Source organism: Trichomycterus rosablanca, chromosome 4 (genome assembly GCF_030014385.1).
Source record: "Trichomycterus rosablanca isolate fTriRos1 chromosome 4, fTriRos1.hap1, whole genome shotgun sequence".
NCBI classification, from domain to species: Eukaryota; Metazoa; Chordata; class Actinopteri; order Siluriformes; family Trichomycteridae; genus Trichomycterus; species Trichomycterus rosablanca.
The window spans coordinates 13,704,990-13,777,078 of NC_085991.1; the positions used below are offsets into that span (position 1 = coordinate 13,704,990).

Sequence of the window (72,089 nt, forward strand, 5' to 3'; positions counted from 1 at the left end):
ACATAAGTATTTAGGAAGCCACACACAGGAAGTGCAGAAGCTTCAGCACAACTACACACATCAGTATCAGTTGTTCACTAAGTATAAGTATATTAAAACACTTGGTTTATGTTTGGATTTAGTTTGATAGCAATTACCTCTGACATTTTCAACATTAAGAAGTTTTACTGAGACCCCTATGAGCGAACACACACACCTACATACACACAAAATAAATAAATAAACCATAAAAATTTTAACATGTAGCCCTGATGGAATAAAAGTAGACATAAGTATACTGAGCTTTAAGTACACTATAGTGTACTTACTGTCACACTAATGATCAAGAGTGCTAAAATGGAACAACTATTTTTGTACTTATTATACTTTAATTATACAAAAATAATACAAACGCTTGTCTTTAATTGTGTTAAGTGTACTAAACTGTACTTCAATAGGACTATTTTAAGTACATTTCTTTAATTTTTATGTGTACTACAGCATGTGTATATACCTCCCAGTTTCACATACACTTAAAGTGAAATGAAAACACATTTAATCACTGTTCATGTGTATTATTATTATTCACTGAGTACATTAGAAATGGCTTAGACATCAAATATATTAATTTGAAATAACACTGTCAGAAAAACTTCTTTCTAGTCCCTATTATTTGTAGTGCATAGCAATGTGTTTATGAATCACGCACTGATCTCCATTTTTTGTTGTCTGCATGGAGGCACCATCGAGGTCAAAATTACTTCAGTTATGGTAATCCGTGATGCCATCTGAGAACCGCAAGCACACATTTATTAATTCCAACTAAAGTTTATACCAGCTTGTTGTTAAAGTGAATGTTTTTACATGTTATTAAAATTAGTAAGTCAAATTGATCTGTAATACTGATGATATGATACATAAACTGTTTGGTCACTTGAAAATACACTTGAAATGTATATTTTAACTCGTTCATTCATCAGCTTCTTATCATAATTAGGGTCATGGTGGTGCTAGAGTTTAACCCAGAGCTCATTAGGTAAAATGCAGGGATACGCCTAATAAGTAGTATTTTTAAAAGCACTTATCTAGTGCAGTTCACACAGGTTACAATATATAGTCCTTCAGAGAACATGATAAATATTTATGTAGTAAATTATTTGCAAGCATAATTACAGCATCATGTGAAATGCAAGGAGACATCTAATACATTGTATTTTTAAAAGCATTTATTTAATGCAGTTTATACAGGTTACTATTTGTACTCTGTAAGTACACTGAATGAATATTTATGTAGTGAATTCTTTACAAGCATAATTACAGCATCATGTCAAATCCATTAATTCCATGTGAAGTAAAAATACATAACATAGTAAAAAATTAAATATATTTAAAATTATTATATTTTAAAATATAATATATATAAAAATAAGTCACTTAAAAATACACTTTAGTAAAACCCTTGTATACCTTGTTAATATACATTGCAAAAAATTATCAATCATCTATTTGAAAACAAATATTTGTGAAGTATATTAAATTAAATGAAAGTATTTGTTGAAAGTATACTTTGTTTTTTGAAAAGTATGATAAAAGTGTACTTGCTATAATTTGATCAGTATGACATTAATATATTTTTAATGTTTAAAAATAAGTACAGACATTTGCTAGTTTATTAACACTATACCTAAACAAATCTCAGTGTATTTTAAATACAAGTGCATTTTTTTTTACTAGGGTGGTGTATCTGTGTGGTGCTGCTACTAGTATAACATAGTTGTGTGTGTGTGTGGTGTTAGTATTAGTGTATTATGGTAGAGTTTGTGTTGTACTGGTACAGATGTTGCATGTGCAATTAATAAAAGCATTTCAAATTTTGGTTTCTTTTTCCAGTTTGTTACATTTCACTCCCCCATGGTAAAGTATGAAAATGAGAGAGAGGAAAATAGAGGAAAACCAGTTTAGCTGGAATAACATAACTGTGTTAAAGTTTTTGTACAGTGCAGCTGTGTTTCCTGTCACTGTGGGCGTCAGTGCACAGTAATATATTGCAGAGTCTGATACTGCAGCAGAGGAGATGTTCAGATCCACTTGTTTAATGTCTTTATGAACATCAGCAGATAAACCGGGTGGAATGCTTTCACTCAGAGATCCATCTGGATAGATGTAAAGAAGGAACTCTGGTTTAGATTTTGGATATTGCCGGTACCAGTGCAAGTTCCCTACATTCTGAGTGAAGTCTTTGTAGCTGCAGGACAGAGTAACAGTTTCAACTTCAGTTACACTTTTATCTGCAAAAAGTGGCTTTACTGGATCTGCCATAGAGTCACCTGTCATAGAGAACAGAGCAAAATCACATTCTGATTACAGGCTTCTGTTTCTTAATTTAATAATTCTAACAATAGAATAATAATAATAATGAAAATAATATAAAATTGTATTAGTGCTATTAATCTTTAAGATAACTATGGGTACTCACCTAGTGAAATCCACATACACATGAATATAAAGGTGAACATGATGGGTGTGTATCAGTATGAGAATATTTCTGTAAATGCTTCTCTACAGTGGTGGTAGCATCATACATTATAATGAAGCTCCACCTCATGGCATCACATGGCAGTGACAACACCATCTTATTTGCTCCATATTCAGAGCTGCATGTGGAATCTTGAGTCATGAGTACATTGTAAGCAAACACAAGCCACATGGGATCAACTTTGTTATAGAAATGTGGTATATATAGTAGGTGTTCACTTTTGCAACATGCTTCATCTGTTATTGTATTTTACCATAAAATAATCTTGGAACTCTTATCTATGTGAACTCTTGGAATTTGCTCGATTTACAAATAATTAAATTCTTGGCTGAACTTATTGGCTAACGATCTAAAAGCAAATATACATCATATAACACATGAGGGACAGAGTATTTTGACTTATAGAGGTATACTTGAGTCAGTGGTGTAGTAAAAATCCAGGATAATAACAATAATAATAATTTGTAAATAAAACAATGATTTCACTTTGTAATTATTTCTAATATCTAATGCAGTGTCTCTGCTGAATGAGCTCGGCAGTCAACTGCACTGGCGTCTCGTCTTTCTGCGTCGCCTCTTTTGGCTGGCAGAGAGGGCATGGAGGTGCAGATGAATAATGTGTAGGTTCCTTTAAATGTCAACCATCTATATCAGATTTTTTTTCTTTCACAGATTTGTGCACATTTCTAAAAGAACAGTTACAATTGTTCTAATATATTGCAAATAATTTTAAAGGTTTAAATTGTAAATAAATGTCATTGTGTGTGTGTGTGTGTGTGTGTGTGAAATTGTTATGCAAAAATATGGCTTCACATGATTAATTTGTGCATAAATATAAATAGATTTTAGCTTCTGTATATGTATATATATATATATATATATATATATATTCTGTATAACTACCTGTGTGTCTATGTTTTATGAATAGGGCCCTATTAAATTCATGGGAATATTTAGTCATTAAATTACACTCATAAACTGCATGACAGAATCAATGGAAGCTACAATATACAGCACAACCTACCTTAATAGTTGAAAGATGAAAATTCTCATCCGTGTTTTCACAAGCCCCCCTCTGCGTCCACATAATCGGTTGGGAATTTTTTTGGAATTGGTTTGGTAGTGTTTTTAGCTGCTTTACACCTTAACAACTTGGACATTTGTTGTACCCAAAGTTGTCTTGGTCACTCTAAAGCTGTCCCAAAAAAAATTTAAAATTATTTTAAAATGCTTGTCTAGTGTCAAATGTGTACTTTTCAGTTTAATAGGGTTTAAAAATATCACACACTGTGCTAAGCTGTGATCTGAGAAATAAAACACTTCCTAAAATGTTGAGCTTTTAAAAGTGGAGATTTGCTCCCAATCAAGATCTTTTTTCACTGGGGAAACTGTTTTTCTGTATCAGGATAAAACTCCAATCAGCTGTTCGTCTTTAATGAACGGCGGTACGTTTGATATGGTGATTCTTTTTGCCGGCCTAAGAAGGGGAAGAAGACTGACGTGTGAACCGCTTATAACTACACCGTTCTCCTCTAGTTTGTTAGCTATTTCTTTTGTACTTAGGAAAACAACAATCGCGCTGTTCATTCTAGACCCAGATATAACACAGTCATGTCCAACAACTTCTGACGCCACCTTAACTGTGTGACACCACGTGAAGAAACTAAAATCACTTGCACCTGCTGCCATTGCTCCCAGTATGCACTCTGACAGAGAGAGAGAGAAACAATAAAAATCTTGTCTGTATGCATGTGGTTTTCATGTGAGTGAATGCTGTTAACTGATAACAAGGTGTAAGAATAAATAACTTTGATCTTCTGAGCTTTGAGGAACTTCAGTGTGTGAGTTTTTGTACAGCATCTCAATAGCTTTGTATCACTGGGCTTCTTCAGTAAAAGCACAGTGATAGAGAGCAGAATCTGTCAGCTTTAGATTGTTGATGATCAGTACAGTGGAGTCCCCGGTTGTTTCTGTTTTTAAGCGAGGGTCATCAGGAGTGCTCTGATATGTAGCACTTCTTGCACCTTTATACAGTAAAAACTGTGGTGCACTGTTAGGATTTTGTTTGTACCAGTAAAGATAAATGTAGCTGCTGCTTGACTCATATGAACATTTTAGAGTAACAGTTTCTGTTTCCTTTGCAACAATGTTAGAATCTTTGTCTGTTGGACTAATTTTAGCTGCAAAACCACCTGTTATAAAGACAAAAAAAAAGTTAAAAATACTTAAAACACTGTAAGGAAACTAAAGTAAGATCTTAACTTTAATAAGAAACATGGGCATTAATTAAAATGGTAATGAATTACCTGATGCTACAGTAAGAATCAGTGCTGTGTATCTCCAAATGTGCAGTAAGTTACATAGTGGAGCCATTTCTGTACACAGCTTTGTGAGGACTCTGTATAATAGTGCTGAACTCATCACATGAGGAATAAAGTTTCTAGGAAGCCACACACAGGAAGTGCAGGTGTTGCTGCAACTTCATAACTTTAGTCATTTTAAAGTATTTATTCTTTACCAAAACACTGGTGGAGAATTTTATGTATGAAGTTTATGTGCCCTGTTATTAGTCAGTATTTAAATATTAGTGTATATTAAACTCTCTCTTTATGTTTAGGTTATAAATCTGTTGCACTGCAATATATAATACCGTTGATATTAGTTTTATTTGTGTAAGACTTTTAACAATAGACATTGTGAAATATCTTTATTGAGATTGGTGTCACGATCCTAACTGCACAAACTTGAAATCGTGATAGTAACCAAGCTCATAAGAGGAACCCAAACCTCCTCTGAGACTGACACTGGACTGTGAGATTCAGAAATCTTAGTATAACAATAATAACAGTAAAGTTACCAGTACTGTAAAGAAATGTTAGAGATTCAAGCAGTAGTTTATGAATGAGAGGCTGAAAGACCATGTTAAACATGGACTTATCAGTAATTCTTTTTCTTTCTCTGTTTCATCATTGGTCTAACAGTAGCATAGTTATACCGGTACCCTGCAGTTCAACAGTACAAGTAGCCATCATTTAACAGGGGCCTCGACCGAGTCGGTATGTAAATCTGATTCTGATCTGCATATTTAATGTGGCATGAGTTTTTAAACTAAATGCCCTTCCTGACTCAGTCATCTATCTATCTATCTATCTATCTATCTATCTATCTATCTATCTATCTATCTATCTATCTATCTATCTATCTATCTATCTATCTATCTATCCATCCATCCATCCATCCATCCATCCATCCATCCATCCATCCATCCATCCATCCATCCATCCATCTATGAACTTTTTTGCACCTGGTAACAGCTGTATTTCTAACTGTAATTTAGACAGACAATGGCTTTCCTTGTCATTTCCAAAATAAGATACTAATATACACTTTAGTTTGTTAATTTGGGACACAGCCCCTTTTCTTGTGTCACATCACAACATCCTGCCAGCATCAGTTTAATATCTCATCCAGTGTAAACAAAGCACCTATGCATGGCTTCTGCAGGAACACCATACATGGTAGCACCCATGCAAGCAGCCGCACCCATGAATCAAGTATAGTTCTTTAAAGTGCATGATCTACTGAATTTCTACTAAGATCTGATTTGCTTTCAGGGGCATAGAAATAAAGATGTTATTAGCAAATACTGTATTTTGTCTAAAGGGCTGACGCAAGCTAGCAGAAATCCAAGACTGGACTTAACATGCTGACTATTCACTCCATTGTGCTACACATCAAATTTACACAGTATACCTAGAATGCCATTTGTTTCCTATTTTTAATCCTCAGGGATTCCCACACAGTTAAAGGTTCCTTTGAGAGCAGGCTTCTAGGCATCGATTAGATCAAAAGACGCGTTGAGCAAAGCTTTGTGTTTAATGTTAATGCTACAGTAGAAACTGAAAAGGGCATTTGATCTTGCAGCTATTAAATAACTTAAGCATAAGCTATTAAAGGGCCCATAGCATGCTGTTTAAATGGGTTATGGAGTGAGATTGAGCAAAAGGAGCCAGTTACCACAGTCCTCTGTCTCCTTGGAAAGAGCTCACTTTGTTTAAGTGAAGAAGAATGGTCTGTCATTAGTCTCTCCATCGATGCACTGAGACCATTTGAGGAAGCAACCAGGGAGATATCAACTGAAAAGCATGTTTCAATTTCAATGGTGACTCCACTGGTGTCACTTCTTCTCAGAACCATTAAAACGTCTCAGCGCCAAGGTAGCAAGCTAGCTGCTGAGCTGTCAGTGTAATGTCACCGTCGTTTTGGGACTATTGAAACGTTTTATGGTTTTGCTGTCAGCACCTACCTGGACATTAGATTAATAAACCTGGGATTCTGTGACTCTGCAAATGTTGAGCCTGTAAAAGCTCAACTTGTCACTGAAATGCAGTCAATAAGTCAGACTTCAGCATCTTCATCATCTGCATTAAGCTCAAACACTTTGCTGCATCCCCACCTGGTGGGATATGGACAGAATTTGACTCTCAAGTCCTTGCATCTCAGCAGCATTGGATAACTGGCACTGATGCCCTAATTGAAATGTGCAGGTACTCAGAAGAAAGGCCAATTCCTCTGGAACAGGATCCACTACTTTGGTGGAAAAACAATGCACCTCAAAAACATTCCCCTCTCTGAGCAAACTTGCCAAGAAACATCTGGGAGCAGTTGCAACATCAGTGCCAGCTGAGAGGATTCTTTCAAAGGCAGGACAGTTACTAAGTCACAGGCGATGTGCAATAAAAGCAAAAAATGTAAACATGATACTGTTCCTGAACCAAAACCTCTAACCAAAACCTTTGTTCTGCACAGGGGGACAGCGCCCACAGGAGGACTTCTGGGAATATTTCTTTGAACTCAAGCCTTTGGGGGTTGTTTAGTTATTTATACTTTATTTAATTTTTGTACCTGAAATAAAGAATGTATTTTAATTTGTTCACGAGTGATACTTTTGTGCACTTTATTTATTTAAGAAAAAATCCAGACATGACAATGTATGAGAAAGAAATGGTTTTGTTACTGTTCTATTGTTTCTGGACAAAAACTTTTATTATAATAATAAAGTATTTTCAATTTACCTATAAACTTTACCTAAATTCTGTCCTGGATTTAAACTAATTAATAAAGTATCTGCAATAATGGCCCTGTATTTACTTGGTATCAAATCGATAGTGCACACCACTACTGTGTAAATGTTTTACACTGATCAGTCATAACATTAAAACCACCTCCTTGTTTCTACACTCACTGTCCATTTTATCAGCTCCACTTAAATACTTTGTTAGCCCCCTTTCACTCTGTTCTTAAATGGTCAGGACCACCACAGGACCACTACAGAGAAGGTATTATTTGGGTGGTTGATCATTCTCGGTACTGCAGTGACACTGACATGGTGGTGGTGTGTTAGTGTGTGTTGTGCTGGTATGAGTGAATAAGAAACAGCAATGCTGATGGAGTTTTTATACACCTCACTGTCACTGCTGGACTGAGAATAGTCCACCAACCAAAAATATCCAGCCAACAGCGCCCCGTGGGCAGCGTCCTCTGACCACTGATGAAGGTCTAGAAGATGACCAACTCAAACAGCAGCAGTAGATGAGCGATCGTCTCTGACTTTACATCTGCAAGGTGAAACAACTAGGTAGGAGTGTCTAATAGAGTGGGCAGTGAGTGGACACAGCATTTAAAAACTCCATCAGCATTGCTGTGTCTGATCCACTCATACCAGCACAACACACACTAACACACCACCACCATGTCATTGTCACTGCAGTGCTGATAATACACCACCTAAATAATACCTACTCTGTGGTGGTCCTGACCATTGAAGAACAGCATGAAAGGGGGATAACAAAGCATGAAAAGAAACGGATGGACTACAGTCAGCAATTGTAGAACTATAAAGTGCTTCTATATGGTACGTGGAGCTCATAAAATGGACAGAGAGAGAGAGAGTCAGAGAGTCAAAGAGGTTTTATTGTCATTTCAGCTACATACAAGTACATATTGAAACGAAACAGCGTTCCTCTAGGATCACGGTGTAACACGGTACAAAAAGTGCAAGACAATACAAAACAGTGCAAATACAACAATAATACAAAAAATCCTATAATAAATAACTACAAAAGATATTCCTTATTATCCCTAATCTAAACAAGTAATTAGAACACAGGACTAAAGACAAGTGTTAGTACATGATGGTGAATAGATGGTACAATGGTTCATGAGGTAGTGACATGTTGTACATTAGCAGCGTAAAATTGGCAATGCAGATAAGGTGCCTAAAAAGTAAATATGGTGCAAAATACAAGTAAGGTGCAGAAATTATTGTGCATTTCCAGGAGGTGTGCAAAAATGCAAGTAACAGTCAAAAATGCAAGTAACAGTCAATACAGATCAGTGTGTGGCAGCAGAAAATTTCCTGAGGAAATTGTTACAGTACTGAGTTTAGTAGTCTGATTGCTTGAGGGATAAAACTGTTACACAGTCTGGTTGTGTTAGTCCGGATGCTGCGGTATCGTCTCCCAGACGGGAGCAGAGTAAAAAGTCCATGTGATGGATGGGTTGGATCGTCCACAATGCTGAGAGCTTTGCGGATGCAGCGGGTGTTAAAAATGTCCGTGAGAGATGGAAGAGCGACCCCGATGATCTTTTCAGCTGTCCTCACTACTCGCTGGAGTGTCTTGCGGTCCGACGCAGTACAATTTCCGAACCAGACAGTGATGCAGCCGCTCAGGATGCTCTCGATTGTTCCTCTGTAGAACGTGGTGAGAATGGGGGGTGGCAGATGAGCTTTCCTCAGTCTTCTCAAAAAGTAGAGACGCTGCTGGGCTTTCTTGGTGATGGAACTGGTGTTAAGGGTCCAGGTGAGATTCTCCTCCAGATGAAGTGTTTAGTGTCCTGCAACTTTTTAATGTTTAATTTAATTCCTGCAATGTATTTATGAAGTGTAACTACTTAAAGTCTACTGTAAGTGCAAATAAGTTGGGGCAACATTCAGTAAAGTTACCTTCAAGAGACCAAAAACAACAAGCAAACTAATGTTGGATTTTTTACACAGTAGAGTTATGTGGAATCTGACCAAGTTCTTCTTCAACCTTAGCAGCTTTACATTTAAGAACTTAAAATGAAAGACTTCATTACAGTGTACTAAAACTGTAAATTTACTATAGTTCTAATTTGACTAAACACTGGCAGTTATTGCTCAATGGGCATGATCTTCTGTGATGTCACAATGGAGACTTTAACAATGGCTAACAATGGTACTAAAACTGTAAATTTACTATAGTTCTAATTTGACTAAACACTGGCAGGTATTACACTATGGGCTGTTACTGTTAATCACCTGTCTTTCATATGGCACTTTTGAAAATGATCAGTTCTATTGTGACAAAGAAATTTGATGTGGGCGGAGCTGTGAATTATCCCAATCAATGATCACAGTCTGAACAGTTATAAGAAGAACACCTAATTTATGTTCCTCAGAATGAAGGACTGTAGGACTGAGCAAGATGTTTTGAGCTGAGTCAGGTATGTCATTATTACATTTCCATTTGTTCTATTCAAGCTGAACTCAAGAACATGATCTTCTGTGATGTCACAATTGAGACCCTAACAATGGCTCTGACATGTCTTACTGTTATTTTTGCTATTTGTTGGGGTACTTTTAAGTGACTCAAGCAACTGAAGACATTCAAGAGTTCTATCTTTTTCTAATTTAAGAGAGTAAAACAGACTGGGATTACTTTAAACAAGAGCACTATTTTGTATTCTTAATAAGTGCTCTTGTTTGGGGCAGTCTCATCTGTGCAGATCTAGTTTAGTGTCCTGCAACTTTTTAATGTTTAATTTAATTCCTGCAATGTATTTCTGAACATTACCCTAACTGAAGTGTACCTACTTAAAGTCTACTGTAAGTGCAAATAAGTTGGGGCAACATTCAGTAAAGTTACCTTCAAGAGACCAAAAACAACAAGCAAACTGATGTTGGATTTTTTATACAGTAGAGTTATGTGGAATCTGACCAAGTTCTTCTTCAACCTTAGCAGCTTTACATTTAAGAACTTAAAATGAAAGACTTTATTACAGTGTACTAAAACTGTAAATTTGCTATAGTTCTAATTTGACTAAACACTGGCAGGTATTACACTATGGGCTGTTACTGTTAATCACCTGTCTTTCATATGGTACTTTTGAAAATGATCAGTTCTATTGTGACAGAGGAATTTGATGTGGGCGGAGCTGTGAATTATCCCAATCAATGATCACAGTCTAAACAGTTATAAGAAGAACACCTAATTTATGTTCCTCAGAATGAAGGACTGTAGGACTGAGCAAGATGTTTTGAGCTGAGTCAGGTATGTCATTATTAAATTTCCATTTGTTCTATTCAAGCTGAACTCAAGAACATGATCTTCTGTGATGTCACAATTGAGACCCTAACAATGGCTCTGACATGTCTTCCTGTTATTTTTGTAAGTGCTATTTGTTGGGGTAGTTTTAAGTGAATCAAGCAACTGAAGACATTCAAGTGTTCTATCTTTTTCTAATTTAAGAGAGTAAAACAGACTGGGATTACTTTAAACAAGAGCACTATTTTGTATTCTTAATAAGTGCTGTTGTTTGGGGCAGTCTCATCTGTGCAGATCCAGTTCAGTGTCCTGCAACTTTTTAATGTTTAATTTAATTCCTGCAATGTATTTCTGAACATTACCCTAACTGAAGTGTACCTACTTAAAGTCTACTGTAAGTGCAAATAAGTTGGGGCAACATTCAGTAAAGTTACCTTCAAGAGACCAAAAACAACAAGCAAACTGATGTTGGATTTTTTACACAGTAGAGTTATGTGGAATCTGACCAAGTTCTTCTTCAACATTAGCAGCTTTACATTTAAGAACTTAAAATGAATAACTTTATTACAGTGTACTAAAACTGTAAATTTACTATAGTTCTAATTTGGCTAAACACTGGCAGGTATTGCACAATGGGCATGATCTTCTGTGATGTCACAATTGAGACCCTAAGAATGGCTAACACTGGTACTAAAATTCTAAATTTACTATAGTTCTAATTTGACTAAACACTGGCAGGTATTACACTATGGGCTGTTACTGTTAATCACCTGTCTTTCATATTGTACTTTTGAAAATGATCAGTTCTACTTTGACAATGGAATTTGATGTGGGCGGAGCTGTGAATTATCCCAGTCTATGTACTGATACTGGAGGTTTTGATAGTTTTGTAATGCAAGCACTTACCACACTTACCAGCTCAACCAGACAACATAGTTTTGAAGGTCAGTCACACAGATCAAAGTAACACAAAGACTCTTGTTCCCGCCGGCTGGTTGGTCTAGGGGTATGATTCTCCCTTCGGGTGCGAGAGTTCCAGGGTTCAAATCCCGGACGAGCCCTTGCTTAAGCCAAAAAACTTATCAAGTGTCCCGTTACAATCTAATGATTAAACAAAAATGACACATGCTGATACACTGGTAGAAGTTGGTGAGTTTATGTGGATGTAAATACCTTTCATAACAATTCTTCCTGTCAGCTTTAATTTTAGTTTTTCTTCTACCGATTTTAGAATCTTTGGGCAAATTCGAAGCATTAAAAATGTTACGAAATCCAAACAGCAAGAAGCATGAAGTCAACACGACAAGATAAAATATCATGGTAATGTAAATGTTGTAAAATCTCTTGTATAAGTAACCGATTAAAGACAGCGTCACAACGTTTGTATCGTACAGTTTGGGTGGATAAACATGATACATAACGTAAACAGTGTGAAGTATAAAGTCAGTGGGACTGCACACAGCTCCTGTCAAATGCTTCCAAGTCTTTTTATTTGACAAAGCGAGTCTTTAATGACACCTCATGCTTAAACTGTTAGAAATGCTTTAATGAAGCTCTGCACTGAATTTTCTTTTGTCATGAATACACTTCCCAGTGCAACCAGTCAACATGGTTTTGACGCTAAGCCACGGAGGTCAAAGAAATGCCCTAGAATCTGTCCAGGGTGGCTCGTTGGTTTAGGGGTATGATTCTCGCTTAGGGTGCGAGAGGTCCCGGGTTCAAATCTCGGATGAGCCCTTGTTAACCCACGTTTAATTTATCAACTGCCTCTTCAGGTTCTAATCCCAGTGTGCAAATGGAAATGAATTGGGGATTAAATGGCGAAACTGAACAGCTTTCTATGTGGATGCCAGACCACGTTATTAAAATTCTAACCTTTAGCTTAAACTTTGTCCTCATACAATTAAAACAAACAAAACAAAAAACCTTTATAAAATCATGCTGCCAGAGTTCTTCTAAAAGCCATCGAGAGGTTTTGTGAATCCATGTTTAAATGTAAAGCACTGTCATTGTGAAGGAAAGTCAAACAGTGCAGAGGATGAAGTCAACACGACAAGGAAAATCTCATGTCAACGTACATTTCTTTCAATCTTTAGTATTAATAACCGATAACACAAAACATCATAACGTTTGTTTTATGTAGAAAAAGAAATAAATATTACTAACTTTATTATTAAAATATTAAATGCTGATTTTTTTTGTTGCCACTGAACTAAATTGTTAGACAAGATCTGTTTTATTTTTTTTATTTGTATAGTTGTGTTCAAAATTATTTAACCCCCACTGCAGTAAAGTGTTTTAGCAAGTTTTACATTTATTTTTTATCTTGTTCACAATCAGATCAAATAAGGACTTGTATAATAGACAAATGCAACTGAAATTACAACAATATTTTTTCTAATATACCAACAAATGTCCTTTTTGTGATTTCCTCATTGACAAAATTATTAGTCACATACATCATTAGTACTCCCTTTGGCAGTAATAATGTCCTTCAGACGTGAAACATAGCTTGACACAAGTTACTTGCAGCGATCTACAGGTATCTTAGCCCATTTCTCATGGGCAAAGGCCTCCAGTTCATTGACATTCTTGGGCTTGCTTGCTGCAACTGCCTTCTTCAAGTCCCACCAGAGATTTTCTATGAGATTTAAGTCGGGCGACTGTGATGGCCACTCCAGAATCTTCCAGCCCTTCTTCTGCAACCAAGCCATGGTAGAATTGGAGGTATGCTTGAGATTGTTGTCCTGTTGGAAGGTCCAACGTCTCCCAAGCTTCAGCTTTGTCACTGACTTCATGATATTTCCACCCAAGATCTCCTGGTAGTTAACTGAATTCATGGTACCTTGCACACGGTGGATATTCCCTGTACCTGAAGAAGCAAAACAGCCCCAGAGCATGACTGACCCACTGCCATGCTTCACAGTAGGCAAGTTGTTATTTTCTGTATATATGGTTCTTCCTCCTCCAGACATATTGTTGAGCCATAGACCCAAAGAGTTCCAATTTTGTCTCGTCGCTCCAGAGAACAGTATCCCAAAACCTTTGTGGTTTGTCCACATGGTTTTTGCCATACTGTAGTCGACTCTTCTTGTGCTTTGAAGTCAGCAGGGGGTTGCGCCTGGGAGTTCTGGCAGGAAGGCCTTCATCTCGCAGTGTTTGCCTTATTGTCTGGGCCGAAAACTGATTACCTTCCTCTGACAAGTCCTGTCACAGTTCCTCAGCTGTCAGCCGGGGATTTTTCTCCACCTTTCGTTTCAGTTAACGGACAGCAGTCACCGACAGCATCCTCTTTCTGCCATGCCCAGGTAGCGTTTCCACTGTGCCTTTAGCTTTAAACTTGCAAATTATGCTTCCATAATCCAATTCCATATCTTTTTATGTCCATATCCTTGCTTTTTGAAGAGAAATTACCTCCTCTCTTGACTTCTTTGACCATTCCCTGGACTTCACCATGTTGCAGAGACACCATTAAAACCCCATGTTAGTCCGGCCTATTTTTGTGCATTTTTCGCCTGAAAGACATACCTAGTTTCTAAGGCTTCTCATTCAGAAAGTTTATAAGATAACACAAAAATTATACTTCAGTGTTATAGAAAACCCTTTAAAGTATCAGAAAAACACAGCCAAATGCCATAATTATATTTTACCATGCTCAAATGATAATAAAATAACCCAAAAATGTGGGCGCTTTTTACTTTTTTTTTGAAAATCCAAAGTTTCAGTGAGTATAAGTAGGACTGCAGGTCTGTATATCTCCTAAACAACACCATATAGTTGTGCTCAAGGGTGTTTTCTAACATTAAATTAAATTTTAGGCCTCTAACCCATTCTGATCTGGAGTTATTGAAGTTGGAACAATGTGAGACCCCGCTGCTCTCCAAATCTATCCAAAGCTTTCCAACTCAATATAAACAGATTATACTGCAGATTAAATGTGTAAAAAGCATTATTTATACTTTATAAAGTGCTTATTTATAACATATGTATGTGTTTTGGGCTGTAAAAAGTTCTCACGGTCTGTCCCTGCAGCTATAATGCACCCCTCCCCCTCTCCCTTCTCTCCTGCCTGAAAGCGATACATTGGGTGTGTTCGAAAAGCTAGTGTGCTGTCTACATAGACAGCATTTTACGTCATCCTGTGCGTGCTCCCGAGAAGGAGGCTGTTCGAAATCCTAGATGCCTTAAAATCCTCACTACTGAGGTATCTTCATATTTCAATGTTATTTTGGCTCAAGAACGAGTGAGCATCCGACGCTGTCTTATTGATCAAGGCATTCACAGCATTCATTGCAGGTCGGATGCGCTTCTCACAGAAAAATAAACATGGCTGATGGGGCGGAGAAACGAATGGAGTTATTATCAAACGTAAATAAAATATTATTAATTTTTAACTTGTATAAACTTGTACCGAGTGTTTTTATTTGCAAGTTCGGGCTTGTCAGGAAATGTAACCGTTATCGGTAAATGTTATATTGACGTTAGCGTGCTGTGCTACCTCAGTTCATTGGTTTTAACGACAAGATGCTAAACGCGAAATGCGAAACCCGATGGAAGCGCTGTCTAGTGCGTTCGAATAACCTGCCTTATAAGTAACTGAGTTATTAGAATCCTCTCTACTAAGGCAGCTGCCTATGTAGACAGTAAGACAGCAAGGCAGCTCCCTAGGTTTTCGAACACACCCATTGTATCACAAGCTGCACGGTGTCAGAAAGAGTCGTTTCAAACCAAAGATTCGTTTCAATCGAATCAGAGGGCTTTCACAAGCATTTCTGCTAAAGAATCACTCACTGATTTGACTCAGTGATGAGAAATGTGTTTGCGTAAACACAAGCGCGAGTGTTTCCATGGGTGACAGTGGCTGTTTTGACCAATCCGAAAGGCTAAATTTAAAATGAAGGGCGGGATATTACCTGGTCCTCCAATCACAAGCAAAATATGCTAATATTTTTGCATTTCTCCAATGAAAATCATTTATTTCATAGTTCTATGAATAACTGTCTCAGCATTGGCTGTATAGACAGAAGGTGACACTAACCGTAACCAATGAGCAGAATCAGTAGGAGGGACGTTTTCTGAACGTATTAAGCGCTGTTTTGAATAGTTAGGCTCATAAACGCGCTTTTTAATGACTATTTAAAATTAATTTAATTTTGCCCAAAAACAAAATGGCGGCGAAAGTATGTAAACATTTACAAAAAAGTGGATTTTATCTGAATAAAACGACTAATGGATATAAATGTGGTCTCAGAGTGCAGATTACAGCACCAGGTATGCGCTCATTTAGCTCCTGTGCTATTGCTGGCTATAACTTTGTCACAGTTTTGTTGTTTACCGAGTGCTTTGATTTATGCATGATGACATGATGATGAGATGCTTTATCAGATATGAAACTTTTCCGTGATATTTTTGATGCTGATTTATTTGAAGTAAAACAGACAGCAGAAATGTGATTGTGAAGTTGCCCTGGTTTGTTTGGTATAAAAGTTGTCGGTATTCATGTAAGTTCCGCCTTATATAATAATACAAAATATAAACGCTGTACTTCTGGCAGAATTTATCAGACCTACAATTCTTTTGTGTTTTTAAAAGAACTTATAAACAAAATAAGCTCAATGTTTACGTTGCTAAAAACTAGAGATTTTAAGCTATCAGAAGGTAGCTTGTTTACCAGCAATTATATTTTGACGGTGTAGCAGTATACAGAGAAACACAATAATAAAAATTCCTAGCCCATCGACGGGCTAAGGACCAACATGGGGTTGGGAGCTGAGTATCTCAGTCCTTTTAAATCTGCTTAATTGCTGCTCGTTTTGGTTATGTTCACATCTACAGGTGCTTTCGACGCCTGATTGAAAACACCTGATTGAAACATTTGTTCTTGAGAGTGGTAATCTTTAAGGGGTTGAATATTTTTGTCAATGAGGAAATCACATTTGTTGGTATGTAAGAAAAAATATTGTTGTAATTTCAGTTGCATTTGTCTATTATAAGATAAGATAAGATGAGATAAGATAATCCTTTATTAGTCCCACAGTGGGGAAATTCACATTGTTGCAGCAGCGAAGGGACAGTACAGCACAAAAATAGACAATAAAAAGTACAATGTTAGGGCTGGACGATATGGCTAAAATTTATATCACGATATAACTCCTAATTTCGTTCGATACGATATAATTCCGATATCGATATGAATAATACAAATGTCAGAAAAACTGCCACCAAAATTGGATGGCTGTACCTGCAAACCTCTTTTCTGGTTTCTGGCAAGAAATACAAGCTGAATACACCACTGATATTCCTTTGCAATACTTGATCATTTGACTGCAAACTTGTGTGTACTGATGAGACTCATTTGAACCCCAGAACATGCTAGCGTGAATGCATGGAAAACAAATTGTAATTTTCTTTCAACAATATAATACAGACTGACCAACACTTTTAAGCCAAATCAGCATTGAAAATTGACTTTACTTTTAACAGCCTTCCACAATGCTGGAGCTTCCTAAAACTGAATATTTTCTTTTAAATGGAAGTGTTATTTAACTGCTATTAATTTTTTATTTATTTATTTATCTTTATTATTTTTTTAAACGCCCAATTTAGAGGAAAACCGCCCAATCTGGCAACACTCAGGGCTCTAGACTAACTTTTTGCACTGGTTGCACTGGTGTGCCTAACTTTTTTTCTTAGGTGCACCAGCACAAAAGTTAGGTGCACCCAAATTTTCTCGCATTTAACACCTGTTTTACAGGTTCACTTTTTTTAAATACTGATTGATATTGATTAACTAACAATCTGGTCAACATAAAGTTCTTTATTTGAAGCACAATTCTACAAGAAAGGTAACTTACTGAAAAAGTGTTGGTGTTTAAAGAGCTGCACTGAGCTGAAATTTAAACTCAAGATAAATGAAATAAGAAGAAAATCTAATTTAAAAGTGCAAGTGTTTTAAGGGCTTCAAACTGCACATCTCATTTAATGATAAGAATATTACATATGGTTAATGCAGTAACGAGACGCATATTATTGACACAGGCTACATCACATGACATTATTACATTTTGAGTCAGTTTGCTGCTGATATTTTTAAAGTGCCTTAAAAAAAAGATGAACTGTGTGATATGACGTGGTAAAAGTAACCCGGACAGAACGAACAACGTTTAACGTGAAATATAAACACCACACGTGAAGTAAATCCAGCTAAACACAGATACATGTGGAGCTGTTAGACTGGATTTGATGGTTATTTCACACAGATGGATGTTTGTATTATGGAACTTTAATGATGTTTTATCTCTCGAGTCGAGCGCTGAGCAAATCGGTTATTTACGTCGAGAGTCGCGGTGAAAGCGGAGCGCAAAACTCTTCTCACGTCAATAAACTAAAGAAAACAACAACCGAGACAAACACGTCACGTCTTCTTATCATCGATATTTGATTGATGTTTTTACATTAAAACGAACATCTATAACAGCAGCACAGATGCTCACACATATCCTACACACTCCACCATGATATTTTGCTGTGTAACGCCTGCCGTTGATGACGCTGGTCCCGCCCTTCACTATCTCTGATTGGTTTAGACATATAGATATGATTAGATATGGGCTTAATGTGTGTGTGTTGGTGCACCGGAGACTTTCAGAGTCACAGGGGGTGTTCGAAAACCTAGGGAGCTGCCTTGCTGTCTTACTGTCTACATAGGCAGCTGCCTCAGTAGAGAGGATTCTAGTAAGTCAATGACTTATAAGTCAGGTTATTCGAACGCACTACTTAGATAGCGCTTCCATCGCGTTTCGCGTTTAGCATCTTGCCATTAAAAACAATGAACTGAGGTAGCACAGCGCTAACGCTAACGTCAATATAACATTTCCCTTCATGTACCGATAACGGTTACATTTCCTGACAAGCTCGAACTTGCAAATAAAAACACTCGGCACAAGTTTATACAAGTTAAAAATCAGTAATATTTTATTTACATTTAAAAATAACTCCATTCGTTTCTCCGACCCGTCAGCAATGTTTACTTTTCTGTGAGAGCGGGTCGCAATGAACGCTGTTGCCTTGATCACTAAGGACGCTTCCGATGCTCACTCGTTCTTGAGCCAAAATAACATTGAAATATGAAGATACCTCAGAGGTGAGGATATTAAGTCATCTAGGATTTCGAACAGCCTCCTTCTCGGGAGCGTGCACAGGATGACGTCAAATGCTGCCTATGTAGACAGCTCCCTAGCTTTTCGAACACACCCACAGAGACTTTTTTTCCCCTCGAACGGCTGGTCGCAGATTGACTGTGGATGCTCGTTCACTCACAGCTGTTGAACTAATTTTGCCGCTAATATCCACCGTGTTGTAGGTAGCGTGGTGTAGGTGGTGTAATCAGAGCGGTAACTCTGGCTTCGTGCCTGTGGCATGCACTTACGTAAGCATATCGATCGAATTTGTTTAAAAATCATATCACCGTTATTGAAACATTTTCTATCACGATATAAATCGATATCGAATTATTGTCCAGCACTATACAATGTATAACAATAATAATAAAAAGTCAGAAAAAACTCTGAAAAATATTTACAAATAATTGCACAAGTGAAAAATATTGCACATTATAATAATTACACATGGGGAAAAAAAGTCGCACATTGTTAGGAATAATGAATAATTTAAAGTGTGTGTGTGATCTGTCTGGAACAGTGCTGATTGTACAGCAGCAGGAAGGAAGGACCTGCGATACCGCGCTTTCCCACATTTGGGGTGAAGCAGCCTGTCACTGAATTAGCTGTCCAGTGCTGCCAGAGTCTCATGCATGGGGTGGGAGTCATTCTCCAGCATGGATGCCAACTTGGCTAACATCCTTCTGTCTCCCACCACCTGCACTGGGTCTAAGGGGCTCCCCAGGACAGAGCCGGCCCTCTTAATAAGTTTGTTCAGTCTCTTCCTGTCCGCTGTAGAGATGCTGCTGCCCCAGCATACCACTCCATAAAAGATGGCTGATGCCACCACTGTATCAAAGAAAGTCCTTATTTGATCTGATTGTGAACAAGATAAAAAATAAATGTCAAACTTGCTAAAACACTTTACTTTACCTGCTCTGTGGGGGTCCTGACCATTGAAGAACAGGGTGAAAGCAGGCTAAAAACGTTTGCAGAGAAACAGACGGACTACAGTCAGTAATTGTAGAACTACAAAGTGCTTCTATATGGTAAGTGGAGCTGATAAAATGGACAGTAAGTGTAGAAACAAGGAGGTGGTTTTAATGTTATGGCTGATCGGTGTATATAAAAGTAACAGATAGGAAACTGACATTTAATTTCTGAAATGTACATATTTTATCTAAAGGAACTAAAATATGTAACTTAGTGTTTTGTTTTTGTACAGTATAGAATGAGTTTCTGTCACTGTGGGCTGCAGAGCACAGTAGTAGAGAGCATAATCTGATACTGCAGCAGAGGAGATGTTCAGATCCACTCGATTTTTATCTTCATTTATCTTTACAGAAAACCCAGAAACTGCATCTTCTTTCTTATATTCATTAACCAGAATAATGAACTCTGGTCTGTATGTGGAGAACTGACGATACCACAGCAGGTCCTTACTTGTACCAGATCCTTTGTAATTGCAGGATAAAGTAATAGAGTCTCTCTCCAAGACAGTTTTATTGGTTGAAACTGAATTAATTTCCTGTGCATCATTATAACCTGTGGACAGAGAAAGAACAATGTTTATTTATTGAAAGATATAAGTGTAAGAAAAAAAAAAAACTGAGAAGAATCTAGCAGCAGATACATTGTAACTTCTATTTAAGGTTTGGATAAAGGTTCTCATGTGTTATGTGATGTTATTTCTCACCTAAAACAATGGAAAGAAGACACAGAAATCCAAACAATGCCATGACTGATCTGCAGAATAATGTAGCTCAACACCTGCTATCATATCTTATACATAATTAAACCATTTCCTCTCTTTAACTTCCTTTTCCAGCAGTACAGCCCTGTTACAGAGTTTAGTAACATGTAGATGGAGCCTGCCATCATGTGCACACTTACACTCACTACATCTGTGTGGAACAAAACCTACCATCTATTTGTACTGTATAACTGATTATTTATGCAAATATTATATGTAATATGTTTATTCTTACAGAACAGCTGTCTTTTTATATTTGATGTAAACATTAACTTAAACTCTTGATTTATGTATTATTATGTATTTATTGTATTGCACTACTGACACACAACTGTTTGAACATTTTTTAATAATAAGTGAAGTATTTATCATGGTAAGCAATAAGCCAAAGACACTCGCAAAAAGTGCACTGAAAGACACGTCAAAAATCTGCACACAAGCATTTAGAAGGAAAAAAAAGTCTTACCATATAATCACAAGAGCACTGTACCTACTGTAAAATATGTACAGGGTAAGTCAAAAGTCTCGGGACACTGTTTTATTTCAGAAACCAAGGGAAAATGACATATCTGAATACCCCAACAAGTAATGGGTGAGGGGGCCTATGTCCGGAACATGGTCGCCATCTTGAAAGCCGCCATACTGGATCAAGGGCAAGTTTTTCCAATGGGAAGGTGGACATGTAGCATATCAAAGAAGACCAGAATTTTCTCAGAAATCGATTGCAGCAAGATATCTCTTGTGTTTGTTTCTCGGTACCTCAGATCCAACAATGCAGGTCTTGTCAAAGTGGAAAGAAGTGACTGATGCTGGTGTCCCATATGGTCTAGCGGTCAGGATTCCTGGTTTTCGCCCGGGTTCGACTCCCGGTATGGGAATTTGTCTTTATTATAGGACTCAAGCAAAACTTTGCCTATAAGTTCCTCTTCACCATGTTGCTGTAGCTCAAGAAACTTGTTCTGTTGGAACTATGACTGCAGTCTATCAGGGAGCAGTGGACGTGAGCTGGGCATGGCTGATAGTTGGAATGCTGTGATCGTATAGTGGTTAGTGCTCTGCGTTGTGGCCGCAGTGACCCCGGTTTGAATCCGGGTCACGGCAGGGTGTTTTTGTATGCTGTGCTTCAAAGTTTTCCATTCTCTCATTGGTCAAAAGACAGAAATGAGGCCGGAGCTTCAGGAAAGTCACAAGCGCAGTCCTACAGGGGCCAGTAGTGCAATATATAACGTGCCTGACTACGGATCAGAAGAATCTAGGTTTGACTCCTGGCTTCTAACTCCTTGTGTATGGTTCTCGGTACCTCAGATCCTACTATACAAGTCTTGTCAAAGTGAACAGAAGTGACTGATGCTGGCATCAGTGTTGTACCCATGGAAAGGGTAGAAAATAGATGAGGAGACTCAAATGTGATGTTTTCTCACTGCTGTATTGAGAGTTGTGTTAACATATAAAATAGGCAAATAAAAGAATTTCAGAACATTACAGCTTCACCAAACAGTAATTATCACACAGTATAGGTCACTACTTTAACCAAATCTATTGCACATCAAAAAAATTGATGTGCAAAAATTATTCTCATAAGAAATCACTTTTTTAACCATAAAGAAGGGATATTAATTGATTACTTTTCCCATAAAAAGGTAATGGTGAGGTGATGATTGTGATTGTGCTCTGCATGCGTAGGTTTGAGTCCCATTCTCGTCGAACACAACACCTTTTAAACTCTTAATGCATGCTCAATAATCCATCTCCAAAAATCCACAAAGTGGAGACCTTTAAACAATGTGTGGTTACTAATCTGTATGTCATTAACATTATGTATATTAAAAGAACGGCTGTATAAAAGAACATAACTGTTTCTATTTGGTGTTATAGTTGCCTTTTTTTGTGAGCAGCGCCAATATTTTGCACAGAGCTGAAAGCAAGAGTTTCAGGGGTATCGTTCAATGTTTAAAAGGTTTTCGACGAGGATGGGATTCGAACCCACGCGTGCAGAGCACAATGGATTAGCAGTCCATCACCTTAACCACTCGGCCACCTCGTCTTGCTTTACCTGTATGTTTCTGGTCCGATTGGTCTGATTGATCAATGTAGCTTCTGTAGATTTGTAAAAGAGTGAAGAGCAGAAAGCTCATTTTATTTTAGTTCTCTTTAAAACTGACTGTTAACAAATAATGCACTAATGTGTGCGAGCACATTCTGGTAAACACTTATATTTCTTAAAAAGGCAATGTAGCTGTTCAAGCCGTCTAGGTTGATCAATCAGACCAATCGGCCAAGAAACACATTTTCCTAGGCAGGTTGAGATGAGGTGGCTGAGCGGTTAAGGCGTTGGACTGCTAATCCATTGTCTTCTGAATGTGTGCTTTTTGGAAACCAGACCTTTAAACATTTATCAAAACCCCTGAAATTCTTGCTTTCAGCTCTGATAATTAAGCTCCGCCTTCACAACATATTGGTACTACTCACATAAAATACAACTGTAACACCAGAGAGAAACAGAGAAACATCTTATACAGGCATTTTTTTTTAATGCAGTTGTGTTTTTGGCTTACTTCATGAAGGTAGAGCATGTTCTGACGTGGTGGTTAAGGCGATGGACTCTCTAATCCATTGTGCTCTGCACGTATGGGTTCGAATCCCATCCTCATTGAAAACCAAGCCTTTAAACATTGAACAATACCCCTGAAACTCTTGCTTTCAGCTCTGTGCAAAATATTGGCACTACTCACAAAAAATCACAACTGTAACACCAAACAGAAACTGTTCATCTTATACAGCTGTTCTTTTAATACAATGTTAATGACATACAGATTAGTAACCACACATTGTTTAACGGTCTCCACTTTGTGGATTTGTGGAGCTGGATTATTGAGCTCGCATTAAGAGTTTAAAAGGTATTGTTTTCGACAAGGACAGGATTCGAACCCACGCGTGCAGAGTACAATGAATTAGCAGTCCATCGCCTTAACCACTCGGCCACCTCGTCTAGACAACTACTGATCAGAAGATTCTAGGTTCGACTCCTGGCTGGCTCGGTTACCTTGTGCCTCTTTTGTCTTTCTAACTCCTTGTGTATGGTTCTTGGTACCTCGGATCCAACAATGCAGCTCTTGTCAAAGTGAAAATAAGTGACTGATGCTGGTGTCATCCGATAGCAAGCTCTTCAGTTTCCTATATGATCTAGCGGTCAGGATTCCTGGTTTTCACCCAGGTGGCCCGGGTTCGACTCCTGGTATGGGAATTTGCCTTTATGATAGGACTCGAGCAAAAGTTCTACTGCCACACAATGACGCTCATATAGCGATTTCGTCCATGGTGATATCTCTGTCTTACATAGACAGGCGTCCCAGGCATCTTTGCTGTTTATCCCTAAACTACGGGTCAGGTGGAACACACAGCGTCACCTTTTCTAGTACTATGGGCCAGACGGTATCACACAGCCTCGTCTGATTCCCACCGGGGTGGAACACACAGCATCACCTAGTACTGATACAACACAGGTACTATGGGCCAGACGGTATCACACAGGTGATAGGTTCGACTCCTGGCTGGTTAAGTTACCTTGTGCCTTTTTTGTCTTTCTAACTTCTTGTGTATGGTTCTCAGTACCTCAGATCCAACAATGCAGGTCTTGTCAAAGTGGAAAGAAGTGACTGATGCTGGTGTCAGCCGACGGTAAGCCCCAGTTTTCCATATGGCCTAGGGGTCAGGATTCCTGGTTTTCACCCAGGCGGCCCAGGTTCGACTACCAGTATAGGAATTCGTCTTTATCCTATATGTGCAGTAAGTTACATAGTAGAGCCATTTCTGATCACAGCTTTGTGAGGACTCTGTATAATAGTGCTGAACTCATCACATGAGAAAACAAGTCTCTAGAAAGCCACACACAGGAAGTGAAGGTGCTGCAGCAACTTTATACACATCATTATTGTAAAGTATCTGTTCTTTATCAAAACACTGTTGAGACCTTTAATGTTGTTATTGTGCTGTTATTAGTCATGATTTAAATAATTGTACATGACAAAATATTTCTTTGGGTCATTCAGTAGATAACTAATAAACAACACAGTGAATATTGGTTTTATGTTGATCAAGCAACACCAGTATGAAATTAAAGAGGTTTTGGAATTGCAGGAATGCCTATATTTTTGGCCATGACTTCTGAAGATCAATTACCTGTCTTTTGTGATTAATTACCACCCTTATAGTGTTCACATCACTGTGGAAGAATTGTGGTGCACTTGTTTTAAGGTCTTACCACAACATCTTAATGAAGTCAAATCAGTACTTAAAAAACCCTAATTTTGTTTATTTTAATACACTCAGGTCTACATACAGACATGATTGGGTATGTCTGGGGGTTAGGACAAGGCCCTGTGTTTGATTGTCACATTTTAAGTTTAAGTATTAGCAATTTTACTGTAAAGACTGTTTCAGAATTAACACAGTCATTAACTGTTACTTTAGGTGAATAATAAAAACTCGTACCGAACGTCATCAAAAATATGTGTTAGGTGAACAAAAGCAAGATGTTATTATATCAAGTTTTATTGAGAATATTGTACATGTAATGTAGGTGTTTGGTTTTTGTGCAGTATCATTGGATTTCCTGTCACTGTGGGCCGCAGAGCACAGTAGTAGAGAGCAGAATCTGTTACTGCAGCAGAGAAGATGTTCAAATCCACTCGATTTTTAGCTTTATTTATCTTTGCAGAAAACTTAGAACCTGGTGTCACGTGGGAGAAGGAGGACTCAAATGCAGATTATAAAGAAAATAATAATTTTATTTTTTAATGCAAATCAAAGAACAAATAGAAAAAACAAGAAACAAAAAACCCAATCGGAAACTCCGATGGAAGCCACTGGCGCTGCAGGCAACGAAAACTGAAAATGAAACTAAACAATAGTGAGGGACGCAAACCCTGGTCGCCGAGGCGCGCACCGGGTGCGTTAACACCGCGCTATCAGAGCGCGGGTGAAAAAAGAGAGGGGAAGCGCTATTAAGTGCTACAGCAAACTGCTGCGAGAGCAGGAGAACGGCTCACTGAAACCAGCCCCAGCAATTCGGTTGGCCTGGGCGGAACGCGATCGGCAGCCACTTTGCTGGGGTTTACAGCCGGGGAAGCGCGCCGATCTGAAAAAGACAATTAGACAAGTCAATGAAGTGGATTCGAACCAGGGACATTGGCATGTCAGCCGAACGTTTTACGGTGTCGCCACCCAGCAGTTACGGCAATAATAGCTATAAGCACTATGAAGAGGCTCGCCACAAGCTAACACGCTGAAAACAAAAGCAGCTCGAGGGCTGCGCGGCGTCGCACCACACTGTCCCTAACGGAGATAAAGCAAAAGCTATTTACCTCGGCCTTTCAGCCTACACGCCCGACTGACCTAACGCCACCCGGGGTAACCTTCTGGCCCTAACAAAAGGAGTGAGGACGAGCTGCCACTTTAGAGCAAGAGAACAAAAGGTGCGACGCCCGCTGCTGCGCAGAGCTGGCTTAAATAAGCCAGCTCACAGCTGCGGGCGATCAGCCCTAATTGGAAGGCCTACTATTAGAAGCCTTCGTTTGCTAAGCTCTGTAATGCCTACTTCGCCGGGAACCCGGGGTAAATTCACCAGCTACCACAGGCATCCTAATACCTGGAGCTTCTTTTTGATAGTCAGCAACCAGAATAATGAACTCTGGTCTGAATGTGGAGTACTGACGATACCACAGCAGCTCATCACCTCCAGATCCACTGTAATTACAGGATAAAGTAACAGAGTTGCCCTCCAAGACATTTTCAGTGGTAGAAACTGAAGTAATAGTCTGTGCAGAGGTATAAACTTAAAAAAAGGAAAAGAAAAGTTAATTTAATTAAAAACAAATAAAAAACATTAGATTATTAAAAATACATTACATATAATATTATTTCTCACCTAAAATGACTGAAAGAAGGCAAACAAACCCAAGCAATGCCATGACTGAACCGCAAACTAGTGCAGTTAAAAGTCTGTTATCATTCTTATACATGTTTGAATCACTTCCTTTCTTCAGCTTCTCTTTCCAACAGTGCAGCTCTGTTACAGTGTTTAGTAAAATGTAGATGGAGTCTACCATCATGTGTTTACTTTCCCTCCTACATCTGTGTGCAGAAAAAAAACAATTTCCGATCCCTTCTTTAATCCCCTGCTCTTTCACTAAAGAATGTTGACTTATCAAAATGTCTCTTCAAAATGTATCACAGTGTGCAATTAGAAATCAAAGGTGGCATTAAATTGGTAAACATGTAAATTCTGTCTAATTACATGCGGTTACAAAGGTACTTTATGAAAACAGCACAAAGCTTTCAAATGCTTCCTAGTCCTGACAGTTGACTAATTAAAAGAAGTTTTTACTATTTGGAGCCTTTAAATATTTTTCATGTTTTAACTCTTTAAAAAGAGGTTATAACCAGTCTATGTACTGATACTGGGGGTTTTGATAGTTTTGTAAGGGTGGCTAAGTGGGTAGCACTGTCGCCTCACAGCAAGAAGGTCCTGGGTTCAATCCCCAGGTGGGGCGGTCCGGGTCCTTTCTGTGTGGAGTTTGCATGTTCTCCCCATGTCTGCGTGGGTTTCCTCCGGGTGCTCCGGTTTCCTCCCACAGTCCAAAAACATGCAAGTGAGGTGGATTGGAGACACTAAATTGTCCAGGACTGTGTTCGATATAACCTTGTGGACTGATGAGTCTTGTGTAATGAGTAACTACCATTTCCTGTCATGAATGTAAGTGTAAAACATGACGTTAAAAATCCCAATAAAACAAACAAAAAAAAAGTTTTGTCATGCAAGCACCGACCACACTTACCAGCTCAACCAGACAACAGAGTTTTGAAGGTCAGTCACACAGATCAAAGTAACACAAAGACTCTTGTTCTCGCTGGCTCGTTGGTCTAGGGGTATGATTCTTGCTTCGGGTGCGAGAAGTCCCGGGTTCAAATCCCGGACGAGCCCTTGTTTAGTCGAATGCTTCATTGAACTATACAAAAAACTTATCAAGTGTCCTGTTAAAATCTAATGATCAAACAAAAATGACACATGCTGATACACTGGTAGAAGTTGGTGAGCTTATGTGGATGTAAATACCTTTCATAATTTTTCCAGTCAGCTTCAAGTTTTTATTTCTTCTACAGATTTTAGAATCTTTGGGCAAATTCAAAGCATCGAAATCCAAACAGCAAGAAGCATGAAGTCAACACGACAAGATAAAATATCATGGTAATGTAAATGTTACAAAATCTCTTGTATAAGTAACCGATTAAAGACAGCATCACAACGTTTGTATTGAACAGTTTGGGTGGATAAACATGATACATAACGTAAACAGTGTGAAGCATAAAGTCAGTGGGACTGCACACAGCTCCTGTCAAATACCTCCAAGTCTTTTAATTTGACAAAGTGAGTCTTTAATGACACCTCATGCTTACACTGTTAGAAATGCTTTAATGAAGCTCTGCATTGAATTTTGTTTTGTCATGAATACACTTCCCAGTGCAACCAGTCAACATGGTTTTAATGCTAAACCACAGAGGTCAAAGAAATGGCCTGGCATCGTTGGTCCAGGGGTATGATTCTCACTTAGGGTGCGAGAAGACCTGGGTTCAAATCCAGGACGAGCCCTTGTTTACCCATGTTTAATTCATCAACTGCCTCTTCAGGTTCCCATGCAGGCCACTTCAGGTCAGTCATGCAGATCAAAGTAACACAAAGATTCTTGTTCTCGTTGGTCTAGGGGTGTGATTCTCGCTTCGGGTGCGAGAGGTCCCGGGTTCAAATCCCAGACGAGATATGACGAAAATATAGCTAATTATGTTTGAAAAAAGACGGGTTGCCATATGATCTCAAAAACATCATTTTGTAACAGGACGGGTTGTGCCTCACCACTAAGGTGCCAAGTGTAGACCTGCACCTGCAAGAACTAAAAATGGGCCCAATTTGCAGGATGATTTATCCAGGGTAGAGCAATAATGTGGCTAAAATGTCTAAAACAAACAGGGAACAGGATAAATAAAAGTTGTGGCTAAAATAATAGAAACAAAATAACAAATGAAAGACACAATCATATTGTAATGAATAAGCAGCACTCCACCCCACCAACTGGTGCAACCCACACTCAGCACTGCAGATCCCATCCAAACATAGGACCTGCTCCAGAAAGAACCATGATGCCTCTGGGGCAGCTCGCTTGTCCAGAGAGGTTATATTGTGTCGGGTAAAAAGTGCCAAGTCAAGCACAAGACAAGTCTGCATCTGTGCAGGTGAAAACCTGAACCAGATCAAGCCTGGCATCACTGGTACAGGAGAAAGTATGACACTAACAGAGGAGCCAGCAACTCTGTGAGAAAGAGAACATGCTAAGTAGAAACACTTCTATTGTAGTTCCTGCCTGTAGTTTTGACCTGTACTCAGTAGAGAATGTGTGTTTTTAATGTTGTGAGAAGGAATGGCAACATTACAAAGTGGTAAATGCTTTACTTGCCCAACTTGTTTGGAATGTGTTGCAGGCTTGAAAAGCAAGAATGAATGTGCACTAATTACTTAATACTCAGTGTCCCATCATTTTCTGATTTGGGGTTGTAGCTAATGCTCTGAGCCAGGTCTGATTATTTATGCTGTAGGGCAGAGGTGCGCAGTATGTTGATCGTACAGTGCATGCTGGTAGATCGCGACTCATTTAAACAGGTCAACTTGATTGACATAAAATGTGACCACTGTTTCTTTAATTTGGGGTTTGTTACCATAGCTACGCCTCAGCCCACCTAAAGCACTGCGAATCGAGAAAGTTTTCATTCATCAGTAGCCAGTCTGTGCCATTTTTGCATTTTTCCTTTTGTAACCTACACTGTTTGTGAAGGTGAGTGCACAACCAAGCACAACGATTTTGATTATTATTATTACTAGATTAAAGCAAATATCTCTTCTTTGTGCTGTTCTCATTTAAATACAGTATAAAAGGAAATTCTAAATCATTACAGTTTGTTTTTCAGCACATGTCTAAATGAAATAAAGAAATACAACTGATTATAATGAGTGATTCAACAAGAATGTGTATGTGAGAGAAAGAGAGAAACAACTAAATCTTTTCTGTGTGTGTGTGTGTGTGTGTGTGTGTGTGTGGTTGTGGTTAACTGATAAGGTTAAAAAAAAGAAATAAACTTTAATCTTCTGAGCTTTGAGGAACTTCACATATGTGAGTTTTTGTACAGCATCTCAATAGCTTTGTATCACTGGGTGTCTCTAAGAGCACAGTGATAGAGAGCAGAATCTGTCAGCTTTAGATTGCTGATGGTGAGTTCAGTAGATGTACTGGTTGTTTCAGACATGAATCGAGGATTATCAGGAGTGCTCTGATCTGTTTGGCTTTTTGCACCTTTATACAGTAAAAATTGTGGTGCACTGTTAGGATTTTGTTTGTACCAGTAAAGATAAATGTAGCTGCTGCTGGACTGATATGAACATTTTAGAGTAACAGTCTCTGTTTCTTTCCTGATAATGTTGGTGTCTGTTGGCCCAATTTCATCTGCAAAACCACCTGTTGTAAAGAAAAAAGAAAATAATGTGTCATTTATTAGAAAAAAATGTCAACACAATAAACGTCTTAACTCCTAATAATATGAGCATAAATTAACATAATTTTTTCTACCAAACATAAATAAATATTGTATTATTACCTGACGTTACAGTGAGAATCAGTGTTATGTATCTCCCGATATGGAGTAAGTTGCATAGTTGAGCCATTTCTGAACACAGTCTACTGAGGACTGTATAATAGTTCAGTATGAAAGTCATGACGTCTCTAAGAAACCACATACAGGATGTGCAGATGTTACAACATCACTACACACATCAATTTACAGTAATAAAAAATGTCTCTATTGTGCTGTATGAACTGGAGCATGATACAGCAAGTTTGGGGAAATTTTACCTAAATGTTTGGCAGGTGGCACCAGCAGTAGAGTAAGAGGGGGGTACAGACTTAAGTTCCTGCTGAGACATTAGTAACAAATGTGAGTGATGGTGTGCGAGTGGCCAAATGAGTGGGAGTGGGTCCAATTTACCTTAAAACAATGGGCACAAGGTGAGAGTACACCCCTGACAGGTGCCAAGCCATCACCGGGCTTCGGCCACTCCCTCAGACATGGCCAATCATGTTTGTGTATATATCCGACCGGCTGATTGCAATGCTGATAATTAAACCCTGGATCTCAGTGGTAGTGGGATAATGCATTTTATCACTGCACCACCTGAGTGCATCACTGCTAAACATCAAAAATCTTACTGTTCTGATTGTGAGGGAACTTATCAGCAGTGAGGTATTTAGAACAATCTGAACACACAGTGTGTGTTTAACAAGTTTGTGGCTACTGATTTTAAAAGAAAGGCCTGAATTAAGGGGTTTCAATAAACATTCTTATTTATCCCATCATTGTTCAATATCATTGACTTTAGGGCTCAGCTGCAATCTCCAGCTGAACAAACGCCCCACAGAGGACATTCTGATAAACTGTAGGTAATACAGTACTCTGGTTTGCATAGTTCAAATCCCTAGCAACAGTAAATGCTGTTTGAAGTTTGCACAAGGCAGCACAGAGTTCTTTTATGGCTTGTTTAGTGTAAGTGTCCAGAGATACATAACCAGCAGCAGTGATAATGCACATTATATCTCGAGGCTGATAGAACGATCTGCAGGTCAGATCTAAAGTTGTTGCGGCGTGCTTGGTCAGTCATGGTGTTTGGAATGTACTCTGTAAGCCATGTCTCAGTTAGGATAATAACTTTGCAATCCCTGAGTGATTTCTGAGTGATCCAGAGCCAATTTTTTAATCTTTAATCAATAAATTGTACTTTAAATATACTGAGATTTGTCTAAGTAAACTATAGATCAGGATTCACCAACCTTTTCGAAACAGAGCTACTTTAAGGGTACTGAGTAAGCCGAAGGGCTACTTGTAGGATAAAAACTTCCTAAATACCATAAAGTTGCATGGTTCACCTTTAATGATAATATTATGATTAATAATAATAATAATAATATATTCATATATGTGACGAGACTATCTGATCACATGTTAATCATTCCTCACAATAATTAATAACAATGATTTACCATGGTAGGAAACACACATATATTTAAACATGTAACATAATTTATTTCTGTTCATCTCAATCAGTTTTAATATTTGAAATGACTATTTGAGTCATGACATCTCTGATATTTTTGTAAATATTGTTCCTGACAGTTTTGTATGAATGAGCACATTTGTAGCATGTTGATTAAAATCACACCATTTTTATTTTTTACAAATCATCACTTCTGTACCATTTTTTTAGGAAATCATTAACAGTCACATCTTCAAATCATGTCCCGTTTGTACTTATCACTTCCTTTGTAACGTTTTAAAACAAATCATGAACTCTGTCCCATGTTACATGTTCAAATGATCAGTTAAGTAATTTTTTTTTAAAGCTACAATTTAAATGGACGTTTTTGTGACACGTACTGAAGCCACATTGTGCTGCTCTCTGCCGTCGCCAGTCGCCCCGCGAATGAAACACACACTTTTCCCAATCATTGTAAAAATATTAAGTTTTCTTTCGCTTTTTTGACGTTTTTTATTTTTATTTTTTCATGGTAAAATCCGCATCTTGCTCCCCATGCGTAGCTTGCTTGTCTCAGCGTCATGCGCACGATATAAAACACCGCACCCAGACTCAGAGCTTATATAAACATAAAACATTTTTGTTTTTAAAATTTTATATTCAGTATTGTCATTTTCAAATCTACATCAATCCAAGTGTTATTGATTAAAAAAGAACAGCAACACAAATAAAATTTTTTGATGGAGCTCTATAGTTACTAGTGCTATTTTAGAACATGCCGTGCGGGCGACTCACGTGGTCCCTGCGGGCACCGGGTTGGTGACCCCTGATCTAATCATTGCAGATGATGTGGTGCACCGGATATTAATTTTAGACATTTTAAGTAGTAATAAATGTGGGGGTGTCCTAACTTTTTCCTCACAATAAATTTCTATTTTTGTTTATTACATTTTACATCTCTACATTCTACACTCTACATTTCTTTAACCTTAAAAAAAAAAAATTATATATATATATATATATATCTTTTTTTAATAAATGTATTTATCCAGGTGTGGAGCAACTCCTCCACTTTTCCTTTCAAAACACAATCATTAGTTGGACCTTTAATAAATTATTCTAATTAGTCCAGATGTGTTTATCTGGAACTGATGTTTAAAGGTACAGTGTGTGCGTGGTGCTGTTAATACTGCATCATGGCACCATGTGTGCAGGCACTAGTGTGTGTGTGGTGCTGGAACCAGTGTGTACTAGTGTATCATGACTGTGTGTGTATTGTGATAGTTCTAGTGTATAGCCAGACTGCTACAATAACATAAAGACTCTATGGTGAGAAAAAATTATTTTAGAACATATCACACCTTAAGATGGATGGACTATAACAGCAGATTTACTGACCACTTAATGTAAAATAAATTATTGCAAAAGAATTGTACACATAGCAAAAAAAAAAAAATTAAGTGCAACAATTGGAACTGCAATAAAATTCCATATTTAAGTATGTTACTTGTAAAAGATACATTCTTGTGTAATTACAGCTTGTTTAAACTTGCACAAGAACATAAATATGAAATAAACTCTAGAACAAAAAATGAACATCGAGTTAAGTAGTGGATCTGCCAAAACATCTGTGTTGAAGTTTTTGTACAGTGCAGCTGGGTTTCCTGTCACTGTGGGCACCAGAGCACAGTAATATATTGCAGAGTCTGATACTGCAGCAGAGGAGATGTTCAGATCCACTTGTTTCATATCCTGATTACCTTTAGCAGACAAACGTAATGAGATGTTTTTACTTGGATCTCCAAAGGGAACGGTGGAAAGAAGGAACTCTGGTTTAGATTTTGGATATTGACGATACCACTGCAGATTGTTAACATTTCCACTGAAGTCTTTGTAGCTGCAGGACAGAGTAACAGTATCACCTTCAGTTACACTTTTATGTGGATCAAGTGGCTTGATTGGATCTGTTGTAGAGTCACCTGTGATAGAGAACAGAGCATAATCACATTCTGATCACAGACTAATGTTTCCATATTTCATAAGTTAACATGGTTTTTACTCACCTAGTGAAATCCACATACACATGAATATAAAGGTGAACATGATGGGTGTGTATCAGTATGAGAATATTTCTGTAAATGCTTCTCTACAGTGGTGGTAGCATCATACATTATGATGAAGCTCCACCTCATGGCACCACATGAGAGTGACAGTTTCTTCCTGGCTTTATAATTAAAGTTGCAGATGTGTTACATGAGTTGTTGTATTGAGCACATTGTAAGTAAACACAAGCCACATCAACTATACTAGAAATATTTTGTATATACAGTATGTGTTTAACTGTTAAAGCTACATCAATTATTGTACGAACACCATTTCCAAATAAACAGTTTGAACATTTTGTAAAATGCTAAACATTTGATTTTTGTTTACAGTTTTTAACTGACAAACCTGGTCAGAGTCGTGACAAGTCTGGTTCCACCTGGAAACACTGTGTACAGGACAGGAATACCCTGGACATACCACCAATCAAAGGGCTTTGGCCACTGTCCCTTTGGACATAGCCAATCATGTATGTGTAGACAACCGTCAAGCCAAAACGATTGACTTCTTGTTTCTTTGATGGCTGCATATGCCTCTCTAAAATCCAAATGTATGCCCCTGCACCAATGGTACCTTCTCACATAACCAAATTTACTTGGACGTTGCTGCATACCCATACCATGACAGATGTTTTGCTAGTAACAGTTTTGAGGGTCTTTGACATTGAACTAAACTGACACATCTGAATGATGTATCTGTGTGTAACTGGTGCTATTTAAAAAAATAAAGATGTTTTGATGAGCATTTTACGTTCCAGCAGTTTAAGTTCTGGTTTTCTAACCTCTAGAACTGGATGAATTTAATGTTTGTTCATTTTGTGTGATTTTTACTTTAGATTATAATGTTAAATATTAGTATTTTAGAATGAGTGATGGTTCTTACTAATAAACACAATTGCAGTGTAATGAATACTAAGAAATGTTAAAGCAGCTTGACATCTTAAAAAGATTTAGGAGTTAAATTGCTAGACAGATACTGTAGCTCCCTCTTCTGAGAAAAGCAGGTTCTGTCACCAACATCTAGGGTTGCCAACCGTCCCATAAAATACGGAATCGTTCCGTATTTGGAAACTAAATGTGGTGTTCCATAAACTGCTGCTCTCACTCAGCTGGCTGTAATGTTCCAGCACCCAGAGAATGTACATGAGTCACGACCAATGAGAAGCGCTATCAGCGTTGCTACGATACGCCTGATAAAGGCGCGAGATTTTAAAAATGGCAACCACCGAGCATAATGTTAGTCCGCCGGTAAAAAAAACAGAAAAGATTACAAAAATATAGAAAGGAGTGGGAAAATGACCACCAATGGCTGGAATGTGTAAGAGGCAACAAATACAAGGCCAAGTGCACCGTCTGCCATCGGGCTTTTTCTATTAGTCAAGGCGGAATTTGTGACATCAAACAGCACGCATCAGGAGAAATTCATAGGAGGAGCGAGAGGCTGCGGAGGAGACAGGGGGAGGGAGCACTCTCAAAGTTCCTTATCCACCAGGTGTCTCCAGAGGCGGATATGGTATGTATAATAATCATATTGATTTTTGTAACCCAGATCTGGTTGCTGGTTGGTAGATAACAGGGTTAACCACTACACTATGGAACCGCATGATAGATACCAGAGTTGCTTCTTTGAAAGCCACCAATTGCTTCACACTGGAAGAAGCTGAACTACAGCAAAAATTACCCTAGGAAGAAATCTAGTTTGGTTAACTAAAATTACTTAAACTAGTTGAAATTACATTGTGGAGGAAATGATCAAATTGACAGTGTACATGTGATATGAAATTCTAACAAAATATAATACAAAAAAGTAACATGCCAGCAAAAGATGCCACACAGTAAAGTTTATTCCAAACATTCCCCACTGTAATACATAACCTTAACAAAAAAAAAACAAGTATTTATGGAAAAGTGTGAGAAATGTTCAGCATTTTATGGCCCAAATTGTATGTAGTTTCAGTAGTTAACTACACACACACTTTTATAAAAATAATAATGCACCATATTTATGGTTCATACTGTATAATATAAATAGCAACATTTGAGTAGTGAATAATACAGGTATTTGCTATTTAATTTATAAATGTTATTTATATATGCAACATTACATACATCTTACAAGTTTAAACAGTTTATATACATATACTGTACTATACAGGTAGTTTTAATACAATACATAAAGTATACATATATCATATACAGTGCAATTGCATCCCTTTTTTTTACAGGTGACTGCTGCTGAACTAGCACATATCTATCATACTGTGAAGCACAACTTGAGCTACAATAGTTCTGACTGTGCACTTAAGCTGACTCACCGAACAATGAGTGACTCCAGCATTGCCAAGAAGATGTCCTGTGGGAGGACAAAAGCCAAGGCAGTAGTCACAGATGTCCTTGCTCCAAAAGCTGTAGAAGAGGTGATCAACAAATTAAAAAGAACTGAGAATCCGCTTCCATTCTCTATACAAACAGATGCTTCTAACAAGGGCAATCGCAAGATGTTTCCCTTGGCTGTACAGTTTTTCACTCCAGAAAGCGGGGTCATCAACAAGTTGATAGATTTTGTTGAAAATCCAAATGAGACTGCTGAAGGAATTGTCAATACCATCCTGAGCTCTCTTGAAAATCTGAGCCTGACTTTGGATAATGTGTCTGCATTCAGTGCATACAATGCAAATGTCAATTATGGCATCCACAATTCAGTCTTCACAAAACTGAACATAAAGTCCAACAATGACCTCCTCCAAGGCAACTGCCATGCACATATTGTCCATAACACTATTAAAGTGAAGGTTACAGTAATTAAATGTGCAAATATTTAGTGACTAGAAAAGGTTGATGTAAAATTTGATGGTAATTTATTAAAAAAATATATATTGTTAATACAACAGGTCAATAAAAGTCTTCATTCATCATTAGCATTTTAGATGGTGCACTGTCACCTCACATTGATCAAAGCTCAAGGGTTTGATTTCCAGGTCCGGGTCCTTTCTGTGTGGAGTTTCCATGCTCTCCCAGACAGTTCTCTCGTTGTCTGGTTGAGAGGCAGGTGTGTCCTGTGATGGACTGGCAGCTTGTCCATGGTGTTTCCTACCTTTCGCCCACTGAATCAGACCCATCGCAACCCTGAATAGGATAAAGTGGTGGTGAAAGGGACAATGAATGAATGATTTACAAAGTCACCAGTGCACAGACCTTCAACAATTACAGCATCAGTTATATTTCTTATTTATGTTGTATTGTAAATCCTGGTGTAAAAGAAACTTTAACATTTAAAACAGCTTTGAATCTATAAACATGTAAAACAGACAGATAGCTCCCTCTTTTGACAAAAGCAGGCTCTGCCAGTTGCTTTTTCTCCAGTGTTTTGGATTTCCTGTCACTATCATTTGCAGTGTGAGTTGCATATTGCAAAGAAAGATACAGCAGTAAAGATCCACTGTCTGGCTATTTATGTAAGGTTGGCAGAATTTGGAGGAATTTTAGTGCATAAAGAGCAATAGCTCAAGCCTAGGATGAAAACCTGTAATGTCTCTCAGGCGACACTGTATCAAGAACCGTTATCATCAATAGTTCATATACACTTCATGGGCAAGGGATTACTTTGGCAAACCTTTGTCCAGCCTTACAATCCAGAGTTACATTTACAAAAGCCACTGATATCAGCAACAAGTTCATATGGCAGGTTCTATCATGGTATGGGTATGTGTCAGTGCCCTTGTCAAGAGTAATTTACACTTCTGTGTTGGCAGCATTAATGCAGAAAAGTACATTGAGATCTTAGAGCAACATATGCTGCCTTCAAGATGACATCTTTTCCAGGGATGTCCATGCATTTTTCAACAAGACAATGCAAAACTACATGATGCATACATTAGAAAAGCATGGCTGTGGAATAAGAGGGTACAAGTACTGGACTGGCCTGCCTGCAGTCCTGACCTGTCTCCAATAGAGAATGTGTGGAGAATTTTGAAACAAAAAATTAGACAGCAACAAGTACAATGACCATATAATGAATCTATAATGATTTCTTAGTCGGTTTAGATTAGAATACAATGTGGAACCCTAATTATAATTTTGCTCATATAGTGTGTGTATAATGACTACTGCATTGAAATGCACCATGCCACAAACCACAAGACTTATCAGACTTGGCCTATGAACGTAAAATTAAAATACTTTGCTGATTTGTATATTGTCATAATTCTGTTACAAAGCATTTAAATGCTATAAATTAATAATAATTAACCAAAGTGTTTACATTATAAGTGCATGAGTTATTGTATTACCACAAAGAATGTATTCCAGATCTATGTATGGCTAAATGCTCACATTATAAAGTACATGATTATACAATTGTTTTACTATTATCTAACATTTAGTTGAGCACTGTGCAATGACAATAAAGGCATTCTATTTAATTCCGTTATAATCTATTTTATTCTAGTATATTCTATTTTATTCTATGAAATGAAATGAAAGAAGCAAAGTGCCAAAACTCAGAAGAGAGTAAAGCATCAGTAGAAGAAATGTTTTGTTTTATTGTTATTTAAAATGTTTCATCACATCCATCACTTCCTGTTTAGACCACACTGTTGCATTAATTTTGCATTACATGCAAAATGCTATACTATTACAAAGGTCATTACTATTGTTTAAAATATACTGCCTGGCCAAAAAAAGGTCACACGCTCTAATATTTCGTTTGACCGCCTTTAGCTTTAATTACAGCACGCATTCGCTGTGGCATCGTTTCCACAAGCTTCTGCAATGTCACAACATTTATTTCTGTCCAGAGTTGCATTAATATTTCCCCAAGATCTTGTATTGATGATGGGAGATTTGGACCACTGCGCAAAGTCTTCTCCAGCACATCCCAACGATTCTCAATGGGGTTCAGGTCTGGACTCTGTGGTGGCCAATCCATGTGTGAAAATGATGTCTCATGCTCCCTGAACCACTCTTTCACAATTTGATCCCGATGAATCCTGGCATTGTCATCTTGGAATATGCCCGTGCCATCAGGGAAGAAAAAATCCATTGATGGAATAACACCTCTTCTTACCCTGATGCACCCATCACTCTGGAACAGGGTAAATCTGGACTCATCAGACCACATGACCTTCTTCCATTGCTCCAGAGTCCAATCTTTATGCTTCCAAGCAAATTTAAGCCGTTTTTGCCGGTTAGCCTCACTGACAAGGTTTTCTTAAGGCTACACAGCTGTTTAGTCTCAATCCCTTGAGTTTCCTTCACATTGTGCGTGTGGAAATGCTCTTACTTTCACTATTAAACCTATCTAGCCATAGAGTTCTACTGTAGTTTTTCTACCATTTGATTTCACCAAACGTTTAAGATCATTCAAGATTTTTTTCAGACCACATTCCTTCCTCGAAGATGATGTTTCCCCACTGTCCTTCCACTTTTTATTAATGTTAAGACAGTTCTTAACCCGATTTTAGTAGTTTCAGCAATCTCCTTAGATGTTTTCTCTGCTTGATGAATGCCAATAATTTGACCCTTCTGAAACAGATTAACATCTTTTCCACGACCACAGGATGTGTCTTTCAACATGGTTGTTTAACAAATGAGAAGCTACTCCCTGCATCACTTAGGGTTAAATAACTTGTTGTCAGCTAAAACATAATCACCCATGCAGTAATTATCCAATGGGAGGCTCTTACCTATTTGCTTAGTTAAATCCAGGTGGTGACCTTTTTTTTGGCCAGGCAGTGTATATACAAATGTTCAATATGAAATATGTTTTATTACATATTGATGAATGTTGCAACTGCCCACTGTTATGGGGTCAGTTGCAACATTCATCAATATGTAATAAAATCATTCTTTAACATCATTTTGCAAAGACTTTTTTATATGTGTACAGATAGGGTATTTACTCATTCATTTGGTTGTATAAAGACTGATACTGGTAAAAGGAAAAATATTGGCCCGGTTTTTAAGTAACAATCATGTTTGGTTAATTATTACAATCCATTTGTAACTACAAATATTTTAGCTTACTGAACAGTGTGTGTAATAATGTTAGAATTAATGTTATAACAAGGCTTTTCATTAATATTGTGATAGGCGACAATTGCAACAGCATGTTGTAACTGTCCCAACATTGACATCCATAATAAAACTTGTTGTGTTAGGCTTTCTTTAATCTCTGTTTCTATTGGATAACATGTCTGACTATGGCTCTAAAGATTCTAGGTTGGACTCCTGGCTGGCTCGGTTACCTTGTGCCTATTTTGTCTTTCTTTTGACTATTTGCAGTCTTTATGAATATTAGTATCTATGTGCCATGTTGCTGTAGCTCAAAAAGCTTGTTCTGTTGGAACTATGACTGCAGTCTATCAGGGAGCAGTGGACGTGAGCTGGACGTGGCTGTGAACGTTGGAATTGTATAGTGGTTAGTACTCTGCGTTGTGGCCGCAGCATTCCCGGTTCGGATCACGGCAGGGTGTTTTTGAATGCTGTGTTTCAAAGTTTTCCATTCTCTTGGGCAAAAGACAGAAATGAGGCCGGAGCGCGTAAGCGCAGTCTCTCAGTGGCGCAATGGATAACGCGTCTAACTACGGGTCAGAAGATTCTAGGTTTGACTCCTGGCTGGCTCAGTGGCTTGTGCCCTTTTTGTCTTTCTAACTTTTTGTGTATGGTTCTTGGTACCTCAGATCCAACAATACAGGTCTTGTCAAAGTGGAAAAAAGTGACTGATGCTGGCGTCAACCGATGGTAAGCTCTTCAGTTTCCCATATGGTCTAGCGGTCAGGATTCCTGGTTTTCACTCAGGTGGCCCAGGTTCGATTCCCGGTATTGGAATTTGTCTTTATGATAGGTCTCGAGCAAAACTTTGCCTATTAGTTCCTCTGCGCTATGTTGCTGTAGCTCAAGAGGCTTGTTCTGTTGGAACTATTACTGCAGTCTATCAGGGAGCAGTGGACGTGAGCTGGACGTGGCTGACCATTGGAATGCCGTGATCGTATAGTAGTTAGTACTCTGCGTTGTGGCCGCAGCAACCCCGGTTCGAATCCGGGTCATGGCATGGTGTTTTTGTATGCTGTGCTTCAAAGTTTTCCATTCTCTCATTGGTCAAAAGACAGAAATGAGGCCGGAGCTTCAGGAAAGCCCTACAGGGGCCAGCGGCGCAATGGATAACGTGTCTGACTATGGATCAGAAGATTCTAGGTTCGACTCCTGGCTGGCTCGGTTACCTTGTGCCTTTTTTGTCTTTCTAACTCCTTGTGTATGGTTCTTGGTACCTCAGATCCAACAATGCAGGTCTTGTCAAAGTGGAAAGGAGCGACTGATTCTGGCATCAGCTGATAGTAAGTTCTTCAGTTTTTCCATATGGGCTAGCGGTCACCCAGGCGGCCCCGGTTCAACTCCCGCTATAGGAATTTGCCTTTATTACCTCAGATCCAACAATGCAGGTCTTGTCAAAGTGGAAAGAAGTGACTGATGCTGGCATCAGCCGATGGCAAGCTTTTCAGTTTGCCATATGGTCTAGCGGTCAGGATTCCTGGTTTTTACCCAGGCGGCCCGGGTTAGACTTCTGGAATGAGAATTCATTTTTATGATAGGACTCCAGCAAAACTTTGCCTATTAGTTCCTCTGTGCCATGTTGCTGTAGCTCAAGAAGCTTGTTCTGTTGGAACTATGACTGCAGTCTATCAGGGAGCAGTGGACGTGAGCTGGACGTGGCTGACAGTTGGAATGCCGTGATCGTATAGTGGTTAGTACTCTGTATTGTGGCCGCAGCAACCCCAGTTCAAATCCGGGTCACGGCAGGGTGTTTTTGTATGCCGTGCTTCAAAGTTTTCCATTCTCTCCTTGGTCAAAAGACAGAAATTAGGCCGGAGCTTCAGGAAAGTCACAAGCGCTGTCTCTTAGGGGGCAGTGGCGCAATGGATAACGTGTCTTACTACGGATCAGAAGATTCTATGTTCGACTCCTGGCTGGCTCGGTTACCTTGTACCTATTTTGTCTTTCTAACTCCTTGTGTATGGTTCTTGGTACCTCAGATCCAACAATGCAGGTCTTGTCAACGTGACAAAGCCTTGTCAAAGTGGAAAGAAGTGACTGATGCTGGCGTCAGCCGATGGCGAGCCCTTCACTTTCCCATATGGTCTAGCGGTCAGGATTCCTGGTTTTCACCCAGGCGGCCCGGGTTCGACTCCCGGTGTGGGAATTTGTCTATGTGATGAGACTCGAGCAAAACTTTGCCAATTAGTTCCTCTGTGCCGTGTTGCTGTAGCTCAAGAGACTTGTTCTGTTGGAACTATGACTGCAGTCTATCAGGGAGCAGTCAACATGACCTGGACATGGCTGACCGTTGGAATGCTGTGATCGTAAAGTGGTGAGTACTCTGCGTTGTGGCCGCAGCAACCCCGGTTCACGGCAGGGTGTTTTTGTATGCCGTGCGTCAAAGTTTTCCATTCTCTCCTTGGGCAAAAGACAGAAATGAGGCCGGAGCTTCAGGAAAGTCACAAGCACTGTCCCACAGGGGAAAGTGGCGCAATGGATAACGCATCTGACTACGAATCAGAAGATTCTAGGTTCGACTCCTGGCTGGCTCGGTTACCTTGTGCCTATTTTGTCTTTCTAACTCCTTGTGTATGGTAACATTCATTTTGTTCAGACAACAGATGTTTTAACTCTTTAAGAAGAGGTTATAACCAGTCTATGTACTGATACGGGAGGTTTTGATAGTTTTGTAATGCAAGCACCAACCACACTTACCAGCTCAACCAGACAACATAGTTTTGAAGGTCAGTCACGCAGATTAAAGTAACACAAAGACTCTTATTCCCGCTGGCTCGTTGGTCTAGGGGTATGATTCTTGCTTTGGGTGTGAGCGGTCCCGGGTTCAAATCCTGGACGAGCCCTTGTTTAGTCAAATGCTTCGTTGAACTATACAAAAAACTTATCAAGTGTCCCATTAAAATCTAATGATTAAACAAAAATGACAAATGCTGATACACTGGTAGAAGTTGGTAAGCTTATGTGGATGTAAATACCTTTCATAACAATTCTTCCAGTCAGCTTCAATTTTTTTTTTCTTCTACAGATTTTAGAATCTTTTGGTAAATGCAAAGCACTGAAAATGTTACAAAATCCAAACAGCAAGGAGCATGAAGACAACACGTCAAGATAAAATATCATGGTAATGTAAATGTTGCAAAATCTCTTGTATAACTAAGCGATTAAAGACAGCGTCACAACGTTTGTATTGTACAGTTTGGGTGGATAAACATGATACATAACGTAAACAGTGTGAAGCATAAAGTCAGTGGGACTGCACACAGCTCCTGTCAAATGCTTCCAAGTCTTTTTATTTGACAAAGCGAGTCTTTAATGACACCTCATGCTTAAACTGTTAGAAATGCTTTAATGAAGCTCTGCATTGAATTTTGATTTGTCATGAATACACTTCCCAGTGCAACCAGTCAACATGGTTTTGATGCTAAGCCATGGAGGTAAAAAAAAAAAAAAAAGTCCTTGCATTTTTCCAAGCTGGCTCGTTGGTCTAAGGGTATGATTCTTGCTTAGGGTGCGAGAGGTCCCGGGTTCAAATCCTGGACGAGCCCTTGTTTACCCACGTCCTATTTCATAGTTCTGTAAACGTCGTTAATTCATCAACTGCCTCTTCAGGTTCTAATCCCAGCGTGCAAATGGAAATGAAATGGGGGGTTTAAGTGGCAAAACTTGAACAGCTTTCTACGTGGATGCCAGGCCACATTATTAAAATTCTAACCTTTAGTTATTCTTAAAGCCATCGAGAGGTTTTGTGAATCCATGTTTAAATGTAAAGCACTGTCATTGTGAAGGAAAGTCAAACAGTGAAAAGTATGAAGTCAAAACGACAAGGAAAATCTCATGTCAATGTAAATTTTGGGCTAGTAATGAGGTGAAAAAACGAAATAATGATGTGAGTTTAAACAGGTGATGTTAACAGGTGATTGTAATCATGGTTTGGTACAGAAGCAGCATCCAGGAAAGGCTGAGTCTTTGATGAGCAAAGATGATCAGAGGATCTCCAGTTTGTCAACAAATGTGTGAGAAAATAATTGAAATGTTTAAAAACAATGAACCTCAAAGAAAGATTGGAAGGGATTTTCATATTTCTCCCTCTACAGTGCATAATATCATTAAACCATTCAAGGAATTGGGAGAAATTTCAGTGCATAAAGGCCAAGGGTGCAAGATTAAGCTGAACGCCCGTGATCTTTGATCCCTCAGACAGCACTGCATCAAGAACCACCACTCAACAATAGCTGATATAACCACATGGGTGAGGGATTACTTTGGCAAACCTTTGTAACGCTCTACAATACAGAGTTACATGCACAAATGCCACTTAAATCTTTACTGTGCATTAAAGAAGCCTTATGTTAACCATGTCCATAAGCGGCGTCGACTTCTTGGGGCTCGGAGGCATCTAGGATGGACCATCACACAGTGGAAATGTGTATTGTGGTCAGATGAATCAGCATTCCAGGTCTTTTTTGAGAAAAAATGGATGCCGTGTGCTCCAGACCAAAGACGAAAAAAAAACATCCAGATTGTTATCAGCAACAAGTCCAAAAGCCAGGGTCTGTCATGGTATGAGGCGTCATTAACACTTCTGTGATGGCAGCATTAATGCAGAAAAGTACATTGAAATCTTAGAGCAACACATGCTGCCTTCAAGACGTCATCTTTTCCAGGGACGTTCATGCATTTTTCAACAAGACAATACAAAACCACATGCTGCACACATTACAAAGACATGGCTGCAGAAGAAGAGGGTACGGGTACTGGACTGGCCTGCCTGCAGTTCTGACCTGTCCCCAAATGTGTGGAGAATTTTGAAATGAAAAATGAGACAATGACGACCCCGTACTGTTGCACATCTTAAGACGTGTTTGCAGGAAGACAAAATAAAAGTTGAAACACTAAATCACTTGGTATCCTCGGTGCCAAAACGTCTTTTAAGTGTGGTGAAAAGGAATGGCAACATTACAAAGTGGTAAATGCTTTACTGTCCCAACTTTTTTTGGAATGTATTGCAGGCCTGAAATGCAGGAATGGATGTTTAATAATAAATAAAATGAAGTTGAGAGATAAAACATGAAATATCTCAGGTTCATCCTGTCTGCAATTAAATAAAAGTGAAAGTAAATGTAAGAAACTCTGTGTTTTTTATTTGCTTTTTCCATGCTGTCCCAACTTTTTCTGATTTGGGGTTGTAGATGAAGCTTTTATATTAATTAATGATTATTGTTATTATTAATTATTATTTATTTGTTATTATTATTATTAATTATTATTTATTTGTTATTATTATTAATTATTTGTTATTATTAATTATTATTTTTATACTTATACTAAAATGCTATAAAGTTGGTCAATAAAACATCTTTGTATTCTTTTTTTATTGAAATCTACAAACAGTCCAAACTTTTCATGAAATTTGGTTTGTATTTAATATATATAAATTTAATATATATATATAATATGGCTTTATATGTCTGGAATTCAAAAAACTAAAGCATGTGTTACTCAGTCTGTGATCTGTATACACTGGTTTTTGTACAGTGTAGAGAAGTTTCCTGTTACTGTGGGCTGCATGGCACAGTAGTACAGAGCAGAATCTGATACTGCAGCAGAGGAGATCTTCAGATTCACAAGGTTTTTTGTTCCATCAACTGTAGCTGATAAACCAGGAATGCTAGATGGTTTGAGGGTCTCACTTTTAAGGATAGAAACTATAAACTCTGGTGTAGATCCAGGATACTGACGATACCACTGCATATAAGTTGCACTCTGATATTCACAAGAGAGAACAATGCTGTGACCCACTGCTGCATTTAATGTATCATTCAGTGGTTTTATTGACTGTGCCAAACTCTTCCCTGCAAATCAGATAAATATGTTAAATGTGATGTAATAAATAAATACAGTCATACAGTAAAATGAAAACACATTGTGTACTGTGACTGCATAAAAATAATGAGATGTACTTACATTGTATAGCTGAGAAGAGAAGAAGAGAACACAGGAACATCATGTTTGTATTGTGAGAAGTGAAGGAAGGACGGGGTGATTCTGCTTCTTTACAGTTCTATACAAACTCCTCCTATTTTATATTGATATGAGTGGGAAACAAAAGCTGAGCTTTACATCAATCACTCACAGCCATTTTTAATATTTTAATAAAATACACTGTATTCACTTCACATAGATAAAACAATCTATCTAATTATTCTATCTATCTATCTATTTATCATCTATCTATCTATCTATCTATCTATCTATCTATCTATCTATCTATCTATCTATCTATCTATCTATCTATCTATCTATCTATCGAATTTTTTGTTATTTATGCTGCAAATGGAAGCCATTAATTTGTCAACAAATTTAGATCTCAATTGTTCCTATAATTAAGTAGCAGGTCCTGATGCATTTTCTCATCATTTTTAGAACTGAGGAACCTTATCCACGATTTTCCTGAACTTTGACCTTTCCCGTGATTCGTAGCTGAAGCCGGTTTTTGACTTCCGGTTACAGTGTTTACGTTCTGAACGACAGAAGTAGTGGTCATTCGTAACTGGTTTTTTTTAACAAACATGGCCAAAAACGCTAGGTGGTTGAATAGTAAGTGTAGAGCGACTGTCTATTTATGCATTTTGTTAGACGAGTGCACTGTTGTACCCTTATTCCCTCCTCTCGGTGTGTTGTTGGAACGCACTCTGCTCACTCGCATGTTCTGCGTCTGCAAGCTGATACTCCGAACAATAATAAAGTAGTTTTGTTTGAGTTAAAACTGAGTCCTTTCTTAATTCCTAGCACTCGACAGTAAGGACATTTTAAGAAGCTGTGGTGACCGTGTTCTGACAGTGCTCCACGTCTACAGAGTGGGTAGATGACATGAGGTTAGCTATATTGATATAAGTGAACCATTTCGTCTTTTCCGAAGCTGTAGACGGTGAGGAGCTACAGGACTATAAAAGCACAGAGGCTTACATGCGTAGGAATTGCTGAAGGTAAACATCAGGCGTGGGTAATGCTGAGGGAAAACATCAGGCGTGGGTAATGCTGAGGGAAAACATCAGGCGTGGGTAATGCTGAGGGAAAGTGGAGTAGTCGAGACGGTGGGTTACTCGTGCATTGCAGGGTTAGCGAAGTTGTGGAAGGTAGGGATGAACCGAGGAACATTCTAATAGCTGTGAAACATTGGAAATAATAAACGATGTATCACGACTGATTTGTTGATTGTTTTTACTTCTACAACAGTGTATACTTATATTGGTTCATGAGTGGATGTAAAGTAGGAAAGGGGAGCTGAATGGACAGAATAAAACGCGTTGCGTTGTTTAATTTACTAAAACAATGAACTGGGAACAACACTTGCACAAGCCGTGTCTGTCTGGGTGTCCGGATTTAAATGTTATTTGTGCAATTTCTGCAACGCTCTCTAAAATTTTGGACTATACAAAGTGAAACTGCATTATACGATATTAAATTTTTTTTATTATTATTTCATTAATAAATATTATTATATTATTAATATAATTAATATTATTATTATGGAATGTAACGCGTAAGGCGCAGCGCACCGACAATGTTTACAAATCCGCTGCTGTTAAAAGCTCGTCCTTTCCAATAACAGCTTTAATTTCTTTGAGTTGTTGTGGCACCCGAGAGCGGCACACGTCGAGCCCGAGTTCATATTTGAACCATGCAGTCCTTACCAAAAGTAGTTTAATAATGTTGTAGTTAGTACTACAGCAAATCTAACGCGACCGGAAACGAAAAACCGGCAAACGGAAATAGGGAGGTGTCATGGCAGCCCCCATTGTGTTGCCAGGAAAATCGTGGATAGATCAGGTTTATTTTTTACTCGCTCACTTACTCCTTCATTCACAAGTCACAGATACTGTAGTAGTTTTTATGTGCACTGATACATTTTCTCTGGTTTGTCATTTTGCTAAAATAAAATACTACACTGTGGTTTCTAAAGTGGTTGCTGGTGAGTTACATAAATTGTCAAATAAATATTTAAGTCACCCAATGTTTTGCTGACTCAGTACCTCCTCTGGAATTAACATCAGCACAAAAACTGCTCCAGGAGTTTTATGGTATGGGGTTCCATGGCTGAGCAGTTGCATTCGAGCCTTACATCACCAAGCATAATGCCAGCTGTCAGAGGGAGTGATGTAAAGCACACCACCCCTGGACTCTGGGCAAGCTAAAGGCTGAATTGAAAGTAATAAGATTATCTGATCATAAATGCATTTGTTAGTTGTCTTGTTAAAAAGTAGTTGTTTATTATTAAAGTTCAGTAAAAAGTTTCATGGTTATTGATGCATTTGTCAAATATTTAAAACTCTACTTTATACACATTGCCATGGTGGCACCAATTACATATAATTACTTTGCTAATCCCCCCCACCACCAAAACCAAGCTTTCAACCCAGTGCAGGTGTCCGTCTTGCCCATGCTGCCACCCTGCCAAGTGTTCTCTTATCTGAAAACCAAAATATCATCACCCTATATGAAGTAGTATTTAATGCACATTACATGTTATTTCTCACTCAATGGAACAATTAAAAAAGGCAAACAAATCCAAGCAATGTCATATTTGTGCTGCAGAATCACTCAGCCCAAAGACTGCCATCATTTTTATGTTTGTTTGAATCATGTTTTATCTTCAACTTCTCCAACAGTACAGCTTTGTTACTGTGTTTGACAAAAGGTAGATGGAGTCTGCCATCATGTGTTTACTTTCCTTCACTACATCTGTGTGCAAAAATAAACAAACTGGTAACTGATCATTTATGCCAAGTTGTTTCTGCCTGTAGAGCTTGTACAAGAACTGTTTGTGTCTTTCTGTGTAACTAGACAGTTTCTGACTTAAATCAGTCCATCCAACACCAACAACCCTGCCAGAGTCAAAGTCAATCAGACAACTTTTATAAAATTTCAGATATAATGTTATTTTCATGTTGGATATGAAGAGTAACTGAACTTCTTCACCCAGGTCTGTATGATCTCATGCACTGCACTGATGTCACACTGGCATGGCTGACTGAGTTATTATATTAATCTAAAAGTGTTATTAATAAAATGGACAATATACATCCTTTAAAAAGTGCACATTTCTTACAGTATAATTGGTTTGATAATCTAAAAGTAAAAGATTTATATTGTTAAGCAATATGCAAAATCATATGGCTGGCTGCAGCATTGTCTCTACAAACATTTAGACAAATCAGAACAATGATGATATTATTGTTATTCATGAGGAGGAAGGGTTACCATATTATACCACAAATAATCACAGTAAAGTTTGGAGCTGAGAAGATTTAAATATGGGGCTGAATCTTTATCAACCCTAGTAAAAAAAATTTACTTAATTGTACTAAAAATATACTGAGATTTGTCTAAGTATACTGTAAATAAACTTGCACATGTCTGTACTTATTATAAACATGTTAAAATATATTGTCATACTTTAACAAATGAGTGCAAGTAAACTTTTATCATACTTATTAAAAATGATAGAAAGTATACATTTAATAAATACATTACCATGAAGTTTACTTTTAGTTGAAATTAAGTTTCATTCATTTAATATATTTCTCAAATACTTTTTTTTAAAAATAGATGTTTGGTCTGTTTTTCAAAGTATATTAAATAACTGCTGTAGTAATTCACTTAAATCACTTTTAACAAATACAAATGTTTACTTAAGTGTATTTTTCAAAAAGTGACTTATTGGTACATTAGTAAAATGTTTTACAATATTTTTGTTGTATTAAAATTTAATCATTTTAAATATATTTCAATGTTCTTTACTTTGAATAGAAAATATAAATGAATTATATTAAAGAACATATTCAGGTACTTTTAATACTATGTTATGTATTTTTACTTCACATGATATTAATGGATGCTGTATTTATACTTGCAAAGAATTCACTACATAAATATTCATTCAGTGTACTTACAGAGTTTAAATAATAACCTGTATTAACTGCATTAGATAAATGCTTTTAAAAATACAACTAATTATGTGTCTCTCTGTGTTTCACCTAATGAGCTCTGGGTTAAACTTTAGCACCCCCATGACCCTAATTATGATGAGAATCTGATGAATGAATAAGTTAAAATATACATTTCAAATGTACTTTTAGGTGACTAGCGCTCACAATAATGCTAAACAGTTTATTTAACTTTAGTATGACAGATCACTTTTACTTACTAATTAAAGAAGATAAAAAAAAAAAAGAAAAAAAACATGTAAAAATATTCACTTCAACAACACACGTTAACACATAAGAACTGACAAATGTAAATCCCAGACTTTGTGCTGACTTTGTGCAAGTGTACCTAGAAGAATTGATGCCGTTTTGGCAAAGTGCAGTCACACCAGGCTGCAGAGCACAATAGTACAGAGCAGAGTCAGATACTGCAGCAGAGACGATCTCCAGTTCTACTTTCTTATTCTCTTTAGTTTTGATGGACATTATTGGATCAGGTGATGAAGCCTTGGTGACAAAACCCTCATTAATCAGCAGTAGAAACTCTGGTTTTGATCCAGGTTTTTGTCGATACCAGTGGAGTATATTAACTGATGATTCATATGTGCAGGATAGTGTGATGTTGCTGCCTTCATTTGATGTTAAGCTGGGTTTATCTGCTGTAATACTCTCAGCAGCTTCTGCTATAAAACATGTTAACAATATAGAACATTTATTTCATTCTAAATTAAAAACATTTTAACTAAAATTGCTATAATGCTTGTTATAGTGGAAAATTAATACAAACTCAATGAAATATGAAAGTTATTGTATAACACTTACCATTTTCATCAGTAATAAGTAAAATGAAGAGAAGGAGTAACATCATTGTGCTGAGTGTCAGATTCACATCTGGTATACCAAAAGTTGTCTATACTGTATGAAAGAACATAACCCCGCCCCACCCCCAATCCATGTGCATTCGTGTTAACCCTGTCTTCATATGTCATGCATCTAGATGCATCTGTTTCCAATATCTTAAGTAATCCATGCCACGAAGACCTAATAACTTTTGGAAACCAATGGAGATCCTTCACACTATTAGTATAGTGTTCCCAAAAAGTGTTTAGTGAGTAGAGACAGTTAATAAAAATATATAATTAATCATTAGTGTTTCAGATGCAGATGCTGTTTTTAGCTTTAGTCACATCACAATTTAATGCAGGAACAAGTATGTTGACTCCTGACAAATGACTGTCATGCTGTTATCACTCCACATAACTGTCTTATTTACATTGAAAAAATAGTGACTAACATCATATTTGGACATGACTAGTTGCGTTCCTCTAAATATTGGTGAAGCAGACTATGGATGCACAGATTATATATAAAGTTTAAAGTCATCAGTTGACATACAGCATTATGAATTTATTTAGAAGGATTTTAATGTTATAGTTTACACTTTGGTTACACATTTATAATGTCATAGGCATTTTGTTTTACTGTTAAGCATCAACTGTTAAGCAGCTGTATTACTGTATAAGGCAGTCATGATTATCAATCATAATAAACAGGCATGTGCACAGACATTTTTGGGGGCAGGTGCTGAAGCCAAAAAAAAGGGCACCCATCGCCAAAATTATTAATAAAATAAAAAAAATAAAAAACACAGTAGGATATTTAACTTATATATTTATTTTTGTTAACACAATCGATACACATCTAATCAAATAACTCAAATTATCAAATTGCATAAATAAATGAAAAACAGGCCAAAACAAGGCCATATTGTGCACGCTTTTTAGTAACCAAATAACTGATACTGACACATCTCCCTCATTTGCTTTACTGGTAGATGGCCTAATCCAGGATAAAAGAGAGCTGCTACCCTGAGCTGTCTTTGACATTGAACTGAACTGACACATCTGAATTATGTATCTGTGTGTAACTGGTGCTTTTTAAGAGAAGCGAGATGTTTTAATTAGCCTTTTAAGTTCCAGCAGGTTGTTCTGGTTTTCTAACCTCTAGAACAGGCTGAACTTAATGTTTGTTCATTTTGTGTGATTTTTACTGTAGATTATAATGTTAAATATTAGTAGTTTAGGATGAGTGATGGTTCTTACAAATAAATACTATTGCAGTGTAATAAATACTAGAAGATGTTAAAGCAGCTTGACATCTTAGAAAGATTTAGGAGGTAAATTGCTAGACAGATACTGTAGCTCCCTCTTCTGAGAAAAGCAGGTTCTGTACCAGTTACTTTTTACACTTTGTTGGGTTTCCTGGCATGATGAGCTGCATGGAACATCAGTACAATATAGAACCAATTACTGAAGGAGAGAAGAATTTCAAGATGAACTGATGAACAGACTGCAACAGCTCATGAACAATAGTTTCAAATTTGATAAAAAAAAAAGTATTAGTTATTAGTTTTTTGTGAGTAGCCTAGTCCACACTGACAAATCTACATTTGAAAATGTTGTCTTGATGTTTTGACCACATTAAGGTATTTAGTCATATCATTTTATTTTGCTATTTTTATTTATTTATTTATTTAATCAGCAGAAGTGCACTATATGGCCCATATAATATCCATAACCTATGTATTATTTTAATATTATTATTCGGATGAGTTTAATATTGATAGTGCCAAGCAGTTACAACCGGTATTTTTATTTGTATTAGGGATGTTAATAATTAAGTAATTAATTACCAAATACAATTAAAATCACTAATTACATTTTGTTTAAATAGTTAAAACAAAGTCCAAGTGATTGATGATTATAATACAGGGGAGTCCAAGTATCCAAGCATCCAAGTATCGTCCCCTAAACTCAAAATCTTTAAAATTTGACGCCCCTCATCAAGAAATGTGTACCCACCCTTAAACTCAACGTGTTCAGCGTTTTTTGTTTTTAAAAAAATATATTTATTTCATTTCAAATTAACAATGAACAGCCATTTTGTACAGCGCTCGACTTGAGCTGTGCGGTAAAACATCATCAAAGTGTGAATGTGAGACGAATCTGCATTTGTGTGGAATAACAGTCAAATTCACTCTGAAAGCTCTGGGTTCTAAAACGCTTATCGTTACAAAAAAAAAAAAAAAAAAAAAGCTTAATGTGAATTAATGTATTAAAATAACAAAATAGAAACACTAAATAATGGCACAGCCAGTGCAAAAGCTATTTTGTCACTTCTCATGTGAATGCGCCTTTACTGAATGGAATACGGTATTCCAAGATCAAGCTTCTCCACGATTAAGAAGCATAAGGAAACAATAAAGAAGTAAAGGTAAACAGGTTTTATTGTATTTTTTATTGATTTTTTACTGTTTTAAAATGTATTTCAGTGTTTCTATATCATATTTGTGTTATTTTCAGTGTATAAGTGTCAAAAACAACCCCATTATTTTACATTAGCCTAAAATACATGCAGTTTCATGGGACAGTTGAACACATTAACAGGTTTCCTATACATCCTTATGGGAAGAAACACTTTGAAACTCAACGCCTTTTAAACTCAACGCCAATCCCAGAACCAACTGACGTCGAGTTTCAAGGTAACACTGTACTTTCACTTATTATGTTTTGCTTAATACAAGACTTCAGTCTGTGGTCAGTGTAGACTGATCAACCTCTTCATGATGCAGCATGTATTTACAATGTATGTAGAATGTATGTACAGATTATAATTAAAAGCCATTGCAATCTGTTGTTGAGAAATTTTATTTTTATAATGATTAATAATTATTTACCACAGAGTGGTAATCCACGACCCATCTTTGCTTGCAAAAACTTTGCTGACTTTGGCGGATATACCTCCTAATGATATCCTTACCTGTTACCAGTTACTCTGCTTATTGTAGAATGTACATTTACATTTTCTGCATTTAGCAGACGCTCTTATCCAGAGCGACTTACAGAAGTGCTTCCATAGTAAACATTTCATTTCTCAAGTTTTAGTAAACAACAGTCAAAGAACACAAATCTGCTGAAAGTTTTTTTTTTTTTTTTTTTTTTTAAATGGAAAAAAATGTTAGTAAATAAGTACAAGTCAGCCTAAGTGTTTAGTAAAAAGGTGGGTTTTTAATCGTTTTTTAAAGACAGCAAGAGACTCAGATGTTCGGACAGACAGAGGAAGTTCATTCCACCACTTGGGTGCTAGAACAGAGAAGAGCCTTGATGCTTGTCTTCCTTTAGTCCTGGGTGGAGGCTCAAGTCGAGCGAGACTAGAGGCTCAGAGGTTGCGTGGTACAGAGCGGGGTTTGATTAGGCCTCGAAGGTAGCTTGGGGCTGGTCCATTTTTGGCTTTGTAGGCGAGCATCAGTGTTTTAAACTGAATGCGTGCAGCTACAGGAAGCCAGAGGAACACCGGTTGAGAGAGTGCATGGGGGAGTTATGGATCCCCTCCATTACACTTGGTAGGAGCGCCCTTCGAGGTAGGAGGTCATCCATTGCCATGCTGAACCTGTTACTCCAAGGTTGGAGAGAGTGGACAAGAGAATGCCGTGATTCACTGTGTCGAAGGCTGCAGAGAGGTCAAGAAGAATGAGGTCCGATGACAGTTTGGCTGCTTTGGCTGCATGAAGCTTCTCAGTAACAGCTACAAGTGCTGTTTCCGTAGAATGCGCTGCTTTGAAGCCAGACTGGTACGGATCGTGGAGGTCATTCTGAGTAAGAAAGGCAGATAGTTGGTTATAGACAGCACGTTCAAGAATTTTGGATAGAAAACTGAGGAGTGAGACAGGTCTGTAGTTGTTAATGTCTGTAGTGTCTAGTGTAGGTTTCTTAAGAAGGGGAATGACCTGAGCCTTCTTAAAAGCAGTAGGGATGACACCTGATGTCAGGGAGTTGTTGATGATGGGTGTGATGAAGGGGATTAGGTCCTGTGAGATGTCTTTACGGATGGTGGATGGTATAGGGTCGAGTGTGCATGTAGTGGGATTGCTGGATGAGAGGAGCTGTGTAACCTCATCCATGGTGAGTGGGGTGAAGCTGGCGATTGTGTTGGTGGGTTGAGGGTCAGTTGAAAGTGGGTCAGTCGGAGAGAAGGATTGATTGATTTAGTCAATCTTGTCCTGAAAGAATGTTGCAAAGTCAGTAGCAGTGAGAGAGGCAGAAGGGGGAGGAGGAGGAGGGTTTAGAAGAGAGGAAAAGATAGCATGAAGCTTACATGGGTCAGCAGCAGATTGTTCAAGCTTGGCTTTGTAAAAAGATGTTTTTGCAGCAGTCACGTCGGATGAGAACCTGGACAGCAGATCGTGGTAGGAGTGGAGATCAACACCGAGCTTAGATTTCCTCCACTTTCTCTCAGCTGCCCTTAATTTTCTTCTGCTGCTGCGCAATGCATCTGAAAGTCAAGGAGCAGAATGTATTAATACAATGTCACTTAAATATTTTTAAAATTTTTCACAGTGATGTTGCTTTTGTCCCATCTTTATTAGAGTGTTGCAGGCACTAAATTCAACATTTGTTAAAATGTATCAAATTTAATCAACCAATGAGAATCATCTCTTTGCACCTTTGTCATTTAAATAAAGGTTCATCACCAAATCACAGATTCTTGTTTTTTTACATTTTACAAAATGTCCCAACTTTTATAGATTTACAACTTTTATAGTATTATAACTAGGGCTGTCGAAGTTAACGCGATAATAACGCATTAACGCGATCTCAATTTAACGCGATTTAAAAAAATAGTGCCGTTAACGCAAATTCTAGTTCATGTTGAGACTTGACTGGTAGAACAAACGTTTTAATGTCGGACTTGCCACCGTTTTTCATTTGCGGTTTGTTAACATAATGTAACCGAGTGTCGTAGTGATGCACTTGCATAATAAAGAAATAAATACACGCTATATTCACAAGTTGTCGGGAGCAGAACACTTTATTAACTTATTCTGTTACTGTACCAAATACCGGAAAGCTGAGTCAAGCACGTTAGTCCATGAACTATGGAAGCCCCAAAGGGTCAAAACACACTCACTTCGTGTAGAAACGTCCATCAAACCAGTGTCACAATACAACCACAGAAAAGTCTGTTACAATAACTACACCTTATCCCACCTAAAGCACCGCTGATCTACAATGTTTGCTGATGGAGAAATTCTAACCTACAATCTGACATTTACTGCCTAGTATGTGAGTGAATAAAACTCCCTTACAGTTTTCTCTTGTCCCAGCAGTTTTTAACATAAGTACATTTAGCATAAAATGTGTTCACCATTTTAATTGTAACATTTCACTTAAAAATCCTTGTTTTGTATAACATTTACACAGATTTTTTTAAATGTGATTAATCGCGATTAACTATATGAAATTCTGAGATTAATCGCGATTAAAAATTTTAATCGTTTGACAGCCCTAATTATAACATTTAAAATTTTAATTCATCCTATCTTAATTTTAATATACCATATGGTTATTTTCATACAGCCCCAAAACAGAAAAAGTTGGGACAGTGTGGAAAATGCAAATACATTTACTTTGACTTTTATTTGATTGCTTCATTTCATTTATTAATAAACATCCATGTCACAGAGAGCAGGTGCTATTTGTATCGTATTGTGTGTGTGTGTGTGTGTGTGTGTGTGGTTAACTGATAACAAGTAAAAAGGAAAAAAAAACTTTCATCTTCTGAGCTTTGGCGAACTTCACATAAGTGAGTTTTTGTACAGCATCTCAATGGCTTTGTATCACTGGGCTACTACTTGAAGAGCACAGTGATAGAGAGCAGAATCTGTCAGCTTTAGATTGTTGATGGTGAGTTCAGTAGATGTATCATCTGTGTTTGACTTTAAGCGAGAGTCTGTTGGTTTTTTCTCTGCACTACTACGTGATTTGGCACCTTTATACAGTAAAAACTGTGGTGCGCTGTTAGGATTGTGTTTGTACCAGTAAAGATCAATGTAGCTGCTGCTGGACTGATATGAACATTTTAGAGTAACAGTCTCTGTTTCTTTCCTCACAACGTTGGCATCTACTGGCCCAATTTCATCTGCAAAACCACCTGTTGTAAAGGAAAAAAAGACAATAATGTGTAATTTTAAAAACAAACAATATAGTAAATCAATAACATTTATTTATTAATAAATATGTTTGCTTTTACCTGATGTTACAGTGAGAATAAGTCCTGTGTATCTCCAGATGTACAGCAAGTTGCATAGTTGAGGCATTTCTGAACACAGCATTGTGAGCACTTGTTATAACTGTTCTGTATAAAACTCATCACGTAAGTCTCTAGGAAGCCACACACAGGAAAGGCAAAAGCTACAGCACAACTACACACATCCACAATTTCAGTATCAGTTGTTTACTAAGACTCTGCTGGAGACTTTTGGAGTTAGTTGGCTGAGCGAGTCAGTATTTGACAAAAATATATAAAATATCTCAAAACACTTTCTTTATGTTTGGCTTTTAAATTAGTTTGATAACAATGGAAATTGAAATAAGTTTTTAACATTTTTAATAGTGTCACAAAGAAGCTTTACAGAGACCCCAAATTAGCGAACCAAATTACATAATGATTAGTGATAATTAATTAACAACTATAAACAGGGATTAGAAATAACCAAAATGAGCTCAAGTAAGTGATGATTATAATGACAAGTATTTACCAGCATTTATAAAAGTGCTCTAAACATGAGCTCTTGTAATCTTTCAGCAACAAAATACTGAAACAAAAGTCAAACAGTGGGTGAATGATTTGCTGGTTTACCAGTCACCAACATCCCACACCAAACCATTCAGGGCTTTTTACTGCATTCCAATATTAATGAAAGTTGTTCTGGAGTCAAAGAGCTACAATATTCCTCATTACAGTGGGTAGCACTGCTGTCTTACAGTAAGATGAGCCTGGGCTTGATTCTAGTTATATAAGCTAGATATATTCTAGTTATATGTTTAGTTATATAAGCTTAATCTCTCAGTACTGTTCAAATGAAGCTCAAATGTTCATATGTTTAAATATGTTCAAAAAGACAAAGTTTTTCATGGGGTGTCCCAATTTTTTCACATGACTGTGTATATATGTATATAGGCTATGGCTTTTGCACCTTTCATTGATAACAGCCCAGATGGTTCTTTTCAATCTTTGGCATGGAGAGCTAGACTTTGGAATGAGCTCCTTTTACACCCAGTCATGATTCTCTCGCCTGCTTGTCAACTTTTCGCTCATATTTTGCCCCTGTCTTAACTTCTTTGGAGTGTGTTGCAGGCATCAAATTCTAAATATGTTCCTGTTTACAAACTACAATGAAGTGCATCAGTGAAAGTTTAAAGTGGACTGAACTGGAATGTAATTACATTATTATATGGAATATTAATGATGAGAACTTTAGAACTTGTATAATATATTGTACAGATTTGGGTTTTGAATGAAATAAATCATCACAGAGTGTAAAAAATTCCATCTAAAACAGAAACTGTGGAGAATTTCTATCATAAACTGAATCTACAGACCTGAGTAACTGATAAGTGAGACATTATAAGCACTCAGGGCTCTCAAGTTTTCAAGTTTGCTTGGAGTGAGACGGTGGGGGGGGGGGGGGGGGGGGGGGGTTGGTTCGGGGTTGTCAGAGGTTGTTCTGTTGATGTCCCTTTTGGGGGGGGGGGGTTTGCAGGTGTGCGGTCCCTCCCAGTGTCCCATCAGCATAAACACAATTTGCCTCAAATGGGCCCCTTGAACTGCAGTGGTCATTGTCTCTTCACTTTACACTAAATTCTGTAATATTAAATAAATTGTTCTAGCTATGCCTTTCTAAACAAACAAACAAAAAAACCCAGACAAATTAAATAAAGAAAAACAAATGGGCCCCTTGAACAGTGGTGGTTATTCTGTCCCTCTGTGTGTGTTTGTGTTTATGAGTGATGTTGTGTGTTGTAAGTGTTTGTGGCAGATTTTGATGCCTTGATGACCGATATTGGGGGCTCCCATTTAAAGCACTGTGGTTCAATGTCAGTCATTTTCACGGTCATGATGGATGACAGAGTACCATCCAGAGCCAACATGTTCCTGGGTTTGGTTTTATTAAGCCCCACCATGGAAAAAACCCTCTCTACATCTGCATTTGAGTGTGGCAGAACTAATACCAGTTTGGCAATTGTAGACAGCCTCGGAAATCTGCTCATACCAGTCACCTTTGAAAAAAATGAAGCAAGGAAGCCTAATTACACTCCTACATATTTTTAATTTAAAGTTTTGCAGTTATTAAGCTGCTCATGTCAATGGGTGTGTGCTGAGTATAGGTCTTATACAAAGAGTAGGAAAACTAGTAACTAATGAAAGATTAAAATAAATGAAGATATTAGCTGATGATCCTGATGGTTCTCTTTCACCTCCAGCTCATCTACAACTATGTGCACAGACCTCACCCAGCAACAAGAAATTCTATTTCCTGATTGGCTGAGAAATTCTATTTTCTGATTGGCCGATAGGTCGCTAATTCAGGACAGCTGTATGAGCACAGTTTACACTGTAAAAAATGTTTTGGCTTTGCCATCATTATAGTATTTTGTGTCTGCCACAAGACGACAGTGTTCTCTTAATTGTAATATATTTTTGTCAGGAAAAATACAAACATGGATGGTGTGGTAACAATATTCATGTGTATTAAGAAATATAGAGGTATGCATTTATTATTTATTATTGTTATTATAAGTATAAAAATAACTATATTAGATTGCTATAATAGATATTAGAAGCTATAATAGATAATATACTAGAAGCTATAGATATTAGGAGCTATTATATGTATTATGTTTATGAATATGGAATTATATGTATTATGTATATGTATTTTAATTATTATATAAGAATATTTGTAATTATATGTATATTACAATACTATACGATCATTGGTTTGATAATTTTATGTTTATTATATAAAGAAAACTGTAAACAGCCGCAGCAGATAGAGTGAGCACTACTGTGGGCTGGCTTGCTGACCATTCCGTTGACTTTATGTGGTTGCTGAACTTGTTGCAGATCAATAAAAAAAAGCCTTCATCCACCAACCAGTGTCTGTGATTGAGGACGGGACGAGACACAAAAGATCAGACAAGCACCACCAAGCATTAACTACATTTTAAATAAATACATCACATTACCACTCCGCGTTAATAAGAATTAGCTGGGTTAAAAAGATTTGGGACCTTATATCATAAATGTGTAGGCTATGTTCTTTAGAGACTATGTGGTATTTTAGCTAACAAGCTAGCCACGCTAATTACTGACTATTAGCATTAGCCTGTCGTGTGCAAAAAAGCAGTTGTGACTAATGAAACCATATCTAAAAATGTAATTAACCTAAATAACTTATCACAGAAAAAGTTCTGATTCCAACAGCTAATCCTGAGTCTGGAAAGTTCTCCCGCTATGCTTTGTTGCACATCATGCACACTGCAAAGCACAGACTGGAACCTGTGTAGTTTAAGTGTACTTTACTCAAGCATATCTAGTTTTAACTTTTTCATGTTACTTAAATTGTTACTTACATGAGTAAAATCACTAGTATAGTCTGAAATAAGTAAACTACACTAATGTTATTTAAGAAAGTAGTAGTGCTACCTTTTACAGTCAGTGCATGTGTAATCAATTCAGTATCTTACAATACAGAAAACAAATGTGCACAATTGTTTTTGAATGTAGAAGGAGAAAGAACAACAAAAGAAAATAAGAAAAAATAGGGTATGTAGTTTAAGCATATGTGCATATTATTTTACCACAGGGCATCATGGTGGCACAGCTGATAGGCTGAGAGTTACTTCCCAAAATTTTGCAGAAGGTGGACTGGCTGCTATAAATTGGATTTAAAGTTGTTATTAATTTATAAGTGTATGTTGCTATTAAATGTTATAGGTAAAAACACAGAAGTTTTCTGTGCCAAACACAAACAGAAACATCTAGACTGTTTACAGCAAAGGTGCAAAAGTCAACATCTGCCATGTTATGGGGGTGCATCCGTACCCATAGCATTAAGCTTTCATACCACCCATTGTGTGGTGTACCACTAATGCAAAGATGTTTATTGAGATTTTAGAGAGAGACGTGCTGCCATCTAGGTGACATTATTTCCCAGCAGGTTCATGGTTATTTTAGCAAGATGTTCCAGACCTCATTCTGTATGTGCTATAACAGTGTAGCTTTAGTATTTTCAGTTTCCAAATAATTGTAAAGTGTAATAGAGTGTATAAAATGTATAAAGTGTGACCCATTTAAATTTTTTTTTTTTTTTTAATTATTTTTGTACTTAGAAAATGTTACAAAGCTGGTCAGTGAAAAACATCTTTGTATTTAATATAAATAATATGACTTTATAAGTCTGTCCTGAATCTAAAAAAATAAACCATGTGTTACTCAGTCTGTGATCTGTATACACTGGTTTTTGTACAGTGTAGTGAAGTTTCCTGTTACTGTGGGCCTCATGGCACAGTAATACAGAGCAGAATCTGATACTGCAGCAGAGGAGATCTTCAGATTCACAAGGTTTTCTGATCCATTAACTGTAGCTGATAAACCAAAGATGCTGGAACTCTTGTAGGATTCATATGCACTGATAAGAACAATAAACTCTGGTGTAGATCCAGGATACTGACGATACCAATGCAGATTATTTGCACTCTGATATTTACAAGAGAGAACAATACTGTGACCCACTGCTGCATTTAATGTATCATTCAGTGATGTTATTGACTGTGCCAAACTCTTCCCTGCAAATCAGATAAATATGAAGTAATAAATGTGATGTAATAAATAAATACAGTCATACAGTAAAACTAAAACACATTGTGTACTGTGACTGCATAAAATATAATGAGATGTACTTACATTGTATAGTGGAGAATAGAAGAAGAAAACACAGGAACATCATGATTGTATTGTGAGAGGTGAAGGCAGAACAGGGTGAATGTATTACTTTACAGTTCTATACAAACTCCTCCTATGTTCAGTTGATTTGAGTGGGGAATGAAATCAGAGCTCTACATTAATCACTCACAGCCATACTAAATATTTCAACTGAATACACTGTATTTTTTCACATAGATAAAAACATTCTATCTAATTACATTATATACATTTTTGTTTGTAACATAATTCCACAATGTAGATTAATTAACTTTTGACTGGTAGTGTATACATACACACATCTGTTTAGCATTTGCATTTTTTATCAGCGAAGATCAGAAGTGTAAGTGAAAGAATCTATTCCAAAATCATATGTGGAAAAATACTGAAATGATATATGATTGTACAATTACTTTACCAATATCTTAATGTAACCCAAATCAGTGCAAGGTGTCATGCTGCACCCTATCGGTGGTATCTTTCCTCTGAGTTGTGTTATTTTTTGATGGAAAAATACTGAAATGATATATGATTGTACAATTACTTTACCATTATCTTAATGTAACCCAAGTTCAGTGCAGGATGTTGTAAATCTAAAAAAAATAAACCATGTGTTACTCAGTCTGTGATCTGTATACACTGGTTTTTGTACAGTGTAGTGAAGTTTCCTGTTACTGTGGGCCTCATGGCACAGTAATACAGAGCAGAATCTGATACTGCAGCAGAGGAGATCTTCAGATTCACAAGGTTTTCTGATCCATTAACTGTAGCTGATAAACCAAAGATGCTGGAACTCTTGTAGGATTCATATGCACTGATAAGAACAATAAACTCTGGTGTAGATCCAGGATACTGACGATACCAATGCAGATTATTTGCACTCTGATATTTACAAGAGAGAACAATACTGTGACCCACTGCTGCATTTAATGTATCATTCAGTGATGTTATTGACTGTGCCAAACTCTTCCCTGCAAATCAGATAAACAGGGTGTTTTATGTAAGATAAATATGCACTCTTAAACAACATGAACACATGTTCTGTGATTGCATAAAATATAATGAGATGTATTTACATTGTATAGCTGAGAAGAGTAGAAGAGAATACAGGAGCATGATTACAAAAAATCACAATCACTTTTTACAAGGTTGTTATGGGTGTTAAATATCATGTTTTGTTAAATAATACAAGCTACTAACAATTAATCAGAGAGAGCAGGTGCTATTTATATTTTACTGTGTGTGTGTGTGTGTGTGTGTGTGTGTGTGTGTGTGTGTGTGTGGTTAACTGATAACAAGCTGTGGGAATAAATAACTTTGATGTTCTGAACTTCATACACGTGAGTTTTTGTACAGCATCTTAATAGCTTTGTATCACTGGGCTTCTCTAAGAGCACAGTGATAGAGAGCAGAATCTGTAAGCTTTACATTGTTGATGGTCAATACAGTTGAGTCCCCGGTTGTTTCTATCTTTAATCGAGGGTCATCAGGAGTGCTCTGATATGTACCACCTTTTGCAACTTTATACAGTAAAAACTGTGGTGCGCTGTTGGAATTTTGTTTGTACCAGTAAAGCCGAATGTAGCTGCTGCTTGACTCATATGAACATTTAAGTGTAACAGTCTCTGTTTCTTTTTCAATAACGTTGGAACTTACAGGCCAGATTTTATCTGCAAAACCACCTATAAAAATAACAGAGAAAATAATATAAAAAATGTTGTAATGATAAACTAAGATTTTACATCTTAATAACACAGGCTTTATATAGAATGATAATAAATTACCTGATGCTACAGTAAGAATCAGTGCTGTGTATCTCACAATGTGCAGTAAGTTACATAGTGGAGCCATTTCTGATCACAGCTTTGTGAGGACTCTGTATAATAGTGCTGAACTCATCACATGAGGAAACAAGTCTCTAGGAAGCCACACACAGGAAGTGCAGGTGCGGCAGCAACTTTATACACGTCATTATTGTAAAGTATCTATTCTTTATCAAAACACTGATAGAGACCTTTAAAGTTACTGTGCTGTTATTAGTCAATACTTCAATAATTGTACATGATACAATATTTATTTGGGTCATTCAGTAGCTGCACTGCAATAAATAACATTATAAACTAAACATATTAGTTATATAAGTTTAAAACTGTCAGCAAATCAGGTTTGTAAAGATCTGTGAGACTAAGTACAGAAACTGTGAATCCTGTTTTACTTAAGCAGCATCAGGCTGTGTGATAAAGTTCTTAAGAATCTTAGCATGAAAGTAAATTAAATGAAAAAGAAGTGAAATGGGGTTTCGGAATTGCAGGTGTGCCAATATTTTGGCCACGACTTTAGTTACAGACAAACCGATAAGTCTGTACACCCCTTTTACCTTCTCCACAAAATTCTACACAATATAACCCACAATGACAAAGTGAAAGCAGGTTTTTAGACCTTTGTGCTAATTTATTAAAAATCAAAATGTAAAATATCATATGTACACAAGTGTGCACACCCTTTAATGTGACACCCACAAGTGAGCTGAGGTGCATTTTGTTTTCACTGATACTGCTTGAGAGTCCACCTGTGCTAAATTAAATTGATTGGACATGATTGGGGATTACCAACACCTGCCTATATAAGGTCCCACAGTTGACAGTGCATATCAGAGCAAACTCCAAACGCCATGGGGTCAAAGGAATTATCTGCAGACCTCAGAAACAGGATTGTGTCAGGGCATAGATCTGGTGAAGGGTACAGAAAAATTGCTGCAGCTTTACAGGTCCCAAAGAGCACAGTGGCCACCATCATTCGTAAATAAAAGAGAAAGACAGAGCTCCAGTGTATCCTTGTGGAGATGGGAGAACCTAGCAGAAGATCAACCATCCAGGCAGCACTCCACAAATCACGCCTTTATGCTAGAGTGGCCAGACGGAAGCCACTCCTTAGTAAAAGGCACATGACAGCTCGCTTGGAGTTTGCCAAAAAGCACCTAGAGGACTCTCAAACCATGATAAACCAGATTCTCTGGTTTGGTGAAACCAAAATGGAACTTTTTGGCCTGAATACCAAGCGTCACATCTGGAGAAAACCAGGCACCGCTCATCACCTGGCTAATGCCATCCCTACAGTGAAGCATGGCGGTGGCAGCATCATGATGTGGGGATGTTTTCAGCAGCAGGACCAGGGCAACTAGTCCTAATGGAGGGAAAGATGAATGCAGCTAAGTACACCGAGAACAGAGAGATTTTAGAGCAACATCTGCTGCCTTTAAGAAGACATCTTTTACAGGGACGTCCATGCAGCCTGTCTGCAGTCCTAACCTTTCCCCAATATCAAAACAACGGCATCCTGTGCTGTTGTACACCTTCAGAAGTGTCTGCAGGAAGAATGAGACAAAATCGTTTAAGGACCACTGAGCTAAAACACTGATTGTTTATTAGATAAACAGACTTTGGATATAAGAAGCAGCAAGTGATACAATGTAAACATGCTAATAGCTCCCTCCTCTGATAACAGGTTTTTGTACAGTATAGCTGTATTTCCTGTCACTGTGGGCTCCATGGCGCAGTAGTACAGTGCAGAATCAGATACAGCAGCAGAGATGATCTCCAGATCTATTTTTGTTTTGTAGCGTTTCATTGAGATTCTTGGGTCAGACGCTTGAGCTGTTTTAACTTCTTCACTACCTTCAACAATCAGCTGCAAAAATTTTGGTTTTGATCCAAGTTTTTGTTGATACCAGTGAAGACTATAAACTGATCCATCATACGTACATGACAGTGTGATGCTGCTTCCTTCAGCTGAAGAATAGCTGGTTTGATCTGGTTTAATGCTCTCAGCAGCTTCTGATATAAAACATTATAACAATTTATAACATTTAGTTAATATCATATTAAACACATTTTGTTTGTAAATATATAATTTATGCTTCTAATAGTAGAAAATTTATACAAAAATATGATGCCTGTTGTATATCACTTACGATTATCATCAACAATAATGAAAATTAAGAAGAGGAGGAACATCATTGTGCTGAGTGTCAGATTCAGATCTGATATACAGAGTTGAAAGTGTCTCTGCTGTATGTAACCATATCTGGCTCCCCACCCCCAATCCAGTTACATTCATGTCAACTCATGTCAACCTTTATATAATATTGTGAAGATAGACTAACAAACCATTGTATATAAATAGCTGCAGTTTATGATGTGTTTGTTGCTACACTTCAACAGCATACAGATGTTACTAATATTTCTATTGGCACATTACTGAAACACTAAATTCATTAATCTATCCATCCATCCATCCATCTGTTAGTTTTATATTATTGATTTTGAATCTCTAGATGACTGGTTTAAGGTGCATGTTTACAGGTGAGTTTAATGGTAGTTTATTGTTTAAGTGGTAGTTAAAAAGGTACTGTGGTTAATACAGTGGTGTAGCAAAAGCTTGATTAATCAGTAGCATGTACATTCAAATACTGCTCTTTATTGTGTTATAGCTTTATTCATAATAATGCTGATGATTAATTGAATCTTCTTTTTATTTACTAACTTCCCAGAATATAGACCTTTCAATATAGACTAACTCAGCTAAAATGGCAATCGATGTAAATAGGGGCAGTGGTACATTAGTTGTTAAGATGCTGGACGAGTAATTTAAAGTAATTGAAGTGGTTTAAACCTCACTGCTGTGAGGTTGCCACTGTTGGGCCCTTAAACAAAGCCCTTAACCATCAATCGCTTGTATTGTATAATGTATATGGTCACAATAGTAAGTTCCTTTAGATGTCTGCTAAATGCTGTAAATGTTAATAATCATTTTTATCTCTATTTATTATTGTATTGTACTGTATATTTGGACAACTGGTGTTACAAAAACTTGGGACTTTAACAGCTTGTCATCTTGGTGTATTAGAGATGAACTATAAACAGACAAACAGCACCTCTTTTGAGGAAAGCAGGTGCTGCAATAGTGTGGCACTGTGAGCTGCAGGGTGCAGTAGTACAATGCAGAGTCAGATACTGTAGTTGAGAAGATATTGATGGAACACCTTTATATGTCATATTTACATTAACCCGGAAACAGTACAATAAAATTCTTCTTTTGCATATCACAGCTTCTTTGGAAGTCAGGGTCAGAGCGCAGGGTCAGCCATTGTACAGCACCCTGGAGCTGGGAAGATTAAGTCTCATTGTGACCAATAACAATAACAATAATACAAAATTCAATGGAATACAATAAGACATAACAGCATCAAGCAGTGGAAATGTATTTTGTTGACTAACAAGGCAAAGAGTGTACAAGAAAAGTAATTAACCCTTTGAAAAAAAAATAAAAAAAATTAAATTAAATTAAAATAAAAAAATATTATTATTGAAGGTGATGCTCTATGTTAATATACCTATACTTTATTATTAATATAAGGACTTCAAATTTGCCCCTCAGGGTCCAGGACCTCCTTTTTGGTTTTTTGTTGGTTTGTTGGGGCAGGCCGGGGGCTAAAGGCTACTGTCACACATCCAGCCTGTCTATGGAATTTGTTTATGTGCCACGCCCTCTTTCCAGGAGCACATGTTTAGAGTGTTTTGAGCCAACTTCCCTTTTGTGATTGGTCCCCTGATAATTAGCCACAACTGCACCTTATCTGAGGTAACAAGCACATGGCATGATATAAGGGTGCAGCTGTGAATCAGGTGGCAGAGACCGTTTTGATTTGGGTTTGCTCCTGTCCATTAAGCTCCTGTCTGGTTTGCTACTGTCTGTTTGTTTTGATTCATGCCTTGTTTAGGCTTGTTTATGTTTGTCTTAGTCTAGTTCTTATTTAGTTTTGTTCAGGTGTGTTTAGTGTAGCATTTAGCTTAGCTTAATGTTTAGGTTTAGTTAGGTTCATGTTTCATATGTTTGATTAGCATTAGCATTCAGCATTTAGATTAGCATTTGTCTTGTTTTAGTGTGTCTTGTCTGGTTTAAATCTATCTTGTGTGTTTTGTTATAATTAAACTCTTTGTTGAAACATCTGTGTGTGTGTGTGTCCCCCTCTTGTCCCATCTAGCCCAAAATCATTACAAGCATGACTTTGAACAGTCCTAAATCAGGAAGGTAAAGAAACCCAGCTCTGCAGTTCTGAAGGTCCTGAGATAGGAGAACATATTGAACCTGTTGTTATTTCTGCAGCCTCCACAGATCAGAGCTTTATACAGAGCAGCAAGATGGAAGCACCACTGAGAAAAATGCAGAAGAACATTTGAAGGTGGCAGTTCAGTTTGGTTTCTCCATGTTCTTTAGATGTTTCCACCTTGTTTACGATCCCAGGAGCCAGTAAACATTCATCAGTTCACCTTTAATAAGCAACTAAACTTAAACCAGCAGATTATTTTTTAATGTTTTTTATTTTTATTTTGATGAAGGAAAAGTTTCTGGTGCCCATCATGTCATTTAGAGGTTCTTCATTCCATCTTCTTCAGGTTCTCCAGATGATCAGGAGGAACGATCCCTGTGGAGCGAGGATGTTCTGAAGGACGCCACAGCGCTGCAGAACACAGCAGAGCCGATGAGACGTATTTTGAGGACGGCAGCACCAGTACAGGGCGCTCGGTCCAGCGGCTCGTTCTCTTCAGCTTCAGCATGTAGACCGGGGGCACGGGAGCACCGGCGGGCACGGACACGCCTACACAACACACACACACACATTACAGGAACACTCTAGGATGTTCACTAGGATGAAGATCTAGATCTGAAAATAATCCACCTTGATTCTCCAACGTGGTCTCCATCAGTCTCCCACTCTCCTCAGGTTGGATTATGAATGTGGGAGCAATCAGAACGTGCTCATCCTGGACATTCTGCTGCTGCACCACTTCATCAGATGAGGACCTGAAGACGTTCTCCAGAACGACAGCCTCAAGTGGATCTGCTGGAGAAATGAAACCCGATTCAGCACCATGATGAATTAAACACCACACAGCTCAAAAAAACCCTTCAAGATGTACCTTCAATCCTTTCTATAACTGGGTTCTGCTTCTCTGGGTTCTTCTCCTCCATGTTCTTCTCCTCCATGCTCTGCTCCACCTGGTTCTTCTCTTCCATCTCTATCACATGTACCTCTGGTTCCTGCCCTTGGTCCTGCAGAACCTGGGTACTCATCCCTGCGTTCTCCTCGTTTCCTATCATCTGATGTTCCTTCACATTCGTCTCCTCCTGCCTCTCCTTCTTTTTTAGTCTCTGCCACCATTTCTTTTTCTTCTCCTTCTTCTCAGTTTTGTGTCTGAGGCTGCGCAGGTCCTCATCATCAGACGGGACGCTAGAACACCACAACTTCTTGAACAAGAACATTTTAGCTGCTGCTGCTTTGATGTGAGATGCAGCTGGTAATGGGGGTGAAGCACAGAATTATGGGACCCCGGGATCTGGGTTCAATCCTAAGATCTGATAACTATACCAACGAGGCATAACATTATGACCACTGACAGGTGAAGTGAATAACACTGATTAGTTCTGTAGTGAGTTGTTATTATTTAATTCCTGGGTACATAATGGATTCTCTTTGGGTTTTAGCTCTGAAAGAAAAACTCAAAAAGGAAAAAGTGAGGATTTTATGGTGAACCATTTGAAAACTCTTGAGGCAAAGAGGGTTGAAAAATTCATATTAATGAAGAAAAAGGGAGAGAAGCAATTTCAGTGACGTTGTGAAAGATCAAGTAAATGCTTTGGGAAATCCATTGATGGTCCAAAAGTTACACGAGCCAATTCATGTGGTGCTTACATTTCATTTACCTTTGTTAACTATTCTACAAGAGGATGTGTTGTGCATCTAATGAAGGATCATTCAGGCCATGATTTACAAAATCCAGAAGAGTACTCTGTCAACCGCATAGATGAGAATCTAGTGGCATACATCCAAAATGTGTAAGCCAAGGAGCCTCAAACGCTGAAGTTTTACTTAAATGCAAAGACTGGTCTCAGAGTCAAGGGAAGAGAGATTTAAGGGACAGACAGTACTACGTTACCCCTGAAGACATTGGGAGGATCAGAAAATGTTTTTACTCACACAACAGAATGAATGGAAATGACTGTATTAGTAGATTTAAAAGACAGCACACTATTATCAGCCAGTTTCTCACAGTCAGAAACAGCCCCTCATAATTGTATCATGCACAAAATGGCAATAGCACCAACAAAAAAAATGTGGCTCTGATTTAAACTACCTTGATGCCACATACAAGGGACTGACACAGTATGAATATGCCTTTTATGCAGTTTTGGTCAAGTCTGACCGAGGACGGGGTATTCCTGTTGCATTCTTCATTATGAGCAAAGAATGAAGTGACAGCTTGTCATTGTAGGCCATAAAGTGAACACATTTTTTGTTTAATACCGTTCTCATATATGGGGCACTAAATGATTTTTACTTTATTAAATACATCCATTAGAACGAGATAATAAATAAAAGTTCTACATTTATTATCCAGCAGTTTGTTTTTAATTAGTGTTTAAAGTCACCAATAGTTCTTTTCTCGTGTAGTCATGTTTTGATCATGAGCGATAAGGATTTACAGAGTAATCATGACTTGCTTCCCACTGGACCAATCAGGTGGCCGCCCTTTGAAGTCGGAATCCAAAATGTCTGTGTCCTTGTTGTCCACATCGAGCAGTGAAGACGAGGATTGTACGGCCAGAAAACCTTACAAACATAGTTATATGCATCTCACGTCCATAAAGAATAAAGACGCAAAGGAAGTTTATCTCGCTTTTTTTTTTTTTGCCTCTTTTATATTCTTTCTTGGCGGTTCTCCATCAGGTGAATTCATTCCACGTTTCCAACCATTAACTGCAACATCATGGCTTAAATTTGAGGCTGTTTTTCCACCCACTCCAACCATTTCGTGAATCTCATTGTATTCTGCATCATCTGAATATGCTCTGAATGTTTACATTCTTTCACTAGTCTCTCCAGAATTTCATGTTTGAGCTCTTTAGTGACTTTCAGAAGAGTTCCATCTTTGAGATGAGCCAGGTTTCCTTGTCGAAGCCAATGTTCTACATCAACACTGAAAAGCGAGATGTCAAAATCTTCTGGCCATTGTCCTACTTATTCAAGAGATGAAGAATTAGGAAGTATCTTAGTGTCAGCCATGCTGGGTGTATCACTCAGTTGCTCACTGAGTGCATCTACAGTCATCATTTGTAGTGTAGGGATAAGTTTCAGTGTAGGTTTTTCAGGAAGTTCTGATATGTTATTGAAATCTGGAAGCGCAGCACAGATCTAACCTTGTCCATCTCAACACAGGGTCAGAAAAATTAGCTGGAATCCAAATGGAATGCCAAAATTTTTTGGTGTTTGATGGCCAATGTAAGAGCAACATTTCTGTAATTTTAAGAGTCACAAATGATATTTTTCAATACCTTATGCTTGCCCTCAAAACGCATTGTCCAAACGTCTGAAAGAGGACCAAACACTCTAATCAACTCAGGATAATGTTCCAGAAAATGGTGAAAATTTGGGAAAGTAGCTTGCAGCACCTCTCTGTGCTCTGACAATTTACTTTCCATGTCCATCAAATTGAAAGTATGTTCTGGCTCCGTTTCGTGATTGCCTTATTTGTTGGGCTCATTCTTCCATATCATCGGGACACCCATGCGAGGCCCAGCCAACAGCTGCTTTCCATTAAATACTGGTGGGAGAATATGCTGGCTGACGTTCATCAGTTTATAACATCATGTTCTACGTGTGCTCAATGTAAGACTCCTAGAGCCTTGCCTGCAGGCAAACTTATGACTCTGCCAGTTCCAGAGCGTCTATGGTCCCATATTGCGGTGGATTTTACCTAGTTCTAATAATTACACTGTCATTTTAACTATCGAAGATCGCTTTTCTAGAGGTGTTCGATTTATTCCATTCCCCACTATCCCCAATGCTTTTCAGACTGCAGAGGCCTTGTTTCAACATGTTTTTAGAATCTTTGGAATCCCGGAGGATATAGTTTCTGATCGTGGGCCACAGTTCATCTCTCAGGTATGGAACTCCTTTTTTGAAAGAATCGGTGTTTCTGTGAGCTTATCTTCAGGATACCACCCCAATCTAATGGACAGTGTGAACTGGTTAACCAGGAACTACGGAAATTCTTAAAACTCCGTAGAAGTTTTAATAACCAGACTGACTGGTCAAAGTTTCTGCCCTGGGCAGAGATGGCCCAGAACTCCTTAATTAATCGATGAGGTGTCCCCTGACAT

The 72,089-nt window shown here is 37.7% G+C and overlaps 1 protein-coding gene, 8 non-coding genes and 2 gene segments (V, D, J or C); 6 read left to right on the plus strand and 5 right to left on the minus strand.

Moving 5' to 3' along the window:
* Positions 1 to 1,845: 1,845 nt before the first annotated feature.
* On the minus strand, positions 1,846 to 2,495 carry LOC134311829 (T cell receptor alpha variable 12-2-like). The segment is given in 2 exon segments: positions 1,846 to 2,306; positions 2,456 to 2,495. Coding segments are annotated over 2 exon segments (501 nt in total).
* A 10,033-nt stretch (positions 2,496 to 12,528) lies between these two features.
* trnap-agg (transfer RNA proline (anticodon AGG)) lies at positions 12,529 to 12,600 on the plus strand. Its single transcript has one exon. It is a non-coding gene; the product is annotated as a tRNA-Pro (tRNA).
* A 10,137-nt stretch (positions 12,601 to 22,737) lies between these two features.
* trnas-gcu (transfer RNA serine (anticodon GCU)) lies at positions 22,738 to 22,819 on the minus strand. The gene has a single exon. It is a non-coding gene; the product is annotated as a tRNA-Ser (tRNA).
* An 863-nt stretch (positions 22,820 to 23,682) lies between these two features.
* On the minus strand, positions 23,683 to 23,764 carry trnas-gcu (transfer RNA serine (anticodon GCU)). The gene has a single exon. It is a non-coding gene; the product is annotated as a tRNA-Ser (tRNA).
* Positions 23,765 to 23,947: 183 nt separating this feature from the next.
* Positions 23,948 to 24,019, plus strand: trnae-uuc (transfer RNA glutamic acid (anticodon UUC)). Its single transcript has one exon. It is a non-coding gene; the product is annotated as a tRNA-Glu (tRNA).
* Positions 24,020 to 26,351: 2,332 nt separating this feature from the next.
* LOC134311830 (uncharacterized) lies at positions 26,352 to 34,006 on the minus strand. Its single transcript, XM_062993499.1, has 3 exons — positions 33,967 to 34,006; positions 33,490 to 33,882; positions 26,352 to 26,608 (listed from the first exon to the last, which is right to left on the minus strand). Exons 1-3 carry the CDS (start codon positions 34,004 to 34,006, stop codon positions 26,352 to 26,354), a joined length of 690 nt encoding a protein of 229 aa, XP_062849569.1.
* On the plus strand, positions 27,686 to 27,757 carry trnap-cgg (transfer RNA proline (anticodon CGG)). The gene has a single exon. It is a non-coding gene; the product is annotated as a tRNA-Pro (tRNA).
* A 6,755-nt stretch (positions 34,007 to 40,761) lies between the features above and the next one.
* Positions 40,762 to 40,833, plus strand: trnae-uuc (transfer RNA glutamic acid (anticodon UUC)). The gene has a single exon. It is a non-coding gene; the product is annotated as a tRNA-Glu (tRNA).
* A 1,297-nt stretch (positions 40,834 to 42,130) lies between these two features.
* trnae-uuc (transfer RNA glutamic acid (anticodon UUC)) lies at positions 42,131 to 42,202 on the plus strand. The gene has a single exon. It is a non-coding gene; the product is annotated as a tRNA-Glu (tRNA).
* Positions 42,203 to 43,529: 1,327 nt separating this feature from the next.
* On the plus strand, positions 43,530 to 43,601 carry trnap-agg (transfer RNA proline (anticodon AGG)). Its single transcript has one exon. It is a non-coding gene; the product is annotated as a tRNA-Pro (tRNA).
* Positions 43,602 to 56,718: 13,117 nt separating this feature from the next.
* LOC134311831 (T cell receptor alpha variable 18-like) lies at positions 56,719 to 57,198 on the minus strand. The segment is given in 2 exon segments: positions 56,719 to 57,032; positions 57,132 to 57,198. Coding segments are annotated over 2 exon segments (381 nt in total).
* Between the last annotated feature and the right edge of the window lie 14,891 nt (positions 57,199 to 72,089).

Bases quoted from the DNA above. Each gene is read 5' to 3' on its own strand.
- LOC134311830 (XM_062993499.1), bottom strand. From the start codon at position 34,006: ATGTTCACCTTTATATTCATGTGTATGTGGATTTCACTAG. The intron at 33,883-33,966 runs GTGAGTAAAAAC...TCTCTATCACAG, and splicing joins GTGTATGTGGATTTCACTAG to GTGACTCTACAACAGATCCA. The intron at 26,609-33,489 runs GTTCTAGAGTTT...CCTTTTTTTAAG, and splicing joins TAACTCGATGTTCATTTTTT to TTTATACCTCTGCACAGACT.